The sequence below is a fragment of the Camelina sativa genome, chromosome 7 (assembly GCF_030686135.1).
Source record: "Camelina sativa cultivar CO46 ecotype springtype chromosome 7, ASM3068613v1".
Lineage (NCBI taxonomy): Eukaryota > Viridiplantae > Streptophyta > Magnoliopsida > Brassicales > Brassicaceae > Camelina > Camelina sativa.
In genome coordinates, this window is record NC_141886.1 from 10,384,618 (window position 1) to 10,455,416 (window position 70,799).

At 36.9% G+C, this 70,799-nt stretch overlaps 6 protein-coding genes and 4 pseudogenes across 10 annotated transcripts; 9 read left to right on the top strand and 1 right to left on the bottom strand.

Annotated features, from left to right (window-relative positions):
• Positions 1-210: 210 nt before the first annotated feature.
• LOC104700887 (putative purine permease 18 pseudogene) lies at positions 211-1,593 on the top strand (annotated as a pseudogene). The gene has a single exon (XR_015560695.1). The product of XR_015560695.1 is annotated as a putative purine permease 18 pseudogene (transcript).
• A 550-nt stretch (positions 1,594-2,143) lies between these two features.
• Positions 2,144-3,701, top strand: LOC104700889 (putative purine permease 23). Its single transcript, XM_010416494.3, has 2 exons — positions 2,144-2,308; positions 2,401-3,701. Exons 1-2 carry the CDS (start codon positions 2,269-2,271, stop codon positions 3,537-3,539), a joined length of 1,179 nt encoding a protein of 392 aa, XP_010414796.1. The 5' UTR covers positions 2,144-2,268; the 3' UTR covers positions 3,540-3,701.
• Positions 3,702-9,643: 5,942 nt separating this feature from the next.
• On the top strand, positions 9,644-13,527 carry LOC104700890 (beta-glucosidase 29-like). Of its 2 annotated transcripts, XM_019227712.2 has the most exons (11): positions 9,644-9,825; positions 10,434-10,503; positions 10,654-10,709; positions 10,792-10,867; positions 10,960-11,037; positions 11,158-11,245; positions 11,346-11,601; positions 11,751-11,869; positions 11,948-12,165; positions 12,281-12,315; positions 12,420-13,527. In XM_019227712.2, exons 1-11 carry the CDS (start codon positions 9,682-9,684, stop codon positions 12,426-12,428), a joined length of 1,149 nt encoding a protein of 382 aa, XP_019083257.1. In that variant the 5' UTR covers positions 9,644-9,681; the 3' UTR covers positions 12,429-13,527. The 2 variants fall into 2 exon arrangements, with proteins under 2 accessions (XP_019083257.1, XP_087312912.1); XM_087456786.1 differs by lacking the exon at positions 12,281-12,315 and having other exon boundaries at positions 9,660-9,825.
• On the top strand, positions 13,501-14,592 carry LOC147941143 (beta-glucosidase 29 pseudogene; annotated as a pseudogene).
• A 1,961-nt stretch (positions 14,593-16,553) lies between these two features.
• On the top strand, positions 16,554-21,724 carry LOC104700891 (shaggy-related protein kinase delta). Of its 2 annotated transcripts, XM_010416495.3 has the most exons (13): positions 16,554-16,844; positions 17,668-17,902; positions 18,017-18,109; positions 18,192-18,251; positions 18,327-18,599; positions 18,861-18,935; positions 19,469-19,525; positions 19,607-19,747; positions 19,846-19,896; positions 20,064-20,159; positions 20,565-20,648; positions 20,763-20,865; positions 21,322-21,724. In XM_010416495.3, the coding sequence occupies exons 2-13, from the start codon at positions 17,762-17,764 to the stop codon at positions 21,408-21,410; spliced, it is 1,263 nt and encodes a 420-aa protein (XP_010414797.1). In that variant the 5' UTR covers positions 16,554-16,844; positions 17,668-17,761; the 3' UTR covers positions 21,411-21,724. The 2 variants fall into 2 exon arrangements, with proteins under 2 accessions (XP_010414797.1, XP_019083156.1); XM_019227611.2 differs by lacking the exon at positions 16,554-16,844 and having other exon boundaries at positions 16,908-17,902.
• Positions 21,725-21,834: 110 nt separating this feature from the next.
• LOC104700892 (putative F-box protein At1g58090 pseudogene) lies at positions 21,835-23,167 on the bottom strand (annotated as a pseudogene).
• Positions 23,168-23,844: 677 nt separating this feature from the next.
• Positions 23,845-24,843, top strand: LOC104700894 (large ribosomal subunit protein eL21z/eL21y-like). Its single transcript, XM_010416498.3, has 2 exons — positions 23,845-24,165; positions 24,473-24,843. The coding sequence occupies exons 1-2, from the start codon at positions 23,929-23,931 to the stop codon at positions 24,728-24,730; spliced, it is 495 nt and encodes a 164-aa protein (XP_010414800.1). The 5' UTR covers positions 23,845-23,928; the 3' UTR covers positions 24,731-24,843.
• A 2,922-nt stretch (positions 24,844-27,765) lies between these two features.
• LOC104700895 (E3 ubiquitin-protein ligase ORTHRUS 2-like) lies at positions 27,766-31,943 on the top strand. The gene is made up of 9 exons (XM_010416499.3): positions 27,766-28,539; positions 28,981-29,510; positions 29,654-29,779; positions 29,881-29,980; positions 30,065-30,129; positions 30,206-30,308; positions 30,443-30,587; positions 30,902-31,116; positions 31,520-31,943. Exons 1-9 carry the CDS (start codon positions 28,069-28,071, stop codon positions 31,712-31,714), a joined length of 1,950 nt encoding a protein of 649 aa, XP_010414801.2. The 5' UTR covers positions 27,766-28,068; the 3' UTR covers positions 31,715-31,943.
• A 3,585-nt stretch (positions 31,944-35,528) lies between these two features.
• LOC104700896 (E3 ubiquitin-protein ligase ORTHRUS 2-like) lies at positions 35,529-39,356 on the top strand. Of its 2 annotated transcripts, none has more exons than XM_010416500.3 (9): positions 35,529-36,111; positions 36,694-37,229; positions 37,331-37,456; positions 37,571-37,673; positions 37,755-37,819; positions 37,904-38,006; positions 38,126-38,246; positions 38,409-38,623; positions 38,930-39,356. In XM_010416500.3, exons 1-9 carry the CDS (start codon positions 35,641-35,643, stop codon positions 39,143-39,145), a joined length of 1,956 nt encoding a protein of 651 aa, XP_010414802.2. In that variant the 5' UTR covers positions 35,529-35,640; the 3' UTR covers positions 39,146-39,356. The 2 variants fall into 2 exon arrangements, with proteins under 2 accessions (XP_010414802.2, XP_087312722.1); XM_087456596.1 differs by having other exon boundaries at positions 37,904-37,986; positions 38,130-38,246.
• Positions 39,357-52,980: 13,624 nt separating this feature from the next.
• LOC104704516 (putative F-box protein At5g52620 pseudogene) lies at positions 52,981-54,095 on the top strand (annotated as a pseudogene).
• Positions 54,096-70,799: the final 16,704 nt, after the last annotated feature.

Genomic DNA, 70,799 nt, shown 5'->3' on the forward strand with positions numbered 1-70,799 from the left:
TCCTGAGAGAAGTCATTTTCAAAGTACCAAATCTGATCTGTGTCAAGGGATCACATGATTACGTGCAAGTTTAGAGATATTTTTATATATCGCCACCAAGATGGAACTAGTCATTGTTTGTTTAACGCGCACAACTCTTCTCAATCATTATCAAAGTTAGAAAGCTATTATATATATATATATATATATATATATATATATATATATATATATTACAATCCAGCGAATGAAAATTTACATATTTTCTTGTCTTCAGAGATTGAGACCAGAAGAAAAACTCAAGGAGAAGATGACCGAACCTTCCAAACAGACAACAACAGAAGAATCAGCAAATCCAGAACCAGACCACATCTTGAGTCCAAGAAAATCGTTGCAGCTAAATCAAAAGAAATGGTGGATCTCTGTTTTATTATGTTTTTTCTTAGTCGTGCTCGGAGATTCTCTCGTCATGCTTCTCTTGAACTTCTTCTACGTTCAAGACAACCGAGAAGAGAGTGACCAAGATCGACAATACAAAGGAACATGGTTGCAAGCTCTTGTCCAAAACGCTGCGTTTCCAATCCTTATCCCTCTCTTTTTCATTTTCCCTTCACGAAAATCTAACCAAGAAACCAACAATACTCGTTTCCTCTCATTTCGTCTCATCGTCCTTTACGTTGTTCTTGGTATTCTTGTTGCTGCTCACAGCAAATTGTTTGCACTCGGGAAGTTATACGCAAACTATGGCATCTTCACTCTGATTTCCGCGACTCAGTTGATCTTTACCACGATTTTCACAGCCTTTATTAACCGTTTCAAGTTTACCAGGTGGATTATCTTATCGATAATCATCACCATTTTGATTTATGTTTTCGGTAGTCCTGAATTTGGAGGAGAGCCTGATGAAAACGAAGAATTCTACAACATCCAAGCTTGGTTAACTTTTTCTGGTTCTGTTGCTTTCGCGTTATCGCTCTGTTTGATCCAACTCGGGTTTGAGAAGCTATTGGTGAAGACAAAGAGATATGGTAACAAGAAAGTGTTTAGAATGGTCTTGGAGATGCAAATATGCGTCTCTTTTGTCGCCTCGGTTGTTTGTCTCGTGGGTTTGTTTGCGAGTGGCGAGTTTAAAGAACTGAAAGGCGATAGCGAGAGGTTTAAGAAAGGAGAAACGTATTACGCTTTGAGTTTGATCGGGTTGGCTTTCTCGTGGCAGGTTTGGTCGGTCGGACTGGTAGGTTTGGTGCTCTATGTTTCGGGTGTGTTTGGTGATGTCGTTCATATGTGTACTTCACCACTAGTGGCTTTGTTTGTTGTGTTGGCATTTGATTTCATGGATGATGACTTCAGTTGGCCTAGAATTGGTACTCTGATAGCAACAGTTGTGGCTTTAGGATCTTACTTCTACACTCTGCACAAGAGAAACAAGAAGAAGATGGTGGAACTTTACCAAAGAGAGAACAATATTGAAGTTTAGTCTCTCATGTCAAATGTATGTTTGTCTTTCAAAATATATTCTTGTTCTCGTGAATACAAAACATGTTGTATCGATCTGAAATTTGTGTAATATGTTTGTTAATTGTTCTATTTAGTTTGATTTTTTTTTGTTCTTTACTATACTCAGTTAATGAGGGTTTGTCATTATAGTTGGAAAAAACGAAGACATTGATATTAGTTGGTCGTAATTAAAAGAATAAACTTTGTGGCTATTAACTAATGTATTGGAAGAAAATGATAGAGAGAGTGTTTATGTGACTTTAAGAAATATGACTTGGAACAATTTTCTAACTTGATTACAAATGAAAGGGAGAGGTGATACATATATATAGCCACTAAATTACAAAATATTTAGAGTTAGGTGCTCACGAGATGTGTGGGTTATGTGTTTTTTTAGTTGAATAATACGGTCGTTGATTTTTTTTTTTAAAATTCTAATTTTTTGTTTTATTCTTCTTACATTTTTAATCTTTAATTTTTGTACAAATTGTTAGAATATATATCTATTTTCATAGTTAATATTAGTTCAATAAATTCATACAACATATTTGATGTATGTTGGGTAGATTCCATTCCATAATTATTTTATAAGTTTATAACTATGTCGAGTTGTCGACACAAACGAGTGGTCCGAGACCATAATGAGTCGTTTTCTAGCTAGCTCATCATTAATTGTTTAACGCGCATCTCTCGTCAACCATTCTCAAGATATGGAAAAATATTAGATAATATCCACAGAGAATGAAATTTACATAATAATTTTTAAATCTTCGAAGAGAGCATAGAAAAATCATGGAGATGACCGAAGCTTCCAAACAGACAACAACTCATGGTAACTTCACTATCTTAACTTCGGTTAAATGCTTTTGTTCTTGAAATAAATAATTAAACTGATAGTTCCTAATTTTCTTTAACCAAAACCAGAACATGTTCAGAATCCAGAACCAGACCAAATCTTGAGTCCTAGACGATCTTTGCAACTAAAGCAAAAGAAATGGTGGTTCGCAGTTGCGTTATGTCTGTTCTTAGTTTTGCTAGGGGATTGTCTCGTTATTCTTCTCTTGAACTTCTTCTATGTTCAAGACCGTCGTGGAGAAGATGATAACAAACATCTACAGTACAATGGAACATGGATGCAAGCTCTGGTCCAAAACGCTGCGTTTCCAGTCCTCATCCCTCTCTTCTTCATTTTCCCTTCACCAAAACCTAACCGTGACACCGACAGTACTCGTTTCCTCTCCTTTCGTCTCATCTTGCTTTACTTCTCCCTTGGTGTTCTTGTTGCTGCTCACAGCAAATTGTACGCACTCGGGAAGCTATACGCAGGCTATGGCTTCTTCTTGCTGATCTCCGCGTCCCAATTGATCTGTACCTTGATTTTCACAGCTATCATTAACCGTTTCAAGTTTACCAGATGGATCGTCATATCGATACTTCTCACTCTTGTGAGCTATGCTTTTGGTAGTCCTCAATTTGCAGGAGAGCCGGTTGAAAACGAATATTTCTACAGCATCCAAGCTTGGTTAACTTTCTCTGCTTCGGTTGCTTTTGCATTAACTCTCTGTTTGGCTCAACTCGGTTTCGAGAAACTGTTGGTGAAGGCAAAAAGGTATGGTAACAAGAGAGTGTTTAGAATGGTCTTCGAGATGCAAATATGTATCTCTTTTGTCGCCTCCCTTGTATGTCTTGTGGGTTTGTTTGTAAGCGGTGAGTATAAGGAATTGAAAGGAGATAGCAAGAGGTTTAAGAAAGGGGAAACATATTACGTTCTGAGTTTAGTTGGATTGGCTTTGTCGTGGCAGGTTTGGGCAGTCGGGCTGATAGGTCTGGTGCTTTATGTTTCGGGTGTTTTCGGTAATATTGTTCATATGTGTGCTTCACCATTTATGGCGTTGGTTGTTGGTTTAACATTTGATTTTATGGATGATGAGTTTAGTTGGCCTAGAATTGGTACTTTAATAGGAACAGTTTTGGCTTTAGGCTTTTACTTCCACACTTTGCACTACAGAAACAAGGAGAAGATAGTGGAACTAAACCAAAGTGAGAACAATGTTGAAGTTTAGTCCTCTCATGGCATATTTATGTCTGTATTTTGGAAACTAGTCTTTTTCTTCTGAATGATGTATGCCTCTAATATCTGTATAATATTTTTTTTGTTTTTTTATATATATTTTATACTTTAAATTTTAAAAAATGTTGTTAATGAGGATTCTGTTATGAGCCAACTTATTGCTTGAGGATTAAGAAACGATTGAAAGCTTAGCTTTCTCTTAACCCTAATTCTATCTTAGAGATTAAGGTTAATTCTTGGGGCTTGGTTTTTCACTATTCATAATAGACCTTATATATGTTTTCATACAACTTAATCATAACCCTAATGCATAAAAAATCACTTTAAAATAAATAGGAAAATATGAAAACCAACTTCATACACTAACCACCAAAACTACTAATTAATTAAAATGTCCTAACCATACTCTAATCTACCTTACAATGATCATCAGGTTCTCTCTGTTAGAGTTTTATTTAATTACTTAGAATTAATTAAATTAAACTAAGAAGAGAACTTGTGTCCATCAATGAATATACACGTACCTTCATTCTTCGTATACGTCGGAAAGGACACATATACGTCGGTTGTAGAAACAACGTTTGGTGTAATATATAAACATATCACTTGACATAAACGAGACATAACAGTTTCGTCTCTTATTCTTCTTTCCATAAATTTCTGAAAGGAAAAACAAAGTATAGTTTGCTAGGAGTTCTGAAGATGTGTAATCCGGAGATCGATAGTTGTATCCTCAAGATAGACGTCCACTTAACTACTTACACCATAGTAGGGACGAAATTCTGTCTTAAGAGATTGCTCAAAGCAAGCCTCTATTATTCTACTGTTTGTTCTAACTTTGATTGAAGCGAGTATCTCTTTGATATGTGTGTTCGATCTGCTTCTATATTCTGGGAACAACAATCTAACACAGAATTTCCTCTTTGTTATTTTGGAATTGATAGATGGATCAATCTGCTGCAGTTGTGAAGAATCACATTGAGAAGTCTTTTGTATTCCGAGGAGTAGATTTCAAGAGATGGCAGCAAAAGATGTTGTTTTATCTAACAACATTGAATCTGGCACAATATGTGACTTCAGAAGCATCGGAACTACCGGTTGAAGGTGATATTTCAGATGAAATCATCAAGGCATCAGAGGCATGGACACAAAACAATTTTTTGTGCAAGAATTATATTCTTAATGCCTTGGATGATTCTCTCTACGATGTTTATCACATTTTCCAAAGACCAAAACAGTTGTGGGAACCATTGGAGAAGAAGTACAAGTCTGAAGTTGCAAGTGCAAAGAAATTTATCGTTGGAAAGTTTCTGAATTTTAAGATGAGTGACACCCTCCCAATGGTGAAACAAGTTGAAGAAATTCAAGTAACTGCTCATGAATTGAAGGATGAGGGTATGAGGTTGAATGAAACTTTCCTGGTTGCATCCATTATTGAAAAATTGCCTCCAACTTGGAAAGATTTGAAGACCCACCTGAAGCATATTCATGAAGATATGAGTCTTGAGCAGTTAATTCTGAAACTTCGAGTCGAAGAAGAAAATCGCAAGAACGAAAAATCTAAATTCTCGTCGATGGAAGCAATTACTTGGTAGAACTGTTAGTTTGGTATAACTTGGTAATACTTGATACAACTGTTTGTTGCAGGATTTCGGTGATAATGAACCGATGACACTAAAACCTATAAAAATGTACTTCTTAGCGGTGGAATATAACAAGAAGATTAAGTTATCTAAGAGGTGTTATATAAAGGAAGTTTTGACAACCTTTGATAAATTGAAGCATCCGCTCACTACGTTTGAGAGGAATTAGTTTGCGAACCATTCACAGTTCAAACACATTTGGCACTTACCAAGGGACGGAAATCACAAGGTTATGGGCATGTGGATTCTCCGTCTCTGAACGACATGCATTGAAAAGAAAAGGGAAGTTTGGTTCATTGTAAATGGCGTTCCCGTCTGTTATAGTATCAAGGAACACACCTTGATATCAGGATTCAACTGCCGCAACTATCCAATTGACTATAACAAAGCTGGAAGTAAGAACTTCGTGAATAGTCATTTTGATTCATTGAAGGTTACTCGTGAAGAAGTGAGAGAAAAGCTCAAGGACATGGTACCTATGGAACGGTCTCGAGATAGGTTGAAGATGGCTGTCCTATACTTTTTAGCCAGCATTATTAAAGCACCGATGAAGATAGGAAAAGAAGCACTAGAAATCAATGGTTTTTTTCAAAACGTGGTTAATGATCTTAATTTTTGTAAGACGTTTCCTTGGGGGAGATATTCGTTTGATTACATGCTCGGATCAATAGCTCACACGATGGATCATTTTTATGGGACCATCACTGAAGGTGTATTATGGCCGGTTCTAGGTTTCTGTATTCCTATGGAGGTAAGTAAAATGTAAATGAGATTTTGGATGTAGTTAAATGTTCTTATAATTGAAGCTAAGTCTAACTATATGTTTGTTGTGTAGCTTTTAGCATTTGAGGCGATTCAACATTTGAGGAATAAATTCATAGAAGATAATCTAGGCGCAGCCGTTAAATCTCCTAGGATGTGCAGGAGAAAATTTAAGAAAAGCGAACTAAGAGAGTTTCCTCTTGAGAAAATAAATGATGAACTTGAAGTTAGTGTTTATAGTTATTCTTATTATCCTATTTATCCTTTGCATATGAATGAGTTTCGGGTAATAGGTTTTTAATCTTTATATGTTTACAGGAAATAGATAGTATCCTAGGACCGGAAGATGATAATGAGAAGTCTCTTCTGGCTTGAATCACTGAAGAAGATGACGTCGATGATGCACATGATGTTGTTGTTAACAGTTGGATGAAACGTATGCATAAAGGATATCATATCAGGTTTTAAGACATGTCCAATGAAGATGTTCATTCCCGAGGAGAAGGAGGTGTAGTAAGAGGAGGAGTAGGAGGAGTAGGAGGAAAACCTGAGAACATGAACGAGGAAATAGCCTTGATTGAAGGACCCGTGAACCCTAGTGTAGCTGATTTGGTGGATCTCGTAAACACCTTTAAAAATGAGATGGGAGAGAAGATGAAATATATTGTGGATAGGCTTGAAGGGTGGGAAGAAAAAGTCACAACATTGGGAGAAAAAGTTGCAACATGGAAGAGAAATCAAAGGTAAGATTTGGTTTTTTTTGGTAATAGTATAGTATAACAGTAAGTTGGTAATATTTGTTAACAATAAATTATTGATTGCAGACGCGTGAAGATACGGCTAGTCCTTTAGACCCTGGAGACAATTCAGACCCTGCACCAAAAGATACGGTTGGTCCTTCATACCCACCACCGAAGCATATGACAAGGTCAACGAGAATTCAAGGGTGAAGACTATATTTTCGTGTTTTGTATGGTTTTTGTAATCCTTGGATGTTGTCTCGTTTTCGTGTTGCAGCAACTTGGTATTAATATCTGAAATTATTTTCGTCTTTGAGTAACTTGGTAAAACTTGGTAAAACAATGTTGTATTGATTTTATTTGAAATACTTGGTAAAACTTGGTATTAATATCTGAAATTATTCTCGTATTTTGAGTAATTTGGTAAAACTTCAGAAAACTATGTTGTTTTACTTGGTAAAACTTGGTAAAAATTGGTTGGTAAAACATGATAAAACATAGATAATTCTTAAGGGAAGTCTTACAACACATAAATAAAGGAAGATAGAGAAGTCTTACAACACATAGATAAGTAGTACAGACAAGATAGAATTATGAGAATCAAGGCCTACGCAACACTAATTCCTTCAGTTTTGCAATCTCTTCTACATTGGCATCCGCAACACTCATCACAAACTCTTTTAGGTTTGCAATCTGCATACGCATTTGCTCCATCTGATATTCAAGGAGTCTGAACCCTCAGAGCTTCACAGACTGCTCATCAACATCCTTCCTTAATTTACTCACCTCTTCTTTCACAACATCATCCCCGTTTTTACGAACATGGAAACCATTGTCCTGCACATAAAGATAAATACACTAGAATTCATGACGACAATAAAAGAATCAATGTCATTAAACAAAAATCACCTCAAACACAATGCATTTGAAGTATTTCCTTCCTTTGTCCACTTCGTTTGGAGAAATCTCTTCGATGATGCTTGCACTACATGAACAAAATATAGGAATACCGTAGTTACCATCACCATTAGCATAGACATATAATCCGTTGATTAGTTTTTTGTTCCTTTTCATATCCCCTATATATTAAAAGAGAAGCATTCTTGAAGAAAAGTTGATGTGTCGTCGTCATAGATCTCTTTGACCAATTTATTACTTGTCTTAATATTCAATAATATTACATAAACCTGCAATTGCTATTCAATTTATTTATATACACAATATTTTGCTCCTATAAATTCTAAAATTGGTAAATATTATTCAAATATTAATAAATATTATCCCCTACATATTTTTGAAATTATTTTCAAAACCTATGTATTATAATATAATAAAAAATTATAACATGGGATATAAAAATTATATATTTAAATCATATTTTCAAAAATATAAATAATATTATTTTTTATTGTTTAAATTTTTTGACCAAAAAAAATTGAAATTAATTTTGAATAATAGATATTGGAAAATCTTTAAAAAACAATTTGACGGCATCTTAAATTTATTTTAAACTATAAAATATTTAAGCTTTTGCAAATCCTAATTTTCAGTTTTCCATATAAAAATTTCTGATATATAAGACTACCATATATTAAAGATTCCTTAATTTCAAAATTAACATATTAAAAAATATAAAATCTTATATATATTTTTAATATTATTTCTTAAAGATTTCAAGGGACAGGTTTTTATAGATAAAAAAAAATATTATACCCCTTATGGAGTATGGCTACCGGGACGGATTTGACCCGCTTAATAATTTAGGTCATTCGTTTCTAGAAATTTTAATATTTTTGATGGTTTTTATCCGTTTCATAATTTACAATTTTTATACAATTCTGATTAATTACTAATTCGGTAAACATTAGATTCAGGTATGTTGTTTTGTGAATCTTAATTTTATGCTGAAACCTTTATTATTTCAAAATTCACAAACTGGATGAAACCAAACTAATATAAGTTTGAACGGTAAATAATTATATCTATAAATGTAACTCTATGTTTACATAATATATTACAAACCTTATAGTAAACATAGTTTTTGAAATCAATCACGAACGTACGTGCGGATCCGTACCTAGTCCTTGTAGTATAGATCCTCTGTCTCCATATTAGCAAACTTAATGAAATTCACATAAAAAATAGAATAATATGATACACATGTTTTGATTGTGTGATTTCGATTTATTTATGTTACAATGTAATTTATCTAAATTATATTTGAAGTTTATTACAGTTCTGTTGGAATACTATTTGAATTTCCTAATATATACATTTTTGTTTTGGTCTAGCAGCATATACTATGCATATTCTAGGATGGTGATAACAACGACAATAGCACACATTACTAAGTTATATATTTTGCTATTTTTCCTGATATCTTATAATAAAATTTTAATCATTTTATAATCAGTTTTTTTTTTGTGGGAATAATTTCTTCGAAAAAATTGTTTATAATTCTTACATATTTTTCTTACTAAGTCTGATGTCGCTATTTACTACGGACAACTCAACGAAGCAATTTATATCGCTTGTTAACTAAGTAAATTTAATAAATAAAATCAAATATTTGACAAATAAAATTCAGTAACTAAATCCAGTGGAACAATTTACAACTGAAAATATTCAACAAAAGAAAAATTGGATAGTAATACACGTTTACATCATTGACCACGATTTGAAGGTGCAAATATAAGCGTGCGAGTTGTAAGCGTTATAAAGAGTTTTACATGCAAAAATATTTTTGATCACAAGGATATATATGCATTTCCACATAGATCAAAGTCAAGTCACGAGACTTAGTTCTATATCTATTAGTAGAAAAGTGCATTGTTTGTTTGTTTGTTGTTGTCGTCTTTTTGTTTGTTGTCTTTTGGCTGGAGAAAAAATGAAGCACATTGTTTGTAACGTCTATAAATTTCAACTCTTTATCACTTTGAAAGAAAATATACAAACATCTTTGAATTCAAGAACCAAAAAGAAAAAAAAGATGAAGGTGCAATTTTTCATCCTTCTTTTGATAATCTCATGGCTTACACAGAAGATTACTTGTGTTCCTCAAGAATCTCGAGTACTAGATAGAAGTAGTTTTCCTGATGATTTTATTTTTGGAACTGCTATATCAGCCTTTCAGGTATTATAAGATGACAACCATAATATGCATTAACGAAAAAGTTGGTAACAGGAAATCGGTAATCGGTCCATTTCCAAAGTTTTAATGTTTTGTTCTTCTCATATTCTTGTTGTGAGTAGTTGAAGAATAATATGAGATCATTGAAGCCATATATAAATATTAATTCCTTCGATGTCTGAATATACAAAAAAAAAACATATCAGCCTTGTACAAGTAGTGTTTTAATGGTTCTTCTAACATAGATTAAATCTTGGACATTAGTTTTGTTCTTGTTTGGGAGAAGGAGCTGCTGACTCATGTAGTTTCATAGTCTTAGATATTGTGGATTATAGGGTGGCTCCAATAAAGTGATATAAGTGAAGTTTTTTTCTCTTTTTTTAAGGTAAAAAAAAAAGTGAAGTTTCTTTTTAAAGAAGAAAAATATAATAATTAATATGTGATAATAAGTTTTTTATTTTTTTATTTTTTTATATTTTTGATAAGGGCTTTCAAATGATAATAAGTTGGTTTCACCTTATATAGCTTATAAAATTATAATAAAACCTATAAAATTGTTTCTAGTTTTGTCTGCATATTAAATTTAGCTAGTCAATTTATCCATTATATAGAGTGAAGCTGCTACAAGTGAAGGTGGAAAATCGCCAACTATTTGGGATTACTTTAGCCACACATTTCCAGGTCTTTTGTATTTTAAAAAATATTTATGTAACCTTCACTAATTATATATATATATATAAATAATAGTGAGTAACAGTATATATATATATATATATATATATATAATAGTGAATAGCAGATTTATAATAAGTGAGTTATTTAAAAGTGCAGAAAGAACCAATATGCATAATGGAGATGTGGCCGCCGATTTTTATCATCGTTATAAGGTATTACAAATTATGTATGTTACTGTGGATCCTTAGTTTTATTTACCTAATTGTTTAAATGACCAAAAAATCATTAAATCAGGATGACATCAAACTGATGAAAGGGTTAAACATGGACGCTTTTAGATTTTCGATTTCGTGGGCCAGACAAATACCTAGTAAGTGTAGTAGTAGTTATATTCTTGTTTTTCTCAAAAATGAATTTATCCAAATTCAAGTATTTATCAAATGTTATACTTTTGATATAAAGGTGGAAAGGTAAAAGATGGAATAAACAAAGAAGGTATACAATTCTACAAGGCTCTTATAGACGAACTTATTGCTAATGGTATGTCTCAATCAGTTAATATATATTAATAAAACTAAACCCCTCTAGTCAAAATCAATTACTGAGTAGGTATGGATGATTTTATATATGTTATACGGTTTGGTGGGCAAAATTATGTAGGCATTCAACCTTCAGTGACTCTCTATCATTGGGACCATCCTCAAGCTCTTGAGGACGAGTATGGTGGTTTTTTAAGCCCTCAAATAATGTAAGCTAACTAAACAAAATATTCAAAGAGATATTAACTTACCTATTTTAGTTGTTTACAAAATATTATGACTAACACTTCTTTTTATTTGATAATTCAGAGATGATTTTCGAAATTTCACAAGAGTTTGTTTTGAAAATTTCGGAGACAAAGTTAAGATGTGGACAACTATCAACGAGCCTTATGTCATAAGTGTTGCGGGCTATGAAACAGGCAACAAAGCGGTTGGAAGGTGCTCAAAATGGGTGAATAGCCGGTGTCAAGCCGGTGACTCAGCTGTTGAGCCTTACATTGTATCACATCACCTTCTTCTTTCCCATGCTGCAGCAGTACAAGAGTTCCGAAATTGTAACAAGGTATATATATATTCTTTTCTATCATTTATAACACACTTATACACATTCATTATTGAATTTGAATCTACATTACATAACGGTCGTATTACTATATAAATATTTTGATGATATAGTTTACTAAGAAATAAATAAATTGTCTCATGGGACAGACTTTACAAGATGATAAGATTGGGATAGTGCTATCGCCTTGGTGGATTGAGCCTTCCGACTCAACTTCTTTTACTGACAAAGAAGCTGTTGAACGAGGCCTTGCCGTAGAGGTAGATTGGTAAGTTATACTTTCGAAATAACGTAGAAAATTATATATTTTGGGGTCATATATATATTCTAAATGTACTTCTGTTAGGCATTTACATTCGGTGATTTACGGAGATTATCCAGAAATAATGAAAAAGCATGTTGGGCATAAACTCCCTTCTTTCACACCAGAGGAATCAAAGATGTTGATAAATTCTTCAGATTTCATCGGAGTAAATTATTATAGCGCACGCTTCACCGCTCATCTTCCTCGCATTGATCCTGGTCGGACCCGATTCAGAACTGATCATCATTATGAGAAGAGAGGTAAGGATGCTAACTTGTAAAATCCCCAATATTTATTTTTCTTGTATGATTTAATTAAGGTGAAACTAGTAAACTAAACTAATTTTCTTTATATATATACATTAATTGCGAGCAGTAACAAATCATAGTAACCACCAAATCGGACCAGGGGTATGTAACGTTTAATTATTTATAACCCACATTTTTTGAAATATCTTAACAAAACTATCCATAAACATTTTAAGAACGTTTTTTTTTTTTTTTTGGTCAATCAGGAAGAGTGAGGCATAATACACTCGTACCCAGAAGGTTTACGAAAACCAAGAGTTTCTGGGAACTGGAAGAAAGACCTTCGGACTCTTGGACATGGAAAGCTATACTCAGACTTAGGCCCCTAGCGGAACAATTCGTCAGAGTTACAGTGGGGAATGGAACCAAAGCAAGTTTCTGGTTCGATTCATGGACCCCCCTGGGTCCGCTTCTCAAGAGCGTTGGCCCTACAGGACCTTCACTTCTGAGAATTCCTCTGTCAGCAAAGGTAAAGGATGCGTATAACTTATCTGGCTGGTCCCTTCCTTCGCCACGATCTGATGTTGCTCTGGAACTCCATGCGTATCTAACTACCATTGAGCTTCCAGTTTTATCAGTGGAAGACGATATCTTTAACTGGGTAGTGGACTCTTCTAAATGTAAGGATTTCTCCTCCTATCTTACTTGGGAATCCCTAAGGCCTAGAGCTGAGGAAACAGAATGGCATGATATAGTTTGGTTTCGTGGATCCATCCCGAAGCATGCGTTCAACATGTGGCTGTGTCATCTCAACAGGCTCCCTACAAAGCAGCGTCTACTTAAATGGGGCCTCCTGCAATCAGCGGAATGTACCCTCTGTTTCTCTTTTGATGAAGCCCGTGATCACCTCTTCCTATCTTGCGCCTACTCTCGAGAAATTTGGAGATTGGTCTTCCAAAAGCTTGATCCATTCAGAAGTGCCCTCCTTTCTTGGTCTGAACTTCTATCCTGGATTAGAGCTTCTTCTGCCCGATCTCCCTCGCTTCTACGCAAAATCGTCGCTCAAGCAGTCGTTTACAATATCTGGAGACAAAGGAACAACTTCTACCACAACAGTCAAGCAATACCACCGTCTACTATCTTCCGGATGCTCAATAAAGACATCAGGAATATCATCCATGCTAGGAGCCATCGCAAACGGTTCAGTCGTCTGATGGAGCTCTGGCTTGTCTAAATATCACTTCTGTGATTTTTCCCAATGTTTGTTCTCCTTGTTTTATTCTTTTTGCCAAGGAGTCAAAAGCCATAGGCTATCTTGTATCAGCCAAACAGTTCATTACTATTCTAATGATATTTACAGTTAAGCAAAAAAAAGGTTTACGAAGACTTCTTAACTACATCAAAGATAAATATAATAACCCTATCATCTATATAAAAGAGAACGGTGAGAACAAAAAAAATAGAATAATTGCTTTACCTTTTTCTTAGTGAAATTGAATAAGTATTTTTTCTTGATTAGTTTTTTTATTTGCTAAATAACTTACTTTGCAGGAGTTAATGACTACGATGATGGTTCAAAATCACGGGAAGATATGCTCAATGACACATTTAGGATAAGCTACCATAAGGACCATCTTAAACAACTTCACAAAGCTATAATGTAAACTCCAGTCCACAGGTTACATATACATATTAAAAGTATGATGTTTTAAAGGCAAGAAGTTATATTAAGCTGACTACTAAAAATATTTATGTCTTTAAACGTATTAAGTTCTTTATTCTTTTCACTAGTATTATATTGGAATTTTATTTATATTATTTTTAACACTAATTATTAATATATAAGCATATACGAAAATACCAAGAAAATATAATTTTAAGCACAGATTCGATAAAATTTCATCCAAAATTTTTGCAGTACGCATTTTTCATGTGCTACTAACTTATTAAAAAAAAATTCTTTTTCAAAGATCTCCATAATCATTTTCACCAAATTAATTCAATTTTTAACTGTTTTGGAACAGAGATGATGGGTGTGACGTCAGAGGATATTACATCTGGTCTTTACTAGACAACTTCGAGTGGGAGTTTGGATACTCAACCAGATTTGGTCTGTACTATGTTGACTACCAAAATCGCAAACGGTACCCTAAAAATTCCGTTAATTGGTTCAGACAGTTCCTGAGTAGACCACCGGTGGTAAAAACTGAAGAAACACACAATGAAGAAGTATGGAATGTGTTAGGTGATGAAGAATATAGTAATAAGACTGGTTTAGAGGGTTTCAAGAGTTCAGTTAATTCTATTGTCTATCTCATGAAAAATGGATCGAGAATTGAAGAAGACAAAGAAGAAGAAGAGAAAGGTTTTTGTGCTCTTTTGAATCCTAATGACCAGTTGCGTTTCTTGCTAAAGCCACGAAAATCTTTGGGGCTCTAGAGAACTCTTTTAGGTTTTCTAGTTGTGGTGTTTCAGTTCTATGTATATTATCAATAAGGGAAATATGAATTCTATATGTATTAGTGAGTATGGACTCTAATTAATTACGTGAAACTAGTAGTGTATATTATATATGTATGGTCTTTCGCTTTTTTTTGTTGTATGTTTCTGTATAAGGTTTTGAAAATTGAAACAGAGAGATATTATCTCACTTGAGTAGACAAATTTAAGAGTTCTGTAGATAATTGCAAAATATAACACGACAGGGTTTGATTTTTGTAGTCAATTAAATTTAGTTGACTACAACTACAAAAAAAGTCAAGGGTTTAAAGGCATGTAAAAACGAAATATGCACTTACACAAGGTAGTGAATTTAGTTGGCTACAAAAAAAGTCAAGGGTTTAAAGGCTTTTACACAAGGTCTTGCATTGAAATCCCAAAGAATGCACTTTTTCTGCATATTAATGATGCAAGACTAATCGGAAGTCTTAAAAATGTTATAGACAGAGCCGTCCGTTATGGTCTCTGGTGTTAGAGGTAAGAATATTCATCTTGTAAAAATCATCACTTGATCTGAGTATTATGAGGAGGGCTGGACGTAATGAAATTGTATGTGGAGTAGTTCATGATAATCATATATTTTACATGTAATTAAGTCTGATAAATTGATCATGTGTAATAGGAATATGTCAAGATATCTATGAAGATAATGTAGTTTTTACGACAAAACAAATATCTTCTTTCCAACAATTTCTCTATCTTATTTGACTTTCATTTCCCTCGTACAATAACATCTAATTTTATTGAACGACATGGAATTTCACTAAATGCATCGTAATCTTATACAATAACATGTAACTGAGTAGGCAATGATTGAGTCATAATCTTACACAGTAATATGTAATTTTAGTGAACCACATAAGATTTTAATAAAAGAGTCGTAATCTTATATAATATCATGTAATTTTAGTAAACACTCTGGGATTTTAATAAATAGGCTAAAGTGTATACCAAGTCGAGAAAGATAGTTAACAATCGAGTGGTAGGACAGCAACCACGGAACAACTACAATCTTTTTCATTGTAAAACAAGTTATTTTAGGAAAATACGTTCATCATTATATTTCAAGTTGCGTTGCTTAAGATTTGATAGAATTGTAGAAAGAAATATTATGTTGCATTGGGAGAAGTTTGTTATGAAAAATAACAATTAGTGAATTGTAATATAGATGTGTTTTGGCAAAACACATGATGAAAATAACAGATGTAAGTTAGTTGATATGCGAAACAATAATCATTAGTTACATGGTTTTTTACCAATAAAACATCTTGTTTACTAATAAAACATAGACATGGTGATACCTACCTACTATATATGTCGCCTATATGAAGTTAGCCTACCTACAGCTAAGAATGTCATTATTTCACCTCTTGGGGACAACTACTATACCAAATGTGGTACTTTCTTAATTATGTTCTGTTTTTATGGTATCTACTACATATTATCTAGAAAAGAGAAATTACTTTCTTTTTTGTATTGATTATTTTCTAAGAGAAATTACTTTCTAAGATGTAAAACTTAGAAATTCTTAATTTTTTATTTTAATGAGATTAACTTTCAATATGTTAGCCTTTCATTTTCAACTGAATCAACCAAACAAAAGTAGTTTGATTTCATTTTCCTTTTTTTAGTTATTTTATATTTTCAATATTTATTTTTGTAAATAGTAATTGATTGCATAATTTTACTACAATTTTAATTTGAAAATGGAAGAAATATATTTATTTGTTTCTCATATAACTTCTAAGTACATCTTCTTAAATTTAGAACTTTTCATATATAAATGTTAATAGTTGGTTTGACAAAAACAAAAATGTTAATAGTTGAAACTTTTTAACACTTGTTAAACTCATTTACATCTGTAAAATATATAATTTATAATAAAAACCAACCTTTTGGATAATAAGATATGTTGTAAGTTTAATTCCTTTCTCTAGAAACCTCTCTTGATTCAAAACGGTAAGAAATCTACAAAATAAACCACAGAGAAACCTCTCTATCTATCTCTACAACTAAAATCCACTGATCAGCTTCTACTCCATTAGCTGATCAATCAATGATCATCATCATATCAACAAATCGATCTCAATTTTGTGTAAACTGAAAGTAAAAAGACGACGACGGACGAACAAGACACTGATCAATCATCAAATCAAATGCGTTCTTCTTTTTTTTTTACTTTCCGTTCAAAGGTAATATCAATCGTAAATCGGTTCGTAACCTCACGACACTGCCTCGAATCGCTTCTAAATATTGTAGTTTTGTCGTAACTAATCTTAGACGAATTTAGGGTTCTTTGTAGTAAAAACAACAGTGTTAAAGGACAAGCCTTGTCGGGTTTTTAATTGAATTCTAGATCTGTTCTGTCATAATTTTCATCTGGGTTTTTTCAATTCTAGTCTTGTGTTGTAGTAGTATCAGTGGTGATCACCCACTATTGCTATGTTTCAGTGGTGCTTTGTAAAAAGCTGAAATTGTTGACTTTTATGTTTCTTTGTCTTCATAATTAAACTCCATGAAATTATTGTAAGCTTGGAATAATAAAAAAAAAAAAAAAGATTAGGTATTTTGTTGATTTGATTCCTTTGTTTTTGTTTCACTCTTTGTTAGTTTCATTGCCCACAGTGGTTAGATATCAGGGCAGTGAGTTATTATATAGCTCTTGTGGATGTTTATACTGGTGTACAAGATTTAAGAATGTGCTTGTTGGTTCTGTGAAATTGTCTAATTTGTATAATAATATATTCTCAGAACGTGGTAAGATAGTAGAGATTGGCTAACTTTTTATTTCTTTTATGAAAGTGAGTTGGGAGATATTTTGTTTCTCTTCTCTCGTTTTATTCTTCTTGCGTGTTTTTAGTGTTGGGATATTTTTGTGTTTTTGTTAGTTTTCTCTCTTGGAAAGTATTGGAGAAGACTTTGGTTTTTATATGTTGTCATTTTCCAACGATCTGAATCCTGTGGGTAGATATTCTGATAATTTACTTGCACCTTTTTTGACGTTAAAATAAGAAGACTGGTGCTTTGATGGGATGATGGGACATCATATTGCTAAGATTTATGGTGTTATCATATACTACTAGTACGTCTTATCTTGAGAACAAAGACCATGGAATCTCACCTGGGAAATGGAGTAGGCAGTTCGAGATCTGCCAAAAGTGTAAAGAACACTTCTAGTTCAGTTGATTGGTTGGGTAGAGATATGGTTGAGATGAAGATAAGGGACAAGACAGATGCTGATGAGGAGAGAGTAAGTTTTGCATCTCCTTTTTAGGTGTTTTTTATTTTATCTTGAACTGTTGTAGCTTATCTTCCTTTCTCATCGACGAACCATCTATTGATGAACTAGTTTGCTATGTTACAGGACAGTGAACCAGATATCATTGATGGGGTTGGTGCAGAACCTGGCCATGTGATCAGAACTACACTCCGTGGACGAAATGGTCAATCAAGACAGGTTAGATGGTCAAGAAAAAGTGTGTTTAGAATATTAGTGAGACGTACTGATCTTTATACAACTGTTTAATTTTGATTGACAGACAGTTAGTTACGTAGCAGAGCACGTAGTCGGAACTGGTTCCTTTGGAATGGTTTTCCAAGTAAGTTAGATTTTCTTTCTTGTTGTCTTGCTATTGCTTTAAGATTCTCAAACGTTTTATGTATCCTTGTGGTAGGCTAAATGCAGAGAAACTGGGGAGGTTGTTGCCATCAAAAAGGTTTTACAAGACAAGCGGTACAAGAACAGGGAATTACAAATTATGCAGATGCTGGACCATCCGAATGTTGTTTGTTTAAAGCATAGCTTCTATTCAAGAACAGAAAATGAAGAGGTTTATCTGAATCTTGTCCTTGAATTTGTTCCCGAGACTGTCAATCGTACTGCCAGAAGCTACAGTAGAATGAAACAGCTGATGCCATTGATTTATGTCAAACTCTACACTTATCAGGTGATTACTTCGTGTTTTTGACATTTATTGCTTCTCTTTATGTAAGCCTCATAAGTACCCATTCAAAATATTTAGTTTCTTTGATACAACTTTTGAACTTTTCGTTAGAAGTTGGAACTGTTGAACATAATTGATTGTCTCTATGCAAAGGAAGTGATGCTCAAAATTTTGTAGAACTCTTTAACTTAAGTGTGAATCGAACCTGAGAATTTTTTGGACATTCTCCAATGATCTTTGAGGATTTTATGTTAATGGGTACAGATTTGCAGTGGACTTGCTTACCTTCATAATTGTTGTGGTCTTTGTCACCGTGATATTAAGCCCCAAAACCTGCTAGTAAGTTTCACTTTTCTGTAAGCTACTTTTGTTTGATTTCTTTTTATAGTAAGGTCTTTGTCACCACACATAAGAGTTTTAAAGACACTAGTATAGATATAAGACAGTGTTATTTCTACAAAGTTGATCATTATATAGTAGGTTGGATACTGAAGTGATAATATTTCGTTTTTACATGCCTGGAGAGTTTTAACAACGGGGTTATGTATGCATCTCGCTAATGTTTATTTTCATTACTCACAGTGGTACTGGGCTTCTGTTCCGTAGTTAATTTCACTGGAGATGTTATTAGTTCAAGCAGGATGTTAAAATTTAACCTTTAGGAAATAGTTTTGGTTTTTAGCTGGTCAGTTTGCTGGTTCAAATATTTAGAATCCTCTTTTCTTGTGATTTTACAAAGAATGAACTTATTTCATTAATGTTGCAGATGTCTAGACTCGCCGTACCTGCAATTGATTAAATTTTTCTTAGAAAATGTGGCATGTTAATATCAACAAACTTATACTTGGCTTTACACCTATTTTGATGTGCAGGTGAATCCACACACACATCAGCTAAAAATTTGTGACTTTGGGAGTGCGAAAGTGTTGGTAAAGTTTATCAGCTGTATAGCTCTTAGTGGTTTATTTTTCCTGGTTCATGCTTGGATTATGACGTGTCATGCTCCACAGGTGAAAGGAGAACCCAATATTTCTTACATTTGTTCAAGATATTACCGTGCCCCCGAGCTCATTTTTGGAGCCACTGAGTACACAACTGCAATAGACATATGGTCCACAGGTTGTGTGATGGCTGAACTGCTTCTTGGACAGGTTGGACTACTATTTTTGTATTAGTTATATAATTTTGTGCTTCTTAATATATTTCTTCGCTCTCTTAGTCTTTCCGCTCTCGTGGATTTGTTATACAGCCTCTGTTTCCTGGCGAAAGTGGAGTAGATCAACTTGTCGAAATCATAAAGGTAGGTATCTTTGCAATCAATTCTTTTAGTGTTTAGTTTTATTTACAAGAAAATGACATCTGTCAGAGCTGGCACTGATTAATAGATGCTCACTGCTGATGATTCTTTTGGGTACACCAACAATTCTTTTACATTTTTTTCTATATGAGATTTTAATTTTCATGCAGGTTTTGGGTACACCAACAAGGGAGGAGATCAAATGTATGAATCCAAACTACACAGAATTTAAATTCCCTCAGATTAAACCTCATCCTTGGCACAAGGTATGCCGCTAGTCACCTAATCAATTGGATTCTAGGAACTTCATAATTTCATATTTCATTCCTCTGGCTCAGAGAGCAATTTGACAACCTTACTGAGAGACATGACTTAAGACGTAGTACTTTTTGAATGAAATAAAGTACTTCTGTTTAATCAATGGAATCTTTGTGTATAAGATCGTTATGCAAACAAAGAATTTGAAATCAATTATTAGTCTTCATAATCTTGGCTTTTCTCCCTTGTTTAATCTTCTAATTAGAAGAAGTTTTATTCAGCTGACATTACATAACTCTGTAGCTTGCTCTATATTATTCCTATCTTTTTTTTTGTGCCCTGTGCTAAAATTTCGCTTTGGTAATCTTCTTGGTTTTTACAGCACAAAAGAATCATGTTTTTGTTCTTTTCAGGTCTTCCAAAAACGTTTGCCACCTGAAGCAGTAGATCTTCTTTGTAGGTTCTTCCAGTATTCTCCTAATTTGAGATGCACAGCGGTACACTATTCATAGTTTTCTCTGATTTTGTTACATATTCCACTTTCATATATTGCTTGGAATTAGAATCAGAAGCTAACCCATTTATAAATATGTCTTATGGTGTTCTGATAGGTGGAAGCTTGTATCCACCCGTTCTTTGATGAGCTAAGAGACCCAAACGCTCGTCTGCCAAACGGCCGGCCACTTCCTCCACTTTTCAATTTTAAACCGCAAGGTAAGGTTCCCTTATTTTGCTTCTTTTTTTTGTTGTTGTTAAAATTCTTTTTCGGGGAAGAAAATTATTGGGTTGATCCCGAGCTCAACTAGCTTGTAGGCTGCTTAGTCACCTATAAGTAGAAGCTCCCTACTCCTGATTTCTAATAGTCATACAATTATAAACCATAATCAACAATATCATATGCTCTTTCAGCAATGAGCATAGTTAGTAAACTGAAGTTAGTTATTTAGAATATAAGGACCGATGTAAGATTCTCTTGAGCCTTGTATAGAAAAAAAGTCTTCCAATGTGTTCTTCATGGCGTTAAGATCCAAATTGCTCGTCTCTTGTAGTAACCACCACTCATTATTCATATGAATCTGTGATCCTTCATCAGCTCGAAATCCGATATATATATGTGTGTGTGTGTGTGTGTGTGTTGCATGAATTGATTGATAAGCTTGTGTCTTACAGAACTCTCTGGTATCCCTCCTGAAACTTTGGACCGGCTTGTCCCAGAACATGCCCGTAAACAGAACCACTTCATGGCGTTAGACTCGTAAGTCTCTTCCGGTTTTCTGTACGACCTGTCGGGTGTTCTCGTCTTTCCTCTAAGCTCTCTAGATCTCAGTCTTTGGGAAAACCAGTAGAGCTCTCTCTGTAAACATAAATCACTGGAAAAAGAAGCAATGACTTTGTTGTATTAAGGTGCTTGCCCATCCTTTTGTTGTGTCGAACAGGGGATGCGTAAAATACAGCACTACTTTGCTAGATAATGTTGATATAGAGGAACATACTTACATTTGCAATACTATGCCATAACATAATTTTCCAAAAACATTGTGACAGAAATAAAATTTTGTTTCAGTTTGGTTTACTTGCCCATGGACCATTGTTACGAACTAGATTTGAACCAAAACTCTGTTACTCGAATTAGGCCAACCAATTTGTGAAAAAAATAATGAAAGTAGTATCCTTTCTAACCAATGAAAACTGACTCCAAAAAAAATGCGATTCATAACAAAACGAACTACCAAAATATAACAAGAATACAAATGAAGGTGGTTTTGTTTTGATCTGTATAATAATAATGAATTGAGACATAAAGATTGATAGTTAAAAGACTAAGAACAAATAAAAACAAAAACAACAAAGCAAAGAAAGCGACAATGGGAAATCAAACTTGTAAATCTTCTTGGTTCACTTCATCGAAAGACGATAGTCTCTCAAGAAAAAGGAATCAAATTTGGGACATGAATAGAGCAACCTGACTGATGAGGCACTTCATCTATCTTAATCTTTTTGCACATATCTCCCCTCACAACATAAACGTAAGCTTGTTTATTTTTATCGCTGCTACAACACATGATGAAGGTCTTTCCATATATGTTATCGTCGAGCATGTATCTTGAAAGATCGTGATAAAACCTAGGATAGTTAGGTCTTGAGACTGTCATGAACTTAAATCCACACCACATCGTTTCCATTGTCCCCACTGCTAATTTTCTTCTCTGTCACCCAAATCTTAGTCTTTCTTGTTGCCTTGCACTGTTCTAACAACGAAAACCGATCTCCCTTGTAAACCGCGAGGACATGAGTATGGGAATAATTTCTCTTCTTACACGGTAGGTCACAAAAGGGCTTGATTATCTCTTTCAAAACATCGAGGACGCGGATGAAATACCGACCAGTTTCTAGATTATAAGCTGTCCAATACAAATTTCCATCCAAGGACACATTGTTATAACGTAGCGATTGTTCTCTAGTGTACTTTGCAACGTACGTGGCATGATCAATAATCTTCCACGTTTTTGTTTCGAATTCGAACATGACAATTCCCTGGTGGCGATCGTGAAGACAATAACTAGTCCCAGCAATCTTGTTATAACTCTTGTCGGGTCCACTACCATTATAGACCATGCCACAAAAGTTGAATGGTCGAGCCATGGTTTGAATCCATCTAACCTGTCTCAACAACGGGTTCCACATCACGCCATGAAAGTCATATTTTCTATTATAACCGGAGTGATATGAGTCATATGACCCATATAAGAAGAAATACCCATCACCGTTACCATAGTCACGACCACGAAAATCAAAGTTTAAATCACACACTTTTATAGTTGGATCGTCTTTATTGAGATTGATGACGCTTATTAAGTAAGTTCGATAATCAGTACGTAACATGAATTCTGGTCGGGCGACTTTGTTGGCGAATATCTTATCGTTGAAAAGAGTGTTCCATTTTTTGCAAACGGTTCTGAAGCGAACGAGAAATTAAAGTAGAACGCGAACGAGTATCTCTTCTTCCATTAGGGTGTTTTTTTCTTCTTATCGAATGTATTAAGGAAGGGAAGAAGATTAATATAAAGTATTCATTTTTCTTCTAAACCACAGATCTTACGAATTTATCAACGGTCGATATGAAATCAATAAGATATGATTTAGGATAATTTTAGAAGAATTAATAAATGATTAAATGTTAATATTTAAGTTTCTGAAATTTAGCAATATTACTTACATTTATGTGTAGGAGATTTAAATTGATCTTTTCTTTATATCAATAAGATATAATTTAGGATAATTTTAGAAGAATATTAATAAATGATTAAATGTTAATATTTAAGTTTCTGAAATTTAGCAATATTACTTACATTTATGTGTAGGAGATTTAAATTGATCTCTTCTTTATATGAAAACAAATTTGAATCTTAGGACATTTTTATTTATATATAATGGATATTCTTTAGGACTAAAAAGAACAAAGTTGGTTTTGTCTGATAATGAATTTAGACTTGTAAATCCTTTGCGTTCTCTTCTTCACAATGTAAAATCAGAAGCTCAGGTTTTCCAGACACGTGTTGGTTATGTACTTTTGTTTGTTCAATCCATCAATTAATATACCAGGAGGGTGCAAGCAAATCAGAAATAACTGAAAATACAGTGGCTTTTCAATTCAATGAGACATAAATATATAAGGCCCAATAGGCCCATGTATACAAAAAGCCTTTTAAATTAGTTTCATCACTCTCTCCCATTTTTAGGGTTTCACCAGAAACAGAGGTGAGAGAGGAGTAAAAAATGCCGGCGGGACACGGAGTGAGGGCTAGAACTAGGGACCTGTTCGCCAGACCGTTCAGGAAGAAGGGTTATATCCCACTCTCCACTTACCTCAGAACCTTCAAGGTCGGTGATTACGTAGATGTCAAGGTTAATGGAGCCATCCACAAGGGTATGCCTCACAAGTTCTATCATGGTCGTACTGGTCGTATCTGGAACGTTACCAAGCGTGCCGTTGGTGTTGAAGTCAACAAACAGGTTTGTAATATGTTGATTTGTTGGTTTTTAATGATCTGTGTGTGTTTGTATTGTGATTCCTGGCTTGTTGAAACTTGAGAGTTAGTGTTGATTGATTGTGATTCTTTGGTATCTGTTTCAGTTCTGAAACTTGAGATTTTGTGTTGGTTCAGAGGATTCATGTTTTGGAATTTGACTTGAGATTTTTGCCTTGTCTTAGTATCTGTCTTGGCTCTAACTTAGAGCTTGGCTTATGTATTATATGGTGTGGGTTTTGCTGTTTCGTTTGGAGTGTGACTTAATTTTGTGTTTGGGGTTTGGTACATAGATTGGGAACAGAATCATAAGGAAGAGGATACATGTCCGTGTGGAGCATGTGCAGCAGTCAAGGTGTGCTGAGGAGTTCAAACTGAGGAAGAAGCAGAACGATGAGCTTAAGGCTGCAGCTAAAGCCAGAGGTGAGACGATCAGCACCAAGAGACAACCTAAAGGTCCTAAACCGGGTTTCATGGTTGAAGGTATGACCTTAGAGACTGTTACTCCCATCCCTTACGATGTTGTGAACGATCTCAAGGGTGGTTATTAAGTTTCTATTTACTTGGAATTTTTGCACTTGCTTTTGTGTTCTTAATGATGCTTTTGTACCAAACAAGACTGATTTCTATATGGTATGACAGTGCAGTTCAGATTTTGTTAGGAGAGATTGGTTTACATTACCATTTGGTTCTTGCATTCTTTTTTGTTTGTTCCTCGTCTCTTAAATTGGTAGTACGAGAGACATTTTGATACTGGTTGTAGTCTTGTGTTCGACATTTTCCCATGTACACCAACCATTGTCTCGATGTTGGATAGATACAAACCTAGAATTCACGTAGGAAATACAGTTGCGATATCTTATTATAATAAACTCGACTCAGAAAAATGGTTCTAGTTCATAAGGCATTGCTTCAATCTCAACTATAAAAGACATCTTTTTTGTTTTCTTCACCAATGATCTAGATAAGATAGCTTTCACTAGAAGCTCTTAAGAAAGAAACCATCTGCAAAATAAAGCAGCCATTGGTATTGTAACTGTGAATTAGTTTGAACTTCCCTAAAAAATAGAGTGGAAGATTAAGCCAATGTCATAGTTCATCACCCATTTCCCTCATAAAAATCAATTGCAATGCAATAACAGACTTGAGGAGAACATCAATTATCCAACGGATATTAACGTTTTCAGATTATACCCAAAGACTAATGCAGAACCTCGGAACTCGATGTTTCACTTCAAACTGGTCAAGATAGAAGGGTGAAATTTTCATTGCAAGGACGAAAAAGAGAACCACCAGTGACTTTGAAAGACTATGTCGTCAACTCCGTTGTATGTGAAGTCTCTGATAAGGTACGATATCCAATCTCAAATCACGATACAAAGAGGCATTTTTTTGGGTCTCATGTTGCTTATATGGTCGCCATTGCAACGGCTCGTGAACCACGTTCATATAAAGAGGCAGTGGTAGACAAACGTTGGAATAAATCTATGACTACTGAAATTGATGCGCAAGAAGCAAATAAGACTTGGTCAATTGTGGATTTACCTCTAGGTAAACGAGCTATTGGGTGTCAGTGGGTCTACAAAGTTAAGCATAATTCGGATGGCTCGGTCGAACGGTATAAATCTCGTCTTGTTGCTATTGGTAACAAACAAAAAGAGGGTGAAGATTATGGTGAAACCTTTGCACCGGTTGCAAAGATGGGGACAGTTCGCTTATTTCTTTATGTCGCCGCAAAACGTAACTGGGAAATCCATCAAATGGATGTTCACAATGCGTTCTAATCCATCAAATGGATGTTCACAATGCGTTCTTACACGGTGATCTTCACGAAGAGGTTTACATGAAACTGCCTCCCGGTTTTGGTGCATCTCATCCTAAAAGGTATGTCGCCTTCACAAAGCTTTATACGGTTTAAAACAGGCTCCCCGATGTTGGTTTGAGAAGTTAACAACCGCTTTGAAGAGTTATGGGTTTGTGCAGTCGCTTTCTGATTACTCTCTATTTACTCTCGACAAAGGTCTTGTTCACATCAATATCTTGATATACGTTGATGATTTAATCATTGCGGGCAGCTCTTCCAAGGCGACTCAGGATTTCAAAGACTATTTATCTTCTTGTTTTCACATGAAGGATTTGGGGCCTTTGAAATATTTTTTGGGGATAGAGGTGGCTAGGAACGCCACTGGCATCTATATCTGTCAACGCAAATATGCGTTGGACATCATCTCTGAAACTGGTCTGATGGGTGCTAAACCAGCGGCATTTCCTCTTGAACAAACTCATGATTTGTTCTTATCTACGTCTTCACTTCTTCCTGATCCACAGAGGTATCGACGACTGATTGGTCGCTTGATTTATTTGGCTGTCACAAGACCTGATCTTGCTTTCTCGGTTAATATGCTAGCTCGGTTTATGCAGCAGCCTCGAGAGGCTCATTGGGATGCAGCACTTCGTATTGTTCGTTATCTGAAATCTGATCCGGGACAAGGTATCTTGCTTCGTTCCAACGGTGGTTTTCAAATCACTGGTTGGTGTGATTCTGACTATGCCACATGTCCTCTAACACGTCGTTCTGTTACCGGTTTTATTGTTCAGCTTGGGGACTCACCAATCTCTTGGAAAACCAGAAAACAGGACACAGTGAGCAAGTCTTCTGCAGAGGCGGAGTACCGTGCAATGTCGTTTCTTACTTCAGAATTAAAATGGTTAAAACAGTTGTTGTTCACGCTTGGGGTGCGTCATGATCAACCGATGGTTGTGTGTTGTGACAGTCAGTCGGCTATACATATTGCTACCAATCCAGTATTTCATAAACAGAAAAAGCACATAGAGATTGACTATCATTTTGTTCGGGATGAGCTTGTTCGTGGCAATATCACCTTTCGTCATGTAGGCACCGCCTTTCAACTTGCAGATATATTTACAAAACCACTTGGGAGAGATTCTTTTGCGAGGTTTCGTATCAAGTTAGGCATACGAAATCTGTATGCTCCAACTTGAGGGGGGGGTGTTGGAGATGGATGTGGTTATCTCTTGGTTCACTCATGGTTAAGAAGACTTGGTCATCAAGTTGGTCGTGAATCTCTCGAGATCAGCTGAGTGATTTAGTTTCCTTAATATGCAGAAGATATGATTTGTACAGATTGTCTTTGTGTTTATATATGTATGTAGATTGAACATCATGAATATACAGAAAACTTTTGATCTTCTGTTTGTTCAGTAACTATGATAGTATGTACATATAAAGGACATCAGGAACACATGCAGGTTGGATAGTAAGAGATTCACAAGGTGCATTTCTTCGCGTGGGTCGAAGCAAAGGAGTCAATTGTCAATCAAGTTTAGAAGCCGAATTGCAGAGTTTGGTAATTGCAGTGCAGCAAGCATGGAGTCATGAATATACCAAAATCATCATTAAAGGAGACAACAAACAAGTTGCAAATCTGGTCAATGGAGAAACAAACAATTTCAAAGTACATAATTGGATAAGAGAAGTTTAATTTTGGAGAAACAAGTTTTTAGAAGTGGTTTCATCTGGACAGGAAGAGACAATAACAAAGCACCTGATCGTCTAGCAAAGGAAGCTTTTGTATTTCCATCAATCTTTATGTGTTACTATTATCTTTATGTCTTACTATCATGCTCCTTCTTACCTTGTAAGTTGTAACATCCCTCCATATTATTAATGAAAGCAGCTGTTAAAAAAAATATATATATTCAATGTGTTTTTTTCTTCTTCCTTTTGGTGTAAAGACGCTTTCATAGTCCCAAAATTTTTTAAAAAACCCGCCTCTTCACTTTTTTTTTGTTTTTTCGTTCTCCCTCCTCTTAAATTCCCAATTCTCCCTAGAACCTTCCATTCCCCAAATCCCTCGATATCTCTGAAATGGCGCGTGACATCCAATTCCCGTGCGACGGCGACGGAGTATGCATGCGATGCAAATCAACGCCTCCGCCTGAAGAATCTCTCACTTGCGGCACGTGCGTTACGCCTTGGCACGTGTCCTGTCTCTCGTCTCCTCCTGAAACCCTAGCTTCTACTTTACAGTGGCATTGTCCGGATTGCTCCGGTGAAATCGACCCTCTTCCTGTTTCCGGCGTCGCGGCGGGGTACGGAGCTGTTGGCTCAGATCTTGTAGCGGCGACCCGCGCGATTGAGGCTGATGAGAGTTTGAGTACTGCGGAGAAGGCTAAGAAGAGGCAACAGTTACTGAGTGGTAAAGCCGTCGATGAAATTGACGAAGAAGAGAAGAAGAAGAAGGGTAAAGGGAAAAATGCGAATCTCGATGTGTTATCTGCTCTTGGAGATAACTTGATGTGTTCTTTCTGTATGCAGTTGCCTGAGCGACCTGTGACGGTTCGTTCTCTCTGTTCTGGCTCTTATACTTGTTAATGTAGTGTTCTTTTCTCGAATCTGTGTTAGTATTGATTGTGATTGTTTAATGTGTATAGTTTGATTTACTTATTCGAGAGCTTCTGATTCAACGGCTTAGACTTTTATTGACACAATTAAATCGTTCCTTTTGCTGATTTACAAAGAGACTTTGATTTTGCTTACCATTTGTGACAAATTGTGTCAATGATTAGCTACATTTATAGTTCATGATTGTTAATAGACTTGTTAATAGGGATTGGTATATGTACACTTTTGTTGTTTAGTTGCCGTTTATGTGATTTTTTTCTTTACTCATTTTAGAAGTGTCAAGTTTTTCTCAATAGAAGTCTTTTTTTTATTTTTGACAAAGATGAAGGCTATATTAAGTAGGGCTGATGGATATTTTGTATGTTTCCATTTCAGAAACCATGTGGGCATAACGCTTGCTTGAAATGTTTCGAGAAGTGGATGGGTCAGGGAAAACGTACTTGTGGAAAATGCCGCAGCATAGTTCCTGAGAAAATGGCAAGGAACCCTCGTATCAATTCTTCCCTTGTTTCTGCTATTCGGTTTGCAAGAGTCTCCAGAAGTGCTGCTGCGGGTACTTCAAAGGTCTATCATTTCGTGAGCAACCAAGACCGACCAGATAAAGCATTTACAACTGAGCGGGCAAAGAAAACAGGGAAGGCGAATGCTGCCAGTGGCAGGATTTATGTTACAATACCACCTGACCACTTTGGTCCCATTCAGGCTGAGAATGATCCTGTGAGGAGTCAAGGTCTTTTAGTCGGAGAATCATGGGAGGACCGACTGGAGTGTAGGCAGTGGGGGGCTCACTTCCCACATGTCGCTGGCATTGCTGGACAAGCAAGTTATGGAGCTCAATCTGTAGCACTCTCTGGAGGTTATGAGGATGATGAAGATCATGGAGAATGGTTTCTATACACAGGAAGGTGTGCCTTTCATTTCTGGTCCATTTGATTTATTAATTAATCTTGTACAATTTACTTCTCTCATGTGTATAAAAGTATCAATTCTCCAATTTACTGATAGATTGTCTCTTTTTGTCTTGATTATGTGTGGATGTGTCATGCAGTGGGGGTAGAGATCTCAGTGGCAACAAAAGGACTAACAAGGATCAGTCTTTTGACCAAAAGTTCGAGAAGTCTAATGAAGCTTTAAGGCTCAGTTGCAAATTGGGGTATCCGGTTCGAGTTGTCAGGTTACCTCTTATTCGAGCACAGTTGCGCTTCATGCAACGTTTTTCTCACTCTTCAACTTGCAGTGATCTTAACTTTTTTACCTATTTCGATATATGATAAGGTCTCACAAGGAAAAGCGTTCTGCATATGCCCCTGAGGAAGGAGTGAGATATGATGGAGTTTACAGGATCGAAAAGTGCTGGCGAAAAGTTGGAATCCAGGTATACAATACATTCGTAGCTAAGAACGGTAAACATTTCCTGTTCTATTTTTTATGCATTGACCTATTTTTTTGTGGTCCATAGGGTTCTTTTAAGGTCTGTCGTTATCTGTTTGTGAGATGTGACAATGAACCAGCTCCATGGACAAGGTTTGATCTACTGCTTGAAAGTGTGCCCCTTTTCTATATATATTCCATTTGAGTTCAATGCTGAGATATATTGCAGTGATGAGCATGGAGATCATCCAAGACCTTTACCAAATATTCCTGAGCTTAACATGGCCATAGACCTGTTTGAGAGAAAAGAAAGTCCATCATGGGATTTTGATGTAAGTTCCAAGACATCTCAACTATACAAGTTGGCGTGTGAGCAGATATTGATTTTTTTTGTTTAGGCCGGTTCATTATCTGTTATATAAACTATACAAGTTGGTATTTTCTGATAATAAACTTACTGGATCAGGAAGGTGAGGGTTGTTGGAAATGGATAAAGCCTCCACCTGCCAGTAAAAAGTCAGTGAATGTTTTGGATCCTGAGGAGAGGAAAAGTTTGAAGAAAGCCATAAAGGCAGCACACTCGAATACCGTGAGGGCAAGACTTCTGAAAGGTCTGTGTGTGTCCAAATTCTCTACTTCTGCTGTTATTATGTTCATAGACTATTCCCTTGTTGCCAAATAAGTACTAGTGCATTATGTTGTATTTCTAGATTGGCCCTTCCTAAACAGTCCGAAGTTATCTTTTCTAGAAAATAGAATATGTTTTGTACTTGGAGGCTCAAGCTATGGTTCCCTGGAAACTTTAGTATCAGGAAGTCAATGTTTCCGAAATGGGTTAACCTAACTGAAAAAGTTAACATTAATATGACCCAGATATGTTCAGCCCTTTATTTCTTAAACTGTCTTTGGGTTTATGCTGATGCAGAGTTTAAGTGCCAGATCTGTCACCAAGTGATGACTCTTCCTGTGACAACTCCTTGTGCTCATAACTTCTGCAAGGCGTGCTTGGAAGCTAAATTTGCTGGGAAAACTCTAGTGAGAGAGAGAAGCAGAGGTGGACGCACACTACGCGCACAGAAGAATGTCATGAACTGCCCTTGTTGCCCCACTGACATTTCTGACTTTCTCCAGAACCCTCAGGTGAATCATCATTATCATCTCTCTTCTCGCATTGTTTCTGCAGTAAACATAGCACACTTCTTTCGTATAATTTTATATTTTTAAGTGCAAATTGCATTAGCATTGATTTTGGCTCTGCTAGAATTAGATGTAGCTGGTCAATGGATTTTGTAATGTTATTGTATCATAGAATACCTATTGATTTTGTAATGTGATTGTGTAGGAACAAGTTTATTCAGAAGCCTATATAAATGATAAATTTGATTGGATTTAAGTATGTCATTCACGGATGCTTTCCATTCTTGAAAAGTGAAATTGTATTAAATCTGGTATTTCGCTACTTACCATTATTATGATCATGCAAATTAAGGAATAATCTCTCGTGAAATTATTCTTCGCTTCCTAATCGCAATTGTGTAAACAGGTTAATAGAGAAGTGCTGGAGGTGATAGAGAGGCTGAAGAACCAGGAAGAGGACTATGCAGAGCCTGTAGATGAAGGTGAAGGCTCAGGTACGGACCCTGAAAAAGAAACTCAGGTCGTGTCTGAAGAAGCTGAGCAACCAAAGAAACGGATTAAGCTGGACACAGACGTAGCAGTTTCTGCAACTGTTGTGTAATCTTGCATGCAGTAAGTAGGTAGGGGGACCTTTCCAATGGCTTTTTTGGATCAAACCATTCGGTAAAGTTATGGAGACTTACATGGTTTTCATTTGGTACCGAAGACTAAAGTAGAAAAAAAAACACCCTAGGTACCTGATCTCGTACGCTATTTTTGTTTTGTTTTGCGGTCTGTTATATTGGATTTTACTACAACTGAGTTCTAAATCGAGGGTAAACTTTGATTCTCTGGTTTGATTTGATTTGATTTTTGCTTATTTTGGATTTTTTGGTTTATTAGGTCAGAAGTGAGTTATATATTTAGTTAATATAGTGGGTTTGTCTATTCTAATCTTGATTTTATTCTTACAACTTTTCTAGAGACAACCGTAATAGGCTGACCAGTACTATGTTGTCATCAAAGGTTTTTATTCCACTGACGATCCTAGCTTGACAAATCGATACAAAGACTTGTGTCCATTTAAGTCATTTAGAGATGAGATGAGCTTTGTCAGTAAGGCTTGGAGAAAAATCAACTTAGAGTGACTATCCTTCTTGTGAGTCTTAATTAAGACTTGTTTTAGTTATGGATGTCATTAATTTAGCATGCATTTACTGTTGTGCATTGTCGGAGAATGTTATAACCGTGATAAAATCTCCCCAAAAATACTAGAAACGGGCAATTTGTTGGAATAAATTTCATTTTGTACTTTCAGAGTGGATTAAGCACTAACCTACGTATTTTACATGGTATGTTGCACAAAGTTATTTGACGAGCATCATGTTGTTTATGCATATTTGTTAAGTGGTTTAGTCATTCATTAATTACATAGGAACGAGAACATCTAGTAGCAGTAGATCAAATGAATGGTAAACAATGGCCATTTTGGATCAAATCAAATGAATACGGTTGTATCTTAAGAAGACATCAATTAAACGAAATAACTCGTAACCTATATATGGTGGCATCAGCCGGCCCACATGTGATATAATGAAAGCGGGACTATTTCTTAGGCATTGTTTAAATATATAAAATCATTGTAGACCTTCCATTTCCATATCCTTGTATTTTTTATACCCTCACCACCATGCCTTAAATTTTACATCCATTGTTATCATTTTTTTTTATTTAAACAGAATAAAAGATTTCTTTGTGAAAACAAACACCTTACAAAATGATGTAGTAGCCATATAATTTTCAAATACATATTTATTTCTTAATTTATTAAAATACTAATTATTCTACTATCTAAGATGTTCAAATATGAAATTTATAGTCCATAATTAATGGTAGATATCTTTTAGAAACGAGCACTTGGTTAGGTTCAATTTCATTTTGGACTTCTACTTAGTTGAAAAAAAATGGTGAGAAAAAACCTTGTAAAATATGTATAAGCCAAACAAATTTCAAATACATATATGTTATTTAGTTTCTAGTTGGGTGATCGGTTTCTTTTATCTCCTCTAGCAACAAACTCACAACTTTGGGTGAGACTATCGGACATATCGAAGTTGTCATTTAGCATGGGCTTTGGCCTAAAAGGGATGATTAGTTAAGTATTAATATATTTGCATCGAGGTTTCTCTGAACTAATAAAAGTGTGTGTGTGTCGACCTCTTAAGTCATTGAGAAAAAAAATGGTTTTTGTCGGCCATTTTGGAGAAAAAACAAATTAGGGTTATTGTATGATCACATGCATAAACTATATGACGTCATGGTTAACACCATAAACATATAATTCCGATACACCGGTTGACTTATTCTAGCGTTGACCAAAATTGACCAAAAAAATATTCTAATTTTTTTTTATGTATACTATTAAAAACCAAAAAATATAAATTGCTATATGAAATAGTTTATAGTTTTTTTTTTAAAATTAAGACATATTCTATATTATATAACTAAATATTTTGTTTACATCTTTAATGTATACATTCTTATAATTAGTAATTTTTATTTTGAAGCTAAACTAATAGTCAACATTTTTACAGTCAAATATATATATATATATATATATATATATATATCAGAAATGCAGTCAAATATATTATTTTGCAAAATAATTTTTTTGGATCTTCTATCTTCTATATATTAAAAAGAAATATTGTGTGTTTTTGTTGTTTACAATCAAATATATTTCTTTATTTTTTGTGGAAAAAATGTATTTAAATAAATCAAATAATAAGTTGATGTTTTTAATTGCAATAGAAAAAATTAACTATTATAAGACTGGATAAAATAACATATATACAATATATTTTCTATTGCAAAACTTAATAAAAGTGAAATGAAAAAGCCTTAATATTTTTTCAGATATTATAATAATTCTTAATAAAAGTGAATTATAAAAATTTCAATAGTTCTAATGATTTTGATATGTATTGGGTTTGGTTCTAAGTATTTTTGTTGTAGAAATATTATTTGTGGTTGAGAATATTAAATAATATTAATTTTCTATTTAGATAAATTAAGTAAGAAGTTGATGTTTTTACATTAATAATGTTAAAATAAGTAGTTTTCTTATTTGATTTATTACAACAAGATTATCTGGTTTGAATTTAAGTTTTAATATCTTATGAATGATTTTTATTTCAATTTTATTTAAGTTTTGAAATTGAAAAAAAGGTAACTATTATAAGACTAAATGAATGGAATATATATATATATAATATCTTTATTTTGGATCCATATATATTTTTAATTATTAAACACCATAAATGATTCCTAAATAATTTAATTAAATTTTTTTATTTTGGTTTCTAATACTAAAAACAAAATTTGTTTTGCCTATTTTTATTGGTCAACATCGGTTAACGCCGGTCAATACTAGTCAATACCGGATTCTGATGAACAGTGTACCGGAATAAGATGGTTGTGATGTTGAGCACAGATGTCATATAGTTGGTATATATGGTCATGCAATAAATATACTTTGTGTAGTTAAATATACATTTTCAAAGTTGGCATGTGTGGTCATGTATTGTGATATAGTTTGTGTAGCTGACTATCTTTTTTCCTACTTTTTAATGTGACGATAAGTTTGAATGACAATGATTTAGCTTGCATTCACTTGTTTGCATACATGAACTATGTTGTAACCAAGAGAGAATTCCCCCAAAATACTTGAAACGAGCACTTATTTAGGATCAACTTCATTTTATACTTCCAAAATGATTAGAAGCATCGACCTATATGTTTCTAATGGTATGATACATCAAGATACATAAACCTCCATAAAGTCATATATCTATTTCATATGTAAGTGGTTTCGTCAAAACCATATAAATAATAAAACATGGTCGATCTCTCTATTTTTTTTTGTTTTTCCAAATTAAATCGATGGAGTTGTTGAGAAAAGACATCAATGAAATGAAATAGCTCGTAACTTATGCTTGTGACATGATAAAATGGAGAATCTCGCATAGACATTGTTCAAGTATGTGAATCAATGTAGACGACCTTCCATTTTCTGGTATTAATTCTTTACATCACCACACCATCACATTAGTCAGCAGAGCAAACTTTTTAATACCCATGCGTTACAACTAATGGGCCTTGTTATTATCTTTTTTTGTTTGTATTAGAAATCAATTATATAAAAAAAAGGTTAACTAACAAACAAGACCTTGTAAAATGATATAATATCCACATAATTTTCAAATACATATTTCTTTCTTAATCTATTAAAAAGTACTAATTATTTTACTACCCAAAATTGGTCAATATAAATAATTATGATAATTAATTAGTCCATATTCAATGGTAGATATTTCATAGTAGGACAATTTTTTATTTATTTTTGACTCTATGAAATCTCCTTCCTAATTTGATTCCTCTAAGTGCTTTTTAAAACCCCGCTCTCCTCACTTTTCATTTTTCATCTTCATCGTTTTCTCCTGTCTCGCTCTCTACCTCATCTTTTGGCTATTCTCATCATCATCGGATATGGCTTCTCGTGTCATCCAACTCCCCTGCAACGGCGACGGTGTATGCATGCGATGCAAATCCAAGCCTCTGCCTGAAGTAACTCTCACTTGCGGCACATGCGTTACGCCGTGGCACGTGTCCTGTCTCTCGTCTCCTCCTGAAACCCTAGCATTCACTTTCGATTGGCTTTGTCCTGATTGCTCCGGCGATATCGATCCTCTTCCTGTTTCCGGCGTTGCGGCCGGGTACGGATCTGTTGGTTCAGATCTTGTAGCGGCCATCCACGCCATCGAGGCGGATGCGTCTTTGAGTGCTGAGGAGAAGGCAAGGAAGAGGCAACAGGTAATGAGTGGTAAAGCCGTCGCTGAGGATGACGAAGAAGAGAAGAAGAAGATGAAGAAGGGTAAAGGAAAAAGTGATGTGTTATCTACTCTTGATGAAAACTTCATATGTTTTTACTGTATGTCGTTACTTGACCTACCTGTAACGGTATATTCTCTTTCTCTTCTCTCTTATGCTTCATGCTTATTAATTAATTGTCCGATATTACAATACTGTCTATGCATGATCGTTTATGTGTACACTTGATTTACTAATTCGAGTTTGTGTCATACCACAATTACAAAACTTAGGTTTTTATTGATACGTTTAATTGTTACTTTTGATGATTTACAAAAACATAGACTTAATTGTGCTTACCATATGTGAAAACACCATGTGTACACTTGTTGGGTTGGATATTGTTTAGTTGAGACTGGAGAGTTGTATCATGGTCTTGATATACTTGTTGATAATAGTGTTAGGAAAGGAAGTGGTATGTGTGTACACGTTTGTTGAAGGTTGTTTTTGTCTATATTGTGTTTAGTGCCGTTTATGGGATGTTTTCTATATTCATTTTCGACAAGTTGGGGTTTCATTAACTCTTGCTATTGATGAGTAGTCGATATGGTAAGAGTGGAAAGACTTTAATAAGTGTTAACTTCTTCTTTTCAAAATGAATCTTTTGTGTGTGTGTGTGTGACAAATTTGAAGTATAGGGACTGATGGATATCTTGTATGTATGTTTTTCAGACACCATGTGGGCACAACGTTTGCTTGAAATGTTTCAAGAAGTGGATCAGCGCTAATAAAAAACCTACATGTGGAAAGTGCCGCACCGTTGTTCCTCTAAAAATTGCAAGAGATCCCCGTATCAACTTGTCCATCGTCGCTGCTATTCGGTTAGCAAAAGACCCTAAACGTGCTGATGATGCGGGTACTTCAAAGGACCGTCATTTCGTTAGCAACCAAGACCGACCAGAAAAAGCATTTACAACTGAGCGTGCAAAGAAAACAGGAAACGCAAATGCTTCAGGTGGCAGGATATTTGTCACCATGCCAAACGATCATTTTGGTCCCATACCAGCGGAAAATGATCCTTGTAGGAACCTCGGTGTCTTGGTCGGGGAGTCCTGGGCGGACCGACACGAGTGTCGACAGTGGGGGGTGCACTTCCCACAAGTCTCTGGCATTGCCGGCCAAGCCAAACACGGAGCTCAGTCCGTGGTGATTTCTGGTGGTTACGTCGATGATGAGGACCATGGGGAGTGGTTCCTATATACTGGAAGGTATGCATTTTATTTATTCTAATAATCATGTAGCTATATATTCTTTAGTTTACTAATATGTTCTGTCTCTGTTTGTTTTAATGTGTGGATGTGTCACGCAGCGGAGGAAGAGATCTCAGTCGCAACAAAAGGACTGCCAAGATTCAGTCTCATGATCAAGTATTCAAAAAAAAAAATGCAGCTTTAAGACTTAGTTGCAAGATGGGGTATCCTGTTCGAGTTATCAGGTTAGCTGTTATTTGAGAACAACTCCATTGCATGTAACATCTTTCTCACTTTTCAACTTGAAGCTTACTTCAGTGATCTTAACTCTTCAATAACCTTTTGCCATATATGATCAGGTCTCACAAGGTGAAGTGTCATTCTGCATATGCCCCTATGGAAGGAGTGAGGTATGATGGGGTTTACAGGATTGAGAAGTGCTGGCGGAAAGTTGGAAAACAGGTATACATACACACATAGCTAACAACTGTAAATTTTCCCTGATCTTTTTCATGCATTGACCTATTCTTCTGTGGTCCATAGGGTTCTTTTAAGGTCTGTCGTTACCTATTTGTTAGATGTGACAATGAGCCAGCTCCATGGACCAGGTTTGATCTATTTCTTGAAAGCGTGCACTTAATATATACGTGTATATATATTCCATTAGAGTTTAATGGTGTGATTTATTGTAGTGATGAGCAAGGAGATCGTCCAAGACCTATACCTAATGTTCCTGAACTTAATATGGCCACGGACCTGTTTGAGAGAAAGGAAAGTCCATCGTGGGATTTTGATGTTAGTTTGAAAACATCTGATATATAATAGTTGGCGAGTTATATCAAATTTTCCTTTGCTGGTTCGTTATTTGTTATCTCTCCCCTTATACTTTAATGATAATAAGCTTACCTAATCAGGAAGGTGAAGGCCGTTGGAGATGGATGAAGCCTCCACCTGCTAGTAAATTGCAGGTGAATAAGGAGAGGAAAAGTTTGAGGACAGCAAACTCGAATACCGTGAGGGGAAAACTTCTGAAAGGTATGTGTGCCTTTCCAAACAATTTTGAAGTTACCTAAAATGATCAGGCTCAAGATCCTAAAATGTTTATTATGATCAGTTAACAAAATATTCAGCTATTTCTTTATATGGCTTTTCTCCAAACCTGGAATATGTAAACTGTTGGGTTTTTCTTTGATGCAGAGTTTAGTTGCCTGATCTGTCGACAAGTGATGACTCTTCCTGTGACAACACCTTGTGCTCATAACTTCTGCAAGCCATGTTTGGAAGCTAAATTTGCTGGGACAACTGTAATGAGAGAGAGAAGCAGAGGTGGACGTACACTACGCGCACAGAAGAATGTCATGAAATGCCCTTATTGTCCCACTGACCTTTCTGATTTTCTCCCGAACCTTCAGGTAAAAACATCATCATATCTTCTTTTTGCATTAATTTCATACAGTGAACATAGCACACACTTTTTTTTGGAATAATATCATATGAATTGGCTCTGCTAGAACTAGATAGATGAAGTTGGTCAATAGTAATGTGTAGGAAAAGGTATATAACCAATGAATTTGTGAGGATTTTAATTATGTCATTCACTTGTTTGATGCTTCCAGTCCTTAAAATTGAAACTGTAGCAAATCATATGATATTTTTACCATTTTGTTACGATCACACAAATTAAGGAGTAAATACTTTTGGGAAATGTGTGTAAACAGGTCAATAGAGATGTAATGGATTTGATAGAGAGGCTGAAGAATGAGGAAGAGGAGAACGCAGAGCCTGAAGGTAATGAAGGTGAAAGCTCTGGTACCAATTCTGAGGAAGAAACTGATGTGTTCGTGTCTGAAGAGGCTGAGCAGCCAAAGAAACGGATTAAGTTGGACACTGACGCAGTGATTACCGAGGCTGTCGTTGAATCAGACATGGAGTAGGTAGGGACCTTTCCAATGGCAGTTTTTGGATCGAACCATCAGGCCAAGTTTGAGACTATATGGTTTTGTTTTGCAAGTTTAAGACTTTAATTTTAATTAAAACTCTAGTACGTAACATTCGTGGAACGTATTGCGATCTGTTTATTTTGTATTTTACTTCAACAGAGTACTAAATATAGTACTTAAAAACTTGGTTCTCCGGTTTGATTTATTTTCTTTCTTATTTTGGATTTTCTGGTATATTAGATTTTAAAACCATTAAATTAGGTTTGGATGTTGTCTCATCTCGCTAATCCAATCTAGATTCTACTTAGGTTCAGCTGTTCTCTTTTGTATTATTTTTTATTTTATTTTTTTCTGTCAATTTGGATGTTCAATTGGTTGCTCCTAAGATGTTTAAAGCGTTTATAGGTTATAGATGCATGTAAGTAGATTTTGTCCCAAAGAAAAAAAAAGGTTTATAAACCGTGGATGAATTCTCGACAAACCGTGTTCTCTCTTGCACCATCTTGCTATCTAGCTTTGGTTCCCAAGCCTTCATGGATCCTTGTTGAGCTACCTTAGCTACCTTCGTGTAGTATTTGTTTTCCCCTTGTTGTTGCTTTTACTTTGTGTTAAGCTGCATTCTCTTTGTTTCTATGGTTTGTATGAACTCATATTCTGTTGATTAATGAAAACAAACCTTTGTTCAAAAAAAAAAGGTTTTAAACATTTACTAAATTTCAGAAACTGATTAAAACTTTTTCTGTTTTGTGTGCACCAACTGATTAAAACATGTTTAATTTCTAAGTAATATGTTATAAGGTTCCTTAATTATAGGAATCTCACATCTTTATGTAAGCCGATGCAATTGAATGTGCGCAAACATGAAAAAATTGGCTCTTCCCCCCCCCCCCCCCCCCCCACAAATTTGGTTGGTTGATAACTTGATATTGTCGGTTAGTGTATTTCTCAAGTCGCTGTTTATATAGCATGACGATAGTTAATTAATTACCCTTATTGATATTTTGGTAACAAAAAATAGAGTAGAATGATTTGTGAGCTTGAAATTACATGAACCAAAATTAATTTACGAGAATCAGAGACAGATTATTTTGGCAGCAACAACACGTTGTTTGTTCTCCCCAACTTTTGGCCAGCCTTATTAATTATTTTGGGCCTAAAATACTCAATTAAATAACCTACTAATGTTTTCCCAAAAAATAAATTAGTAATCTTCTAACATCTTAAACTGCATGTTTTTATATATCTTATATAATATATTATATGAAAAAGTTTTTTCTAACTTTTACTTACACTTCCACATTTGGCATTCTCTTTTAGTAACACCTGTCATAATTTATTTCCATTTTATTCTTTTAAAACAAATTTATATCATTTCTAATTCCAAATAATCATATTTCTTTTCTTAATGTTGGTATAGTTGACATATATTTTTTAATCCACTTTTATATCTTAAGTTCTTTTGGTCAAACAAAATCAGATTATTTTATAGGAAAATCTCATATTATATATACGATACAAAATATAATATTCTATAAAATTTACTAATAAATAACTGATATTTGATACATCTACTTTACACATTTTTCTTACTTTTTATTTAAATTTTCTTTCATCCTTTAAAGTGAAAAACATATAATTTTATAATAAAAGAAATATCATAATAAAAATATATAAGAGAAGGTTTTTTCTAACTTTTACTCACATTGGGACATTTGACATTCTCTTTTAGTGACACCTATCATCCTTTATTTCCATTTTATTCTTTTAAAACAAATTTATATCATTTCTAATTCCAAATAATCATATTTCTCTTCTTAATGTTGGTACAATTGACATATATTTTTAAATCCACTTTTATATCTTAAGTTCTTTTGTCAAACAAAATCAGATTATTTTATAATAAAATCTCATATTATATATATATGATACAAAATATCATATTCTATAACATTTACTAATAAATAACTGATTTTTGATACACCTACTTTTACACATTTTTCTTTCATTTTATTTAATTTGTCTTTCATCCTTTAAAGTAAAAAAAAACACACACTATTTTATAATAAAAGAAAATATCATAATAAAAACCAAATCTCGGATGAGAAATGAAATGGTTTAGATACATGATTATGATTAAGCTTTTATATAATTTTATAAAACTTAATTTTTACACGTTCTAGAATCATATAATATTTTTTTTCATTAATTGAGTAGGCAATAAAGTTAGTCAGCTCCACACTTCCACTAAAATCCTATTAAATTATGATAAATTACACAACAATAACTTTTCCTTTTATATCAATACACATATCAACATAAAATTGATCTTGTCAAGAGCATTTCAGAATTGTTGTCATGTTCAAATCTCACACACATATATATATATAAGAAGATTTTCATATATGTTGACTTTCTTGATTTTCTATCTATTTATTTCATTAGAAAATTGTAAGTGACATATTTAAAATAGTATTAATTAAACCATTAAGTTTGATTATTTCTTATATGGAAAATATATGAAAATTTTATATTTAATATCATGTAGTGGGTTACAAATTGCTTTTACTATGCATTAAAGAGAGTATAATTTCAATAACCATGCATTGAAATGTATTTAGTCTAATGAAAAGATTTCCGTTTGCAAATATTTATGTTAGAAAAGTTATGACACCAAATTCTATAATTTCCAAATTTGTAACTGTTAATAAAATATTTTGAACCTAAGAGTAAAATCTATCTAACATTCAAATAGCGTACATATATATAGCCATAGGTAGACATTTACTTAAATAATTATACTCAAATTTACTCTCAAATTCTAGACCTGTTATAACATATATCATCAACGCTGCAAAAGGAAAAAAAATCGTCATGTTTTTTGATTATGATGGTACCCTTCTCCAGTCCTTGATGATCCAAACAGAGGTTTGATGTCTATCAAAGGATCCTTATAATTAACCAAAATATATATATATATACCCTGAAATGACTCGAACTATTTTTTTAATAATAAATAATATATAATAAATAATAATAATAATAATAATAATAATAATACTAATAATAATAATAATAATAATAATAATAATAATAATAATAATAATAATAATAATAATAATAATAATAATAATAATATACTACAACTAGTGGTCCCAACCCACTAGGCACCTAACCACAACCACAATCAAACAACGGAAATAACCAATATTAATAACCAATAATCCAATAATCAAATCTAACCATAAACAATATCCAAATACCAATCATCAGAAAACATGAAACCAGCAACCTAGAACTGTTTCTAATGACCCAACTCTAGCAACCTAGCAATGCCAGACAACATCCAATCGAGTCCCTAGAACATCCTCCTCTTCATTGCTTTGATTCCACGATCACACTTTGCCTTTACCTGCACCACAAACACAGATTGCAATGCATGAATATTTTATAAACACTCAGTAAGACAATCCTCTCATCTACTCGGCTATACACACGAGCAATAGAGACATCTCTAACCATCAACCAACAATCAACAAACAACAAATAACAAACCAGGACTCTGCATCGACCGACACTCGCACTGCATCGACCGATGCATGCTCGACATAACACGAAAACCCTAAGGTTTTACGCGCCGTCCTCGCACTTGCATCGACTGACGCACAAAGTGCATCGACCGATGCAACATGCCGAGCATCGTGTTTTCCCTGAAGCTTCTCGCCAGATCTTTGTTCCTGCAACCACAAAACTCGATCCCAAGCCACAAGAAAGCTTCCTAACGTCCGAAATAACCATCTAAGAAGCCTAACAACACATAAACAAGCAGATCAGAGAAGCTCTAGCTTAGATAAGCCATGGTCCTGCACTTACCTTTGCCACAGAAGAATCTGAACCTCAAACAAGCAATAGAACACTCCTAGCAAGCTCCTACAACGTTCTAAGCCTCAGATCTCACCAGGAAACGCCACAAACCCACAAAAATCACCAAGAACACCAAGAACACTCTTTCTCTCCTTTGTTTCTCTCAAAAACGGCCAAAGTCGACTAATGAGAGAAAAGAATCGACTTAAGGGTTTTCCTCTTCCCTTTGCCCAAAACGCAGCGTTTCACTTAAGTCAAAACGCAAAAAACTGAACCTGCATCGACCGATGCAATCCCCAAACTGGGATTTCGTTTCGCGGGTGTTACAATTCTCCCTTACCAAACTAGATTCATCGTTGAGTCTCGAACAACCATCAGTCAAGGACTCCCGTGCAACCGTCTCCACGGCCCGCACTCCTCCGATCGATCTACGAAAGGTCACCTCTAGGCGATAGACTCACGCTCCAGGCATTATTTGCTCTCGACTTTTGGATTTTCCTTTACTCATAGGCCTAAACCTTGAGTTTTTATTGGCTCCTCATCAGATCTAAGTCTGCATGCCATATTGTTGGCTCCTCATCGGGCCTATGCCCGCATGCCATAATACATAAGGAAAAATCCAATACTCGTCTCTCGGGTTGCCACCCTACAGCGCGCCCCCGGATCATCATCTGAAGTCGATATACCAACCATACTCCCAAGCCACAAAGTCTCAAAATATGGCAGTACTAGGAGAACCTAAGTTCCCCAAGAGTCGCGAGCAAACAATTCTGAACACGTCTGAGTCCTATCCCTATCCAGGTTTTATTCCCGTGGCTCGCGTAAGAGGGCCGCCACAAAGGCCAAACACATTTCAATGTCCTACCAACCACATATCCCCTCACTGGGATACCTCATGAACACACATGGATCATCTCACTGCCACAAGGGCCGCCACAAAGGCCAAACAAATGTTCTAAAAAGGACCGCCACCAAGACCAAACAAATGTCCTAAACAGGAACGCCACCAAGGCCAAACAAATGTCCTAAACATGACCGCCACTAAGGCCAAACAAATGTCCTAAACAGGACCGTCACAAAGACCATCTGTCCCGAAGGACCGCTTAAACAAGCACTCTGGCTAAACAGCCCGCCACAAAGGCCACACATTTTCTCAAAAGACCGCCACTAAGGCCACACAATGACTAAAAAGTCCGCCACTTAAGCCTCACAAGCCCCTCCAAGGCTCTCTCCACTAAAATGAACAAATTTTAACTCACATAAAACTTTCCATTTTTAACACTTTCCACTTTTGGAAACTCCTAATTCAGGAAACTTTCCTCCAAAACTCCGCCTCACGGAAACTTTGTACCCCGAGCACCACCTCATCTTGTTACTTAGTCGCACAACCAACCACCCCAAGCAAAAAAAGTAAACAAGAGAGATGGGCTGGAATACTCCATTCCCGCTCCAGCCACGGATTACAGATGAGACTAGGCTAGACAAGCTCAAGTCGCGGCTTGCTTCTCATCCTCGCCTTAGGATCCCAAGTCTGCTCTTCAACACCATCACAGTCCCAAAGGACTCTCATCAAAAGAATCTTCTTCTTCCGAAGTTCCTTGATCCTCCTCTCGAGAATCCGCACTGGTCTCGCCTCCAAAGTCATGTTAGGCTGAAGATCCTCAGGAATCTTAGCTAACAACTGATCATCCTCACGGAGACACTTCCTCAACATAGACACATGGAAAACCTTAAGGAAAGCACACATAACCTCAGGTAACTCCAGTCTATACGCCACTGGTCCAACACGCTCAATCACTCTGAACGGACCCATATACCTCAGACTCAACTTAGTCTCAGTCAATGACCTGTTCGGACCCCGCAACATGGCCATCTTGATGTACACTCTGTCTCCTACCTGAAACTCAAGATCTCTCCTTCTCCTATCGGCATAACTCCTCTGCCGATCCTGAGCTTCCTTCATGTTCAGCTTGAGAACCCGAATCTTCTCTGAGGTCTCCTGAACAAAATATGCCCCGTAAATGCTCCTCTCCCCCACCTGAGTCCAGCATAACGGTGTATGACACGACCTCCCATACAAAGCCTCATAAGGAGCCATCTTAATACTCGCCTGATAACTGTTGTTGTAAGCAAACTTTACCAAGCTCAAGTGATCTGCCCAATGGCCTCCCCAATCCAATACACACATCCTCAGCAAATTCTCCAGCGTCTAGATTGTCCTCTCTGACTGTCCATCTGTCTGGGAATGATAAGTTGTACTCATATGCACCTTAGTGCCCATCTCTGCCTGAAACGCTCTCCAGAACACCGAAGTGAACTTGGAATCCATATCAGACACAATGCTTGCTGGCACCCCATGCAACCTGACTATCTCCTTCACTTTCTTCTTAGCCAAGACCGCTACTCCATCAGTCTTCTTAGTGGCCAGAAAATGTGCTGACTTAGTCAACCGGTCCACAATGACCCAAATAGCATCAAACGTCCTGGACACTAGCAAACCTACCACGAAGTCCATAGTAATCATATCCCCCTTCCACTCTGGAATGGGAAGACTCTTCAGTAACCCTCCTGGAACCCGATGTTCAGCCTTCACTAGCTGTCACACGTCGCACCTCGTGACCCAACTAGCTACATCGTTCTTCATCGCGACCCAATGATAGTACCTCTTGAGATCACGATACATCTTAGTCGCTCCTGGATGAATAGAAAACTTGCTCCCATGAGCCTCTCTTAGGATCTCCTGCCTCAACTCCTCATCCTTGGGCACCCAAACCCGACCGTGCACTAAGATAGTACCATTATCTGAGACCTGATACTCTGAATCCACATCCTTTGAGGCATTCACCAGCCCCAAGTCCTTCTCCTGAGCCAACCACACCCTGCTCAGAAGATCTGCTCTATCAACCGCCTCCAAACCCAACGGTTCCTGAGACACAACACACAAACTCAATGCACCGATCTCTCCTACCAGAGAATCCATCTCCTGCTCCTGAGCCGAAGATACCCTCTTCCGACTCAGAGCATCTGCAAGCAAGTTACCCTTACCAGGATGATAGGCTATCTCCAAATCATAGTCTGCCACAAGCTCCATCCACCGCCTCTGCATCAAGTTCAGCTCAGGCTGAGTGAATATATACTTCAGACTCTTATGATATGTAAACACATGTACCTTTGCACCATAAAGATAAGATCTCCAAATCTTCAGGGCAAGAACTACAACACCCATCTCCAGGTCATGAGTAGGATAGTTGTCCTCATGCTTCCGCAACTGCCGCGAAGCTTAGGCAATCACCTTCCCATGCTGCATCAACACACATCCCAAACCAACTCTAGATGCATCGGTATAAACCACATAGGGTTCTCTTTGCTCAGGCAAAGCCAACACTAGTGCAGTAGTCAACATCTCCTTCAGGCTTGCAAAGCCTTCCTCACACTCCTATGACCAAATAAAAAGAACATCCTTCCCTGTCAACTTAGTCATCGGACGTGCTCTGCTCGCAAACCCCTGCACAAATCTCCTGTAGTAACCTGCCAAACCCAGAAAACTCCTGATCTTTGTGGCATTCTGCGATCTAGGCCAATCTCTGATAGCTTGAATCTTCTCCGGATCTACAGAAACTCCGTCTGCAGACACAATATGACCCAGAAAACCCATCTCACGCTGCCAAAAACTGCACTTGCTCAACTTAGCAAACAACTTCTGCTTCCGTAGCTTCTCCAGAACTGCCCTCAAATGCACTGCATGCTCCTCAGGACTTTTAGAATAAACCAGGATATCGTCGATGAAAATGATGACAGATAGATCCAGGAACTCCTGAAATACACTGTTCATCAATCTCATAAATGTTGCTGGTGCGTTAGTCAACCCGGAAGGCATCACCACAAACTCATAATGCCCATACCTCTTCCTGAATGCAGTCTTCCTCACATCTGCCTCATCTATCGGTATCTGATGATAACCCGACGCCAGATCTACCTTGGAGAACCAAGTAGCACCCCTCAACTGATCTAACAACTCATCGATCCTCGGAAGAGGGTACTTGTTTTTCACAGTGACCCGGTTCAAACCCCTGAAATCAATACACAATCGGAAACTCCCATCCTTATTCTTGACAAACAACACCGGTGATCCCCATGGTGATACACTAGGACGGATGAATCCCTTACTCAACAAATCCTCTAGCTGCTTCTTCAGCTCTGCCATCTCTGCTGGAGCCATTCTGTAAGGAGCCTTGGATAACGGCATCGTTCCTGGTTCCAGTTCAATCGTAAAAGGATCAGACCGAGATGGTGGTAACCCCTGCAATGACTGGAACACATCCTCAAACTCCTCTACAACCGGGATACCGCTAACCGTAGACTTCCCCACTGACTCTGGCATAGATATGGTAACCAAATAAGTCTCACGACCCTTCTCGATCATCTTCCCAGCTTGAATGGACGAGATCACGAGACTCCCTGAAGTCGGTCTAATACCCTGAAAAACCAACTTCCCTCCTGGACGCTCAAATTACACTCTACCCCGATAACAATCAAAATGCACCATGTGCCGATGCAACTAATCCATCCCGAGAATCACATCATACAACTCCACTGGACTGATAAGCAAATCCGCTGGCCAAGACTCCCCTGCGATCTGAATATCAATTCCTCTGACCCGTCCAATAACCCTCAGGAACTTGCCTCCCGCAACTCTGACAACTCTTGTACGCTCTCCTGGATCCCCTCTGATTCCCGCGCTCTCTGCACACTCCTGAGTAATGAAGCTATGAGAAGCTCCAGAATCAAACATAACATGAGACTTAAACCCGCCCACCAACAAGGTCCCTACACAAACCTCATGTGTTGAGAACCTAAAACTTTATCACGGGAAAAACATAAATTCTGAACCTACTGAAATTCACAAAGTTAAAGTACCAGAAATTATACCTGTGATCGCCCCGACACTAGGTCCACCAGTCTCTGCAGTCGTGTAAACCCGTGGCGCCTGCTCAATCCGTGTCACCTGCTGCCCTCCAGGCTGCACCTGCTGCAACGCTGCCACTGCCACCGGCTGCAACTTGGGACACAAGGGCCTGATATGCCGTGGCTCCCTGCAATGATGGCATACCCGAGCTGCTGTCGTCGGAGCACTCCTCTTGGGACAGCTAGCAATCTTGTGATCCTTGCTTCCACACCTGAAGCAACTCGCACCAATCGGCGTCTGCATAGCCTCCCACCTTCTCTTGGTTCCCTGTGCAGGCTTACCGCCCCTGCTAGAACCACCCTGCTGCTGAGCCCTACTAGGCTGAACTTCTGGACTAACCGCCACTGACTACGCCCGGATATCCTCCTCAATCCTTGCTGCAGTCTCAACCAGCTATGCACGCGTAGCATAACTCCGCCCTCTACAGTGAACCATCAAATCATCATGTAGGGCCCTCAAAAACATCCTGATCTGAGCCTCCTCAGACTCTATAGCCCGACCCCCATAACATAGAAGTCAACTGAACTCCAAGTCCAGCTCCCGGACTGACCGCGTCCCCTGAGACAACTAAAGGAACTGCACCTCCAACCGGTCCAATGCCTCTCTCGGAAAGTACTTGCGGTTGAACTCAAGCATCCGAACTCAAGCATCTCTCGGAAAGTACTTGCGGGTCAACCCAAGTCATCTCCCGCTGCACTCTCCTAGCAGCCACTGATCTCCACCACAATTCAGCATCACCAATCAAATGGTGGACCCCTATGTCCACCCAGAACTCCTCAGGACATCTCAGAGTATGGAAGTTACGTTCCACACTTATCCTTCACGTATCTACAGCAGTAGGATCTGTACCACCCAAAAACTGCGCAGTCACGAGACCCTTCATCTCCTTGAGCATGGACAAATAACGTCCATGTGCTCCTGCATCCGCAGCCACTGGCTGCCGCTCCTCCGCCATCACTGGTGGCACTACCTGAGCCTGAGCCGGTACCACTACTGGCAACCGCTCCAACAACTGTGTTAGCAAAGCCGTAAAGTCAACACCAGGGACTCCTCCCGCTGGGAGTCCCACACCCGGGACCCTAGCATCACCGACCACTGGAGCATCAACACCGCCTCCTCTGGCCACACTCATGGAATCCTCCTGGACACCCTGCGACTCGCCAACATCCTCAGCTGTCACACTCTGTTCCTCGGTCTCACTAACCATTGGGACTCTACCCCTACCACGACCACGTCCGCGTCCACGACCATGTCCGCATCCACGACCACGACCACGACCAGCAACAGAATCCTCTCTAACCATCTGCACTACCATGAACAGAAGGCTAAGCACGCAATTATACATAACACAAAAACATATACTCACCGTGGAATCACACTTTAGGCTCGAAGAGGATGTTCTAGGACTCCATGCCACACACAATTGACTAACTCACATAATCAATCAAGACATGCAATCCCAAACATCACAACAGAAACCTAGTGAACCCAAACCTAGAACAGTAAGGGCTATGATACCAAACTGAAACGACCCGACCCATTTTTTTTTAATAATAAATAATATATAATAAATAATAATAATAATAATAATAATATACTACAACTAGTGGTCTCATACCCACTAGCCACCTAACCACAACCACAATCAAACAACGGAAATAATCAATAATAATCCAATAATCAAATATAACCATAAACAATATCCAAATACCAATCATCAGAAAACATAAAACCAGCAACCTAGAAATGTTTCTAATGACCCAACTCTAGCAACCTAGCAATGCCAGAAAACATCCAATCGAGTCCCTAGAACATCCTCCTCTTCATTGCCTTGATTCCACAATCACACTTTGCCTTTACCTGCACCACAAACACAAATTGCAATGCATGAGTATTTTATAAATACTTAGTAAGACAATCCTCTCATCTACTCGGCTATACACACGAGCAATAGAGACATCTCTAACCATCAACCAACAATCAACAAACAACAAATAACAAACCATGACTCTGCATCGACCGACACCAACATGCATCGACCGACACCAACATGCATCGACCGACACCACATGGGGAGGCATCTACCGACACAAGGGATGCATCGACCGATGCAAGTTACACATGCATCGACCGACACTCGCACTGCATCGACCGACGAATGCTCGACATAACACGAAAATCTTAAGGTTTTACGCGCCGTCCTTGCACTTGCATCGACCGACGCACAAAGTGCATCGACCGATGCAACATGCCGAGCATCGTGTTTTCCCCAAAGCTTCTCGCCGGATCTTTGTTCCTGCAACCACAAAACTCGATCCCAAGCCACAAGAAAGCTTCCTAACGTCCCAAATAACCATCTAAGAAGCCTAACAGCACATAACCAAGCAGATCAGAGAAGCTCTAGCTTAGATAAGCCATGGTCCTGCAATTACCTTTGCCACAGAAGAATCTGAACCTCAAACAAGCAATAAAACACTCCTAGCAAGCTCCTACAACGTTCTAATCCTCAGATCTCACCAGGAAACGCCACAAACCCACATAAATCACCAAGAACACCAAGAACACTCTTTCTCTCTTTTGCCTCTCTCAAAAACGGCCAAAGTCGACTAATGAGAAAAAAGAATCGACTTAAGGGTTTTCCTCTTTCCTTTGCCCAAAACGCAGCGTTTCACTTAAGTCAAAACGAAGAAAACTGAACTTGCATCGACCGATGCACCCTCTGCATCGACCGATGCAATCCCCAAGCCGGGATTTCGGTTCGCGGGGGTTACATACCCTTTCTCTCCATAATCAAGATATATTTCATGTGTTCTGTGTTTCACAGATGAGAAGAAAAGTGAAAAACATGGCCAAGTATTTTCAAACTTTATAGTTACGTAGATGCATTTTATTTTTGGTAGAATAGTTACATAGATGCATTGACAAGGTATATTTTGTAAAATAATTTTGTTTCCCATTTTCTTAATCAAATTTGTTAACGATCAAATTACAATTTGATATGTTATTTATTAATTATATTTTTGTAGATTTATAACTTAGTGAAGCTAGCAGAACTCTATTATATAGAAGCTAATGGAATTAATGGATATTAAAGGCTCAGCTAAAGTCTTCTCAAGATACAAGAAAGTAGTTTCTTTAAAAAAATGATTAACCAAATTTTAATCTGAATTCTTTTATTTACTTTTTAATCAAAATTTACTGTTGGTTTTTATATATGTAGCCATTATTTTAACTTTCCTTAGGATTAGTTAAACGTCTTTATTTTAGGTTTATGTGTTTGTTTTAACATCTTATCGAGAAAGGAGCCAAACCAGTTCTGGAGGACAAGCAGACTAAACAACCTTAGACCACAAATTTATATTATGTTTAAAGGCAATCAAATAATATGTATATTATAATAGTCACAATATATTTTCCTCACTAAAATCTACTTCATCCATTCCTTATTAATCCATTTTCTAGAGAAAAACAAATGTTGCACAAAAAAACAATTTTTAGGTTTTCTTTATATTTTTAATAAGTAATTAATAAAAAATTGTAAACTTAAAAAAAAAAAGAACTGAATATTCTTGGTTGAAATTCGTTAACCACAAAAAAATAATGCAAGTAAAGTTAGTTTTTAATATGTTTGAAAATCCTAAAATATAGATTAATCAGGAACAGAGGGAGTATTGTCTAATATAACCATTTAATACAGTCCCACATAATTTTTAAAATTTTCAATGATGGGAAGTTCTTTTAGTCAAATGGTTACAACACCACCTCTGCGATCGATCCCACCGTAGTTCCATTCCACTATGTCACATTATTCCACTTAGTGGGGACTAACTATGAATCGGGCCTTGTCGATTATATGTTGAAAAACAAAAAATCAATGATAAATGGAAATAAAGCCGGAATATGATTTGTGGCAACATTTACATTTTGTTAGATGAAAAGGGATTTTGTTTCATATAACAATATTGGCCAGGCTGGATTGTGGAGAATCACTATCCATGAAGATGGAGGCATATCAAAGGCACTTCAAAAGTTTGGACCGAGCAAAATAAAAGTTAATTATACAAAGGTAAAGTGAGTTGTAAAAAAAGTAAGCAATGAAATAAATGGTACATCAATATTCCATAGCATAAAATTTATAAATGTTTTATTTATGAAATCATTCACAAAACATAAAAAGTTGAAGCAAGTTAATTCAAGAGTGATGGAGAGATAATGTTTAGTATTATAATATTTAGTATTTAGTGTTTAGGGTTTAGAATTTAGTTATTTTATATATATATATATATAAGGATATTATTGAAAATAGATTACAAGAGAAGGTATTTCTTTTGAAATTATTTGTTGTTAAGTACTACTTTTAGATGATGAAAGTAAAATTAATATATAGAACAACAATAAATTATCTATCAAAGTAATTATATAGTAAGGTCTTACAATTTTCTTTTCAGACTAATTATCAGTTTTTTCCACAAAAAAAAAGTATAAAAAAATATAATATATCTTAATTACTTAATGAAAATACCAAATTAAATTGATTTTGCGGTAACTTAAACAATGGTCCTATTATTCTACTAATATATTGTTTAAATATTTTTAATAATACTGTGTACTTAAAAAAAATTATCTATCTCAAAATGACTCTTCTATGAAGCATCATATAACAAATATATGTTAAAATATTGTAGTTAAACCGTAATATTATAAAAATTAATTTTCAATACATATAGTAACAATTACATGTATATTTCATATACAATTGAATAAAAACTTCATTCTTTATTTTAAATTAATAATGAGTACATAATCCATGCATCGGGTGGCCTACTCTCTAGTATATATATATATATATATATATATATATATATATATATATATATATATATATATATATATATATATATATATATATTACTTCTATTTTAAAGATTGCCCTTATAACCGTAAATTTCGAGCCTAAGGTATAGGTCCGGAACCAACATTAATACACTATCTTTAAAACTCGATGGATATGGAAGGCAACTCCGATCCGATCCCGATTGACATCATTCTCGACATACTCTCGAGATTGTCTACTAAGTCAATCGCTAAGTTTGGTCTCACATCCAAGTTCTGTGCGTCCATACTTAGCCGTCAAGATTTCAGAGAGTTGTTCTTGACTACTCGAGTCGTCCACGTCTCTTATTCGCCGTAGATTATTCCGATAAGTGGCGCTTATACTCGTCGCATGAGCCTCAGAATCCAGATGAGAATCATTCTCTTATCGTAGCCGCTAATTTTCATATGGAGGTCCCTGTATACATGGCCCCCCCCCCCCATTATAACTATGGTCCTGTCTCTGGCTTGCTATATTTCCCTAGTATGCATATCCAAGATAGAGATAATGTGCCGGTGATATGTAACCCTAGCACGGGACAGTACGCGAGATTACCTCAGCTGAGTGGTAAGAGCAGTTGGAAAAGCCTTTTAGGGTATGATCCGATTGGCAATCAATACAAGGTACTGGCCATAAGCAATTCAAGTTATGGGGAAGGAAACATTCTGACATTAGGAACTGGAAAAATGTCATGGAGTATGATCCAAGGTCGATTAAACCATTATCGTCCTAGAAGTGGAGGGATATGCATCAACGGGTTTTTGTATTACATAACTATTGCATCAATGGTTGCGAAAATAGTTTGCTTTGATGTTAGGTATGAAAAGCTTAGGTTTCTTGACGCAGATTCTACTACTAGGATTATATCTAAGACTACTAAACTGATTAATTACAAGGGTAGATTAGGCATGATTAGTTTGTACCGCTACAGGCAACCTGTAAACTTTGTGTTGCGTTTGTGGATTCTTGAGGATCCCCAGAGTCAGGTTTGGTTGGAACATGCTTACAATCTTCCCGTGGATGTAGTTGGTGAGGACGAAATTTCCGTTGTTGGAGTGACTGCTAATGGTGAAATTGTTCTGTCCAAGGATTATATATCTAACCCTTTCTTTGTTTTTTACTTCTATCCGGAAAGAAACGCTGTGGAGAGAGTTGGAATCCAAGGTTTTGAAGCTCTGGTGGCTAAAAGTTGTAGTAAAGTTTACACCTTTGTAGACTATACAGAAGATTTCAAGTTTATATAACACAACGTCTAGTTACTTCACCTGGAAATGTGACTTTTCATCAACAAGTTTTGTTGTGAGCTTCATCATTTTGTTGGGTTATCATTGATATTAATTTACATGAAAGACGGTGAAAATGATGATGATATAGCAGATTATAACCAGAGGCTTCAGTTGCAATTTGATACCACAGAGAAAACTTCTTCTAAAACTTGAGGTTTGAGTTCAGTTAAATCATTCAGAAAGACACTCACCAGAATTTTTACTTGAGTCAATGCTGTTTATGGAATCTGGATCTTTTCATGATATAAGACTTGCTAATTAGCTAAGCCGATTCTATTGTTTTAGGCTATTTTCAGGTTACGTGATTGGCAAACATAGGTTTCACATATGACTATAATTTTAAGAAAAGTTTGTTCTCGTCTTACAAGAGCCACTCATAGATTTTCTCTTTAGCCCTTTAGTTCCTCGCTATTAAGTACCGTGAATTATCCGAATGGTTAAGTTATACAATTAAGACTTGCATCTAGTTTTTTTTTTTCCTTTACTTTTTACTCTAAATAAAGTTCTAATGAAGTATCTTATTTTCGATCTTATTTATCTATCTTGTTAATGATCTTATGAGCAAGAATCCACTTGCTTTCACTTACAATTATAACTCAACGGACACAATATAACGGGCCTTTGTAGCGGTGATAAGCTCGATCGAGGCGGATGCGTGTTTGGGTACTGCAGAGAAGGCTAGGAAGAGGCAGCAGTTAGTGAGTGGTAAAGCCGTCTATAAGAGTGACAAAGAAGAGAAGAGTAAAGGAAAAAATGATGTGAGAAGAACAAGAACATAAACATCATCACTTCATCCTGCTATGGAACCATTTGTATACGTTATAATTCTTTGGATATAACCTAAACCATTTTCATTATCAACGACATATTTAAAATTTAGCATAAGAAAAATACTTGATTTGTTCTTTCTGAGCGTCCTACTCAAACATGACCAAAAATTAAAACATAACATATTTCCAACCATAACCGGACTATATTAAACCATAACTAGACTATAACCATATAAAATGGTTAAAACTCGTAACTATATAGTTAAAATTATAACCGTAACGGTATAAAAATTGATAGTTAATCGTATAATTAAATCGTAACCGTTTTTATAACAAAAGAAAATATACTCTCTTTGTTCCTTGTTTATCCAATTTCTAAAATATACTTTTGTTATAAAAATATACATTATTTTAAGTATATTATTAGTTATTTGGGATACATTGTACAATTCAAGAACTAACAATTGAATATTATTGATGTAGAGATATAAAATTGTAAATTACAAAAAAATAAGGCATTCCTAATCAAATTTTAATATGTTTTCTTAATATCATAATATATTTAGTCCAAATATGGATTACTTAGGAACAAATAGAGTACTAATAATTAACTATTGAATATGAATTATATGATAAAGAAATATGAGTACACTAAGAAACATCTTAACCACAAATAAATGTATTAAAATATAATTGATATTATTCCAATATATATATATATATATATATATATGTAAATATTACAACACAACAATTGTGTAATAATAAATTTTCAAAAAAAAACTAAATATCTTTAAAATTATTTCGAAAAAATGATAAAATCAAATAATTAGTGGAATATCTTGTTGGTATTTTTTTTCAAAATATTTTCCGAAATACAATTATACACATGGAAATATTTCTTATTTTTAGATTCAAATAAACGAAAATATCAGAAATACTAAGAAATATACAAAACAGAGTGTTGAAAAATCTAAAAATATTCGAAAATACCAAAAAATATATGAAATATGTTATAAACCGAATAATAACACATGTGATTATCCATCACATTAGTTCTGCTATAAGTAACTTTAATCTTATCTATATTTATCTTAGTCTCCAAGTTACCTGTATATATACTGTATGTATATAATTTAGTTTAGTCACCAAGTTACTTTACTATATATATGTGGTCGATGGAGACAAGAAGGAATAACACAACAATAAAAGAGAAGAATTCTTTCACTTACCTCTGCTCTCTCCCTTTATTATAATAGTATATATTATTATATTTAATACTATTATACATATATATATACACATACATATATTATTATATATTTGCGTTATGTTTGATAATTTGCGTTATGTTTGATAACATGTTATCAGCATAATATCTTATGCATCATGAAATTATGTCTTTTTCCGGATCGCCCGTCATTTGATAAGGTAATTAAGTTTATATTATGTTTATAGAACATAAATATTATAGACATTGTGAAATTATGTCTCTTTCCGGATCGCCTTTCATAAGTTGTAGGCATTACCTCTTTTACGATCAAATCTATATCTAAATCATATCCAGATAGATTGTTAGATATATAGTAGGCTTTGCCTCCTTCACGATCAAATAAAAGCTATATCTTTTCCAGATAGATAGATCGTTATATATGGTAGGTTTTGCCTCCTTCCAGATCTAACAAAAGACTATGTCTTTTCCAGAAAGATCGTTAAAAATGGTAGGCTATGCCTCCTATATGATCCAATAAAGGCTATGTCAGTTTCTGGATTGATTATTATAAGTGGTAGACTTTACCTCCTTTGCGATCAAATATATATATATATATATATATATATATATGGTAGGCTCTGCCTCCTTCATGATCAAATAAAAGCTATGTCTTTTTCGGATATAAAGATCATTATATATGGTAGGCTTTGCCTCCTTTACAATCATACATAAAGCTATATAATATTTGGATTGATCATTTGATATGGTAGGCTTCGTCCCTCCTTCACGATCTAGCGAAAGGTTATGTCCTTTCCGGAAGGATCGGCTTTGCCTTTTATACGATAAAATATAAGGTTGTCATTTCTGTACTGATCGTTATACATATAGAGGTTCTCCCGGTTTAGGGATTGCATCAGTCGATGCAGGTTGTGCATCGGTCGATGCAGGGTTGAGTTTATGCGTTTTGACTTAAGTTAAACGCTGCTTTTTGGGTTAGGGAAAACCCTTAAGTCGAGGTTTTTGTCTCATTCGGCGATTTTAGCCGTTTTTGAGAGAAAAGAAGAGAGAAAGAAGAGTTCTTGGTGTTCTTGAGTGTTCTTGGTGATTTTTTGGAGTTGGAAGCTGTTTCTGTAGAGATCTGTAGCTGGGATCGTTGTAGGAGCATCCTAGGAACGTTTTCTTCCTGTGTTTGGGTCGGTTTCTTCTGTGGCAAAGGTAAGTGCATGACCATGACTTATCTAAGCTGGAGATTTCTCTAATCTTCTTGTTTATGTGTTGTTAGGCTTGTTAGATGGTTATTTTGGACGTTAGGAAGCTTTCTTGTGGCTTGGGATCGAGTTTTGTGGTTGCAGGAACAAAGATTTAGCGAGAAGCTTCGGGGAACACGATGCTCGGCATGTTGCATCGGTCGATGCACTTTGTGCGTCGGTCGATGCAAGTGCGAAGACGACGCGTAAAACCTAGGGTTTTCGTGTTATGTCGAGCATGCGTTGGTCGATGCAGTTTGAATGTCGGTCGATGCATGTGTAACTTGCATCGGTTGATGCATCCCTTGTGTCGGTCGATGCATCCCCATGTGGTGTCGGTCGATGCATGTTGGTGCCGGTCGATGCAGAGTCCTAGTTTGTTATTTGTTGTTTGTTGATTGTTGGTTGATGGTTAGAGATGTCTCTATTGCTTGTGTGTATAGCCCAGTAGATGGGAGGATTGTCATACTGAGTGTTTATAAAATACTCATTCATTGCAATTTGTGTTTGTGGTGCAGGTAAAGACAAAGTGTGATCATGGAATCAAGGCAATGAAGAGGAGGATGTTCTAGGGACTCGATTGGATGTTGTCTGGCATTGCTAGGTTGCTAGAGTTGGGTCATTAGAACATTGCTAGGTTGCTGGTTCTATGATTATTGTTGTTTGGTTATTTGAGATTGCTTATGTTATAATATTGGTTTATTTATTGGATATTGTTTTGGATATTGGTATTTGTTATTCCGCTGTTTGGTTGTGATTGTGGTTAGGTGGCTAGTGGGTATGGGACCACTAGCTGTAGTTTATTATTTATTAAAAAAAAATGGGTTGGGTCATTTCAGTTTGGTATCAGAGCCCTTACGGTTCTAGGTTTGGGTTTACTAGGTTTCTGTTATGATGTTTGGGATTGCATGTCTTGATTGATTATGTGAGTTAGTCAATTGTGTGTGGCATGGAGTCCTAGAACATCCTCTTCGAGCCTACAGTGTGATTCCACGGTGAGTATATGTTTTTGTGTTATGTATAATTGTCTGTTAGCCTTCTGTTCATGGTAGTGCAGATGGTTAGAGAGGATGTTGTTGCTGGTCGTGGTCGTGGTCGTGGACGCGGACGTGGTCATGGACGCGGACGTGGTCGCAGTAGGGGCCAAGTCCCAGTTGTTAGTGAGACCGAGGACCAGAGTGTGACAGCTGAGGGTGTTGGCGAGTCGCAAGGTGTCCAGGAGGATTCCATGAGTGTGGCCGGAGGGGGCGGTGTTGATGCTCCAGTGGTCGGTGATGCTAGGGTCCCGGGTGTGGGAGTCCCAGCGGGTGGAGTCCCTGGTGCTGACTTTACGGCTTTGCTAGCACAGTTGTTAGAGCGGTTGCCAGCTGTGGTACCGGCTCAGGCTCAGGTAGTGCCACCAGTGGTGGCGAAGGAGCGGCAGCTAGTGGCTGCAGATGCAGGAGCACATGGACGTTATTTGTCCATGCTCAAGGAGATGAAGGGTCTCGTGACTGCGCAGTTTTCGGGTGGTACAGATCCTACTGCTGCAGATGCGTGGAGGACGAGTGTGGAACGTAACTTCCATACTCTGAGATGTCCTGAGGAATTTTGGGTGGACATAGGGGTCCACCATTTGATTGGTGATGCTGAATTGTGGTGGAGATCAGTGGCTGCTAGGAGAGTGCAACGGGAGATGACTTGGGTTGACTTCGTGGGGGAGTTCAACCGCAAGTACTTTCCGAGAGAGGCATTAGACCGGTTGGAGGTGCAGTTCTTTCAGTTGTCTCAGGGGACGCGGTCAGTGCGAGAGCTGGATTTGGAGTTCAGTTGACTTCTATGTTATGGGGGTCGGGCTATGGAATCTGAGGAGGCTCAGATCAGGAGGTTTTTGAGGGCCCTACATGATGATTTGAGGATTCACTGTAAAGGGCGGAGTTATGCTACGCGTGCAGAGCTGGTTGAGACTGCAGCAGGGATTGAGGAGGATATCCGGGCACAGTCAGTGGCGGTTAGTCCAGCAGTTCAGCCTTGTAGGGCTCAGCAGCAGGGTGGTTCTAGCAGGGGCGGTAAGCCTGCGCAGGGAACCAAGAGGAGATGGGAGGCTACACAGAGGCCGGGTGGTCCGAGTTGCTTCGGGTGTGTTGGCAGGGATCACAAGATTGCTAGCTGTCCCAAGAAGAGTGCTCTGACGGGAGCAGCTTGTGTACGCTATCATTGGAGGGAGCCAGGGCACATCAGGCCCTTGTGTCCCAAGTTGCAGCCGATAGCAGTGGCGGCGTTGCAGCAGGTGCAGCCGGGAGGGCAGCGGGTGGCACGGATTGAGCAGGCGCCACGGGTTTACACGACTACAGAGACTGGTGGAACCAGTGCCGGGGCGATCACAAGTATAATTTCTGGTACTTGTCTTTGTGAATTCTTCGTAAGTTCAGATTTTATGTTTTCCTGTGATAAAGTGTTAGGTTCTCAACACATGAGGTTTGTGTAGGGACCTTGTTGGTGGGCGGGTTTAAGTCCCATTTTATGTTTGATTCTGGAGCTTCTCATAGCTTCATTACTCTGGAGTGTGTAGAGAGCGCGGGAATAAGAGGAGATCCTGGGGAGCGTACTGGAGTTGTCAAAGTTGCGGGAGGCAAGTTTCTGAGGGTTATTGGATGAGCCAGAGGAATTGATATTCAGATCGCAGGAGAGACGTGGCCAGCGGATTTGCTTATCAGTCCAGTGGAGTTGTATGACGTGATTCTCGGTATGGATTGGTTGTATCAGCACATGGTGCATTTGGATTGCTTTCGGGGTAGAGTGGAGTTTGAGCGTCCAGGAGGGAAGTTGGTTTTTCAGGGTATTAGACTGACTTCGGGGAGTCTCGTGATCTCAGCCATTCAGGCTAGGAAGATGATCGAGAAGGGTCGTGAGGCTTATTTGGTTACCATATCTATGCCAGAGTCAGTGGAAAAGTCTACGGTTAGCGGTTTAGAGGAGTTTGAGGATGTGTTCCAGTTGTTGCAGGGGTTACCACCATCTCGGTCTGATCCTTTTACGATTGAACTGGAACCAGGGACGATGCTGTTATCCAAGTTTCCTTACGTAATGGCTCCAGCAGAGATGGCAGAGCTGAAGAAGCAGCTAGAGGATTTGTTGAGTAAGGGATTCATCCGTCCTAGTGTATCACCGTGGGGAGCACTGATGTTGTTTGTCAAGAAGAAGGATGGGAGTTTTCGGTTGTGTATTGATTACAGGGGTTTGAACTGGGTCACTGTGAAGAACAAGTACCCTTTTCCGAGGATTGATGAGTTGTTGGATCAGTTGAGGGGTGCTACTTGGTTCTCCAAGGTAGATCTGGCGTTAGGTTATCATCAGATACCGATAGAGGAGGCAGATGTGAGGAAGACTGCATTCAGGACGAGATATGGGCATTTTGAGTTTGTGGTGATGCCTTTCGTGTTGAATAACGCACCATCAGCGTTTATGAGATTGATGAACATTGTGTTTCCGGAGTTCCTGGATGTATCTGTCATCATTTTCATCGACGATATCCTGGTTTATTCTAAGAGTCCTCAGGAGCATGCAGTACATTTGAGGGCAGTTCTGGAAAAGCTACGGGAGCAGAAGTTGTTTGCTAAGTTGAGCAAGTGCAGTTTTTGGCAGTGTGAGATGGGTTTTCTGGGTCATATTGTGTCTGCAGATGGAGTTTCTGTAGATCCAGAGAAGATTCAGGCTATCAGAGATTGGCTTAGATCGCACAATGCCACAGAGATCAGGAGTTTTCTGGGATTGGCAGGTTACTACAGGAGATTTGTGTAGGGGTTTGCGAGCAGAGCACGTCCTATGACTAAGTTGACAGGGAAGGATGTTCCTTTTGTTTGGTCACAGGAGTGTGAGGAGGGCTTTGCAAGCCTGAAGGAAATGTTGACTATTGCGCCAGTGTTGGCTTTGCCTGAGCAGGAAGAACCCTATGCGGTTTATACAGATGCATCTAGAGTTGGTTTGAGATGTGTGTTGATGCAGCATGGGAAGGTGATTGCCTAAGCTTCGCGGCAGTTGCGGAAGCATGACGACAACTATCCTACTCATGATTTGGAGATGGGTGCTGTAGTTTTTGCCCTGAAAATTTGGAGATCTTATCTTTATGGTGTAATGGTACAGGTGTTTACAGATCATAAGAGTCTGAAGTATATATTCACTCAGAGCTGAATTTGAGGCAGAGGCGGTGGATGGAGCTTGTGGCAGACTATGATTTGGAGATAGCCTATCATCCTGGTAAGGGTAACTTGCTTGTAGATGCTCTGAGTCGGAAGAGGGTATCTTCGGCTCAGGAGCAGGAGATGGATTCTCTGGTAGGAGAGATCGGTGCGTTGAGTTTGTGTGTTGTGTCTCAGGAACCGTTGGGTTTGGAGGCGGTTGATAGAGCAGATCTTCTGAGCAGGGTGTGGTTGGCTCAGGAGAAGGACTTGGGGCTGGTGAATGCCTCAAAGGATGTGGATTCAGAGTATCAGGTCTCAGATAATTGTACTATCTTGGTGCACGGTCGGGTTTGGGTGCCCAAGGATGAGGAGTTGAGGCAGGATATCCTGAGAGAGGCTCATGGGAGCAAGTTTTCTATTCATCCAGGAGCGACTAAGATGTACCGTGACCTCAAGAGGTACTATCATTGGGTCGGGATGAAGAAGGATGTAGCTAGTTGGGTCGCGAGGTGCGATGTGTGCTAGCTAATGAAGGCTGAGCATCAGGTTCCAGGAGGGTTACTGAAGAGTCTTCCCATTCTAGAGTGGAAGTGGGATATGATTACTATGGACTTCATGGTAGGTTTGCCATTGTCGAGGACGTTTGATGCTATTTGGGTCATTGTGGACCGGTTGACTAAGAGGCTGTTATTGGAGAGATGATTTCTAAATCCATATGGAATTGTAAATTCTAAAAATCAAAACACATGGATTTTGAAATAACATGTTTTATCCTTGGATTTGAATCCTTCTATTTTACACTTTCAAGTCCATTCAAATCCATTTAAAACATAATATGGATTTTGAAAATCCAAAAACAAATCATTAAATGAATAACATGGGATTTTAACAAGTATTTGTAAATCATAGAACCAATAACACATAATTTTGATAAGTATTTTAAAATCAATGATTGAATAACACATGATTTTTGTTTGGATTTCCAAATCCATTAAAATCATATAACCAATAACCCCCTCTAAGTCGTCACATTTTCTGGCCATTAAGAAGACTAATGGAGCAGCGGTCTTGGCTAAGAAGTACGTGAAGGAGATAGTCAGGTTGCATGGGGTGCCAACGAGCATTGTGTCTGATAGGGATTCTAAGTTCACTTTGGTGTTCTGGAGAGCGTTTCAGGCAGAGATGGGCACTAAGGTGCATATGAGTACAACTTATCATCCCGAGACAGATGGACAGTCAGAGAGGACGATTCAGACGCTGGAGGATTTGCTGAGAATGTGTGTGTTGGATTGGAGAGGACGATCCAGACGCTGGAGGATTTGCTGAGTGGACGATCCAGACGCTGGAGGATTTGCTGAGAATGTTGCGGGGTCCGAACAGGTCATTGACTGAGACTAAGTTGAGTCTGAGGTATATGGGTCCGTTCAGAGTGATTGAGCATGTTGGACCAATGGCTTATAGACTGGAGTTACCTGAGGTTATGCGTCCATTCCATAAGGTTTTCCATGTTTCTATGTTGAGGAAGTGTCTCTGTGAGGATGATCAGTTGTTAGCTAAGATTCATAAGGATCTTCAGCCTAAAGAAGATTCCTTTGATGAGAGTCCTTTGGGACTGTGATGGTGTTGAGGAGCAGACTTGGGAGCCTAAGGCGAGGATGAAGGCAAGGTTTAAGAAGTGGTATGAGAAGCAAGCCGCGACTTGAGCTTGTCTAGCCTGGTCCCATCTGTAATCCGTGGCTGGAGCGGGAATGGAGTATTCCAGACCATCTCTCTTACTTTGTCGCTTGGGGTGGTTGGTTGTGCGACTAAGTAACAAGATGGGGTGGTGCTCGGGGTACAAAGTTTCCATGAGGCGGGGTTTTGGAGGAAAGTTTCCTGAATTAGGAGTTTCCAAAAGTGGAAAGTGTTAACAATGGAAAGTTTTATGTGAGCCTTGGAGGGGCTTGTGAGGTCTTAGTGGCGGACTTTTTAGTCATTGTGTGGCCTTAGTGGCGGTCTTTTAAGTCATTGTGTGGCCTTTGTGGCGGGTTGTTTAGCCAGATGTGTGGCCTTTGTGGCGGGCTATTTAGCCAGATGCGTGGCCTTTGTGGCGGGCTGTTTAGCCAGATGTGTGACCTTTGTGGCGGGCGGTTTAGCTAGAGTGACTGTTTAGGCGGTCCTTCGGGACAGATGGTCTTTGTGACGGTCCTTCGGGACAGATGGTCTTTGTGACGGTCTTGTTTAGGACATTTGTTTGGCCTTGGTGGCGGTCCTGTTTAGGACATTTGTTTGGCCTTGGTGGCAGTCCTGTTTAGGAAATTTGTTTGGCCTTTGTGGCGGCCCTTGTGGGAGTGAGATGATCCATAGGTGGTCATGAGGTATTCCCGTGAGGGGATATGTGGTTGGTAGGACATTGAGATGTCTTATGCGAGCCACGAGAAGGAAACCTGGATAGGGATAGGACTCAGACGTGTTCAGAATTGTTTGCTCGCGACTTTTAGGGAACTTACATTCTCCTAGTACTGCCATATTCTGAGAATTTGTGGCTTGGGAGTATGGTTGGTATATCGACTTCGGATAACGATCCGGGGGTGCGCTGTAGGGTGGCAACCCGAGAGACGAGTATTGGATTTTTCTTTATATATTATGGCATGCGGGCTTAGGCCCGATGAGGAGCCAACATTGTGGCATGCAGACTTAGGTCTGATGAGGAGCCAATAAAAACTCAAGGTTTAGGCCTGTGAGTAAAGGAAAGTCCAAAAGTCGAGAGCAAATAATGCCTGGAGCGTGAGTCTATCGCCTAGAGGTGACCTTTCGTAGTTCGGTCGGAGGAGTTCGGGCCGTGGAGACGGTTACACGGGAGTCCTTGGATGATGATTGTTCGAGATTCGAGGACGAATCTAGTTTGGTGGGGGAGAATTGCAACACCCGCGAACCGAAATCCCAGTTTAGGGATTGCATCGGTCAATGCAGGTTGTGCATCGGTCGATGCAGGGTTGAGTTTCTGCGTTTTGACTTAAGTTAAACGTTGCGTTTTTGGTTAGGGAAAACCCTTAAGTCGAGGTTTTTGTCTCATTCGGCGAGTTTAGACGTTTTTGAGAGAAAAGAAGAGAGAAAGAAGAGTTCTTGGTGTTCTTGAGTGTTCTTGGTGATTTCTTGGAGTTGGAAACTGTTTCTGTAGAGATCTGTAGTTGGGATCGTTGTAGGAGCGTCCTAGGAACGTTTTCTTCCTGTGTTTGGGTCGATGCATGTTGGTGTCGGTCGATGCAGAGTCCTGGTTTGTTATTTGTTGTTTGTTGATTGTTGGTTGATGGTTAGAGATGTCTCTATTGGTTGTGTGTATAGCCCAGTAGATGGGAGGATTGTCTTACTGAGTGTTTATAAAATACTCATGCATTGCAATTTGTGTTTGTGGTGCAGGTAAGGGCAAAGTGTGATCGTGGAATCAAGGCAATGAAGAGGAGGATGTTTTAGGGACTCGATTGGATGTTGTCTGGCATTGCTAGGTTGCTAGAGTTGAGTCATTAGAACATTGCTAGGTTCCTGATTCTATGATTATTGTTGTTTGGTTATTTGAGATTGCTTATGTTATAATATTGGTTAATTTATTGGATATTGTTTTGGATATTGGTATTTGTTATTCCGCTGTTTGGTTGTGATTGTGGTTAGGTGGCTAGTGGGTATGAGACCACTAGCTGTAGTTTATTATTTATTAAAAAAAAAAAAAAAACAGGTCGGGTCGTTTCAATTTGTAATGAATAATTATATGTGTCATATAAGAATTAAAGACAATGAAATGTCTTTATAATCAAAAATATATTTCTCTTATGAGAATATATAAAGCACATGTACATATATTTTATACAGTGCAAAATTAATTGGAAAGTCTAGATGAGCTAGTCTCTCGATGTCTAGTGTTCTCTGAAGTCTTAAAGAAACTCATGGAGTTTCATTTTCTCTTAATAAAATTATTATGTTGAGACTATAAATAGATATGGTATCACAAGTGTGACCATATTAGAGACATGCATGTACACTACAAGAAAATAGTGTCATAGCTACGCTAAAATTTGTTGCAATAACTCCATATTTTATTGTAAATTTGAAAATGCAATAAAACTCAGACACATATTCTATTGTTGCTATATTAGCGTTGCAAATTGGTATTTGTTGCATATATATTACAAAATTTGCAATAAATAGACTCCTTACTATGTTGTCGTATTAGTGCAACATTATTTTTTTAGTAAATTTGTCGTATAATTGTGACGTACGTTTGCAACTTCCATTTGTTACAAAATATTTCCATAGAAAAAATGTAGCAAATATTATTACAAATTTGCAAAGAAGTAATATATTGCTATATGTGTTATATTAAAGCAACAATATTTATGCAACAAATTAGTGGTATAATCACGATGGTCTAATACAACTATATATTGTCGTAAATAAATGTTACGTAAAATATAAAGCAAAAAATGTTGCAAATTTGTAGTAATTATTTTTAAAATTTGTAGCATATGACGATGCTCACAACTAAAAATGTTGCAAATATTGCCACTGCAATTTTTATTTGTTGAAATATTACAATAATATATAGTCATAAATCTCATTGCCTAATTTCACTTAATTTTACAACATTAAAATGAATCACAATATTTTTCTATATTTTTGTTCGACACATGATTTCTTAAATTATAATTTTTTAAAAAAACTTTCTTTTATTAAATATATATTATGATAGGAAAAAACAGTGAACGAAATAAAGAACTTTATTGAGTAATAAAATATTAAAATATTCCAAAATGCAAAAATAAAAAATAATAGAAAAAACCAACCATAAATAAAAACTATGTTCAAAATAAAAAACCTAAAAGCATAACTAAAACAAGTAAATGAAACTTAGTTGTTCACACCATTTTGACGGGAAAACAAAATGTCAAACATTTTCTCTAATCCTTTAAGCTTATTGAGCCTCTCTTTGATTTTTGCATTCTCTTTATAAATCTCTTCCAACTTTTGTTTGATAGCCTCATCATTTTCCACATTATTTTCACCAGGAAGAGGACGATGCAGAGCTTGTAGATGAAGGTTAAGGCTCAGGTACGGTCCCTGAAGAAGAAACTCAGGTCGTGTGTGAAGAAGTTGAGCAACCAAAGAAACGAATTAACACTACAAGAAAACAGGGATTTACGACTACACTAATAGTCACTAAATAGTCGCTAATTCATAAGTAACGACTAAGTTACAACTAATAACTGTTGTTGTAAATCGATAGTCGGTAAGGAAATTCAGTCGTAACATAGTCGGTAAATAGCGACCATATTACGACTATAACATAGTCGTAAACGTAGTCGTAACCTAGTCGTAAATATTTATGACTATTTAATGACAATGTTACGATTAATAAAATGTGAACAGAAGTAGTTTACGACTAGTTTGAGAATAGTTGTGATTTCATCGTTAACTTATGCGACTACTTGGCTATTATCGGATGACTATTTGACGACTATGTTACGACGACTTTAAGCCAGATTTAATGACTGGTTTGACGACTACAGTGATTAAAACCATAATTTTTTTGTTCTGTTTTATAATTCAAATTTCTAATCAAAGAGAAACTTAAAATTCACATTTTTAATAACTAAAAGTTCACCACAATTGTAATATGTTCACCACATTAGCAATTACAAAAAGTAGTCAATATTTATAATAACCAAAAGAGAACCAAAATGATCAATCAAAAACTATGATTGACACATCATCCCAAAGTGACAAGTTCATAATAACCAAAAGAGAACCAAAATGATCAATCAAAAACTATGATTGACACATCATCCCAAAGTAACAAGTTCATGAGAGTTAAAGAATAGAGATAAGTAGCCTAAGAAGTAACCTAAGAAGGATATGTTCTTTGTGTTGGAGGGGCGGTGGATGCATCACTTGATTCAGACACAAGGAATTCCACAAAGGCCGGATCAGTTTTGCGCAAGTACTTTTCCAAGTTCTCTATCTTCTTTTGTTGCTCAGCCACAACTTTGGAATGTTCTGCTTCACGAGCAGCAATATCAGCATCACGTTTTGCATTATAGGCAACTTGTTCTTCAATTATACGATGAGCTGCTTTCATTGGCTCTTGCAATGCTACAAACGAAGACTCTCCTTGTTGATAGATCTTGCCATTAAGAAGATCCTGAAGATTATCCTTGAGGCTTCCAAGACCAAAAAGATTACCTTGTGAATCCTTCTCAGTAGACTTAGAAAAGAAAAACTTAAATTGTTAGTTCTGAAAATGAAAGTTTTGAAGACTCTTTAAATATAGATTGTGAAAATGGTACTTTACCTGAAGAAAGATGGCCTTATAATTTTCTGCTGTGAGCTCCTGAGCTCGTGAAGGATCTGACTCGATCTCAGATATCTTAGCTTGTAATTTTTTCTCATAAGTTGAGAAGATCTTCTCGGCCTTTCGATCGGCATACATACTATCTGGCCTTGTATGTGTCTCTTTAAAAACCTCACCAAGACTCATTGGTCTCCCAAGTTTCTCTTCCTAGAATGTTACAAAAACAAAAAAAAAAGGGTTAAGACATAAGTTAAAGCTACAAAAAAAGGTTAAGACATAAGTTAAAGTTACTCACCAAGCCTTGTTTGACTTGTTGATACGATGTTGGCCCAGATAAGTGCATGTGTGAACCGAGACCATTACTGTCTTACATACGAGCATTGGAATAGACTGTGCTTCTTCAAGATCTCGCTGCGCAACCATTGTTTTCCAGAAAGTACCCCCGATCCATTTAGGTTGGACTCGACTAGTCCTAGCGTCACTTACCATGTTTTTCATCTGGCGTTGACATATATCATAGAAAAACTGTGGCACTGTCCCTGTTATCAATGGATCCCAAGTGTGTGTACTCTAGGAAAAAAGAAAATATAATTAAGTTAGTGAATAACAACAATTAAAACCTATCTATGAATGATATGTGACAGAAAACTATACCGCAAACTCAAGGAAGTATCTTTCTCGTCTCTCTGGAGGCACACATGACCAATTATAGTATGGACCATCAAATTTTTTTGTAAAAACTTTAGTAATCTTCCGCACCAGTTGTGGTTTGACATCACGAGTAAACCTCAGAACATAAGAATCAAGTCAGAATCAAGCGTAAGCGTAAACCATACTAAAGTCATTTAAAATCAAATAAAAAAAATGTTGTTTGAGAATGTATGAAAAGTCGTGACAATCACATAACACATGTACTCTTATAGTTACTACTAACTGATGAGAGACTTGGGAATGATAATACAATAGTCAATAGCGATGTTTGTCTGCAACGGAGTTGTGTGTCATCTAAAAGCAACTAATTCATCGAATCTAATCTAGAAGAAAACATATGAAAACCTAAGGGAAATGAAAACATGTACTCTTCTAGTTAGTATGTATAAGTGATAAAACACTTGGGAATGACAACATTCCACTAGAAAATGAAATTAATTCTAAGTCCATATCCTATTTTAAACGTGTTTACATACCAAGTTGTGTTAGGCTTCGGTTCCGGAGAGAGAATGGTGGTAAAAGTATGACGGTCCGACACCATAAGTATGGCGTTAAGAGCCATCAACGTGTCCTCTTGGAGTTCTGACAACACTGGATCTAACTCGTCGAAGTTGTTACGTTGAGAAGAAGGATGACTTTGAGCGTGAGAGTTCTGAACTGGAGATCTCGTAGAATCATGCAAAGGATTCGATTGAACCAGTGGATTGATCTGAACTTCTGGTAATGACCGAGTTGGTTGGTCTTCAACGCTTCGATTTTAAGGAGTTCTGAAATAGGATCTGTGGTGGTGGATAGGTTCTCACCTGCGGTGCGGCTGACGTCGATAGTTGGGGGGAAACGCGGACTTGTTTTTGAGCCGCTGACGTGAAGTTGTATTGAGGCGGTAGAGGGTTGACTTTTCTCACCTTGGACGGAAGGTTAGAGCCATGGGTCTGAGAGAAGTGTTAGGGACAACATTCCTCTTTCGTCTAGGCTTCTTGACAGGAGGCATCGTAAGTATCTCGTTGAGATGGCTTAGGTGAAGAGGAAGACGAAGAAAAGACAGATTGGAGATTGAGAGAATCGACGAAGAAGAAGAGTGGTGAGAAATGAGAGATTAGGGTTGTAAAATTAGGGTTAGGTCGATTGTTATGGGCTGGACCGCGTAAATGGATTACCGGGTTTAATTAACCCAAAATGTTTTAAAATTAGTCGCTTATTAGTCGCGAATTAGTTGGTATGATATTTTATTTTAAAAAGCTGGGCTTGTTTTGGAGTCCAAAATCTGGTCCAACACGTAATAACCATCTTTAAACCCAATATTTTGAAGTTAGTCACTTGTTTGTCGCGAATCAATAGCCAAAATTAATTTTATAAAAACATATAATTTAATTTAGTTTACATATTAGTTAAAGCATACTACTAATATATACACTATATAATATATTGATCACTTAAAATTTACAAAACATTACTGACATATATATTTAATATAATAAATATTACATTTTCTATTTTGAAATTAAAATTTAGTCCAACACGGTGACTATCTAATAATATCTTAAGAATGTGAAGCATAAAAGTCTGATCATTTATTACCACAATCCAAGAACAACACAACATAAACAAAGTCAGAAAAAGTACAATCGAATACTTTAGCTAGAAATGAATTAGCATAAATGAAAGACTACTAATTTTAAAAATTCAGACCTAATAGAAAACAAATGCTAAAGTCTAAACAATTAATAAGACATGGTGCACCTAAAATTATTTAACAATAAATATAGATATGGTAAAGCAAGCATAAGAAAAATTTATATTACGGGTTAATTTTGTTTGTAACTGCAGATCAATTGGTGACAGCTTGTCCTGTAGGAAGGTTGTTAGAGGGTGGGGACCAGGGTTCCAGGAACGCCTGACACACCAATAACCTACTGGTAGATTTGGATATTCACAGTGATGAGTTAGGATCGATGCCTTGCAGAGCCAGCTTGGAACCTATAGAGGAAAGCTAGTGGGGAGCTAATGGGGTCCACGGGATGGGTTGTTACAACGAATTTCTCTAAAATACTTGAAACGAGCACTTAGTTAGGGTCAACTTCATTTTATACTTCCAAAATGATTAGAAGCATCGACCTATATGTTTCTAATGGTATGATACATCAAGTTACATAAACCTCCATAAAGTCATATATCTATTTCATAGGTAGAAAATATTCCATCCTCTAAGCAAGCTATATATATCTGCCACGAGGCACCT

Excerpts from the sequence above, each read along its gene's own strand:
- LOC104700889 (XM_010416494.3), top strand. The coding sequence starts at position 2,269 with ATGGAGATGACCGAAGCTTCCAAACAGACAACAACTCATG. Across the intron at positions 2,309-2,400 it reads CAAACAGACAACAACTCATG|AACATGTTCAGAATCCAGAA; the intron begins GTAACTTCACTA and ends AACCAAAACCAG.
- LOC104700890 (XM_087456786.1), top strand. The coding sequence starts at position 9,682 with ATGAAGGTGCAATTTTTCATCCTTCTTTTGATAATCTCATGGCTTACA. Across the intron at positions 11,038-11,157 it reads AGACGAACTTATTGCTAATG|GCATTCAACCTTCAGTGACT; the intron begins GTATGTCTCAAT and ends AAAATTATGTAG. Across the intron at positions 11,246-11,345 it reads TTTTTAAGCCCTCAAATAAT|AGATGATTTTCGAAATTTCA; the intron begins GTAAGCTAACTA and ends TTGATAATTCAG.
- LOC104700891 (XM_010416495.3), top strand. The coding sequence starts at position 17,762 with ATGGAATCTCACCTGGGAAATGGAGTAGGCAGTTCGAGATCTGCCAAA. Across the intron at positions 18,252-18,326 it reads CCTTTGGAATGGTTTTCCAA|GCTAAATGCAGAGAAACTGG; the intron begins GTAAGTTAGATT and ends TCCTTGTGGTAG. Across the intron at positions 20,866-21,321 it reads TTTCAATTTTAAACCGCAAG|AACTCTCTGGTATCCCTCCT; the intron begins GTAAGGTTCCCT and ends TGTGTCTTACAG.
- LOC104700894 (XM_010416498.3), top strand. The coding sequence starts at position 23,929 with ATGCCGGCGGGACACGGAGTGAGGGCTAGAACTAGGGACCTGTTCGCC. Across the intron at positions 24,166-24,472 it reads GTGTTGAAGTCAACAAACAG|ATTGGGAACAGAATCATAAG; the intron begins GTTTGTAATATG and ends TTTGGTACATAG.
- LOC104700895 (XM_010416499.3), top strand. The coding sequence starts at position 28,069 with ATGGCGCGTGACATCCAATTCCCGTGCGACGGCGACGGAGTATGCATG. Across the intron at positions 29,780-29,880 it reads TATCCGGTTCGAGTTGTCAG|GTCTCACAAGGAAAAGCGTT; the intron begins GTTACCTCTTAT and ends ATATATGATAAG. Across the intron at positions 30,588-30,901 it reads GAGGGCAAGACTTCTGAAAG|AGTTTAAGTGCCAGATCTGT; the intron begins GTCTGTGTGTGT and ends ATGCTGATGCAG.
- LOC104700896 (XM_010416500.3), top strand. The coding sequence starts at position 35,641 with ATGGCTTCTCGTGTCATCCAACTCCCCTGCAACGGCGACGGTGTATGC. Across the intron at positions 37,457-37,570 it reads TATCCTGTTCGAGTTATCAG|GTCTCACAAGGTGAAGTGTC; the intron begins GTTAGCTGTTAT and ends ATATATGATCAG. Across the intron at positions 38,624-38,929 it reads ATTTTCTCCCGAACCTTCAG|GTCAATAGAGATGTAATGGA; the intron begins GTAAAAACATCA and ends GTGTGTAAACAG.